The sequence below is a fragment of the Perognathus longimembris genome, unplaced genomic scaffold, assembly GCF_023159225.1.
Source record: "Perognathus longimembris pacificus isolate PPM17 unplaced genomic scaffold, ASM2315922v1 HiC_scaffold_147, whole genome shotgun sequence".
Classification (NCBI taxonomy): Eukaryota; Metazoa; Chordata; class Mammalia; order Rodentia; family Heteromyidae; genus Perognathus; species Perognathus longimembris.
The window spans coordinates 1-57,870 of NW_025956474.1; the positions used below are offsets into that span (position 1 = coordinate 1).

The 57,870-nt window shown below is 40.9% G+C and overlaps 2 pseudogenes; both read right to left on the bottom strand.

Moving 5' to 3' along the window:
- Positions 1-25,181: 25,181 nt before the first annotated feature.
- LOC125344540 lies at positions 25,182-27,271 on the bottom strand (annotated as a pseudogene).
- An 18,975-nt stretch (positions 27,272-46,246) lies between these two features.
- Positions 46,247-47,553, bottom strand: LOC125344533 (annotated as a pseudogene).
- Positions 47,554-57,870: the final 10,317 nt, after the last annotated feature.

The window sequence follows — 57,870 nt, forward strand, 5'->3', positions numbered from 1 at the left end:
TTCTCTAGATGGTTAAGAGTATAGTTGAAAACTCTCAATGGAACCATGGGTGGGACCTTAAACTGGGTGTTCCTGTCCTTGTTCATCTCTAGTGACTTTTTCTGAATCAGCCCTTCATGGAGTACAGTAAAGTTTTCACCTACAGAGGACTTGTTGCATACTTCCCCAAAATTCCCCTTGCTTTTCCACCAGTGGTTGTTGTGCCACTCAAGAACATCGTCCTTTTTTCTCCGCTGACATGTTCATGGATTAGATTTAAGCATTTCCAAGACTAAAGGCATGACCTCCATCCCTGAATGCAGTGACATGGGCAAGCAATGCTATTCCACCTGTGGACAGACAGACCTAAAGCATTCTGTCTTTTAAATATACTTATGCTTCCTTGAACAAACCCATGCACTTAAATAGAGAAAAAGGTTTTATTTTTTTACCCAATGGCATCAAATATCATTCTGGCTCTCAGAGCTATGTCCCCCATTTTGGCATTTGACAGTTGGTTGCAGAAATAACACATCATTTCTCTCTCTGCCTGTTAAGGCATGCTTCCCTCCCATAGTGCTTTTTATTCAATGCCTCCCCATGCTCACTGCAAAATACTGAATGCATGCCACTGTGCTGTTTGCACTACCAGATTGCAAATTAAGTTTATACTTATGGCACATAATAAAATGAACTCCTGCTACTCTGTATCAGTGAACTAACAATTATGCCCTAGTCTTTGTGAACCCAGTCCAAATCACTTCTTGTGGCTGTCCAACAGATACTTCACATGCTACAGACCTGGCTCAGTCTAGGAAGCCTTAGAGAATGTGTCAGATGACCAAGCCTTGATGGAGATAGAGCCTGGGGTAAAGGTAGAGGCAACTCCTATCACCTGGACGAAGCAAATGGTCCTTCACATTCTCTCCATTCCTGCTCCCAGCTGTGACACTGTGTGAAAAGAGCTGTACCAAGCAAAGCCCATGCACACACAAACCTGTCTGCCCCAACTGTAGTACAAGAAGGGAAACAGAAATGCACCCCTTTTTACATTATCAGCTTAAGAGAACATATAAACAATGCTAGACTTGTATAGTCTATACACTCAAACACATGCACTCTCTGTTCAAAAGCAAGTCTTTTCCCTGTTTGCCCACTCCTTAGTTCTGCCTTCTTCTTGCTATCCCCCATCTTGCTTTAAAAGGGCCTCTGTAAAGGATGCACAGAGACTTGGACAGGCATAACTGTACCTGACTGCTCTCTTGATACCATCTTTCTTGATCTCCTCTTCCTTGGACCTCTGGGTCATATCATATGTGTCCCATGTGTTTAGTTTTCACTAAACGCTGTCCATAGACTGACCTCACTGGGCTAGACCCATGCTTGAACTGATGACTGGCGTGGCATTGGTCTCTTACACATGAGGACATAGTTGAAGCTTTGGTCAAAGTCATGTCATCTGCTTTCTATTCCTCTCTCCTACACTAGCCTCTTTGTGCCTCAGTTCCATCATTTCTGAAATAAATGAGTTAGAATATTGATAATTTCCTAAAGAACATGAATTTTCTACCTAGCAGTCCTTCCTCCTATATAGATGATCTCTCGCCTGAAAAGTGTGAATCTTTGCAGAGACTACCCTTGCACCAGGCCTATGCAGACACAAGGATTGGCAACAGCAGCCTTTTCAGCCTCAGATAGTTTCCCTGCAGGGCACTATCGTAGAGCTGACATACAAAATAAAATTAATTTATATTGTAAACATTCAAGCTTCTTCCCTTGCCTTTCTCAAAATCCCCAGTAATACTCACCCAAAGTCTGCTGAGGAAGTTTCAAGAGGACTTGAAGTGGATGGACCATCAGGAGAGCTGGACCTGGACACTCCAGAATTCTCTAATGTCTGATGCTCACAATCTAGAGTCCACAGAAACGTTCTGTACACAATTTCTCAGCAGCAGTAAGATCTATCCTAAGGAGCAAACTCCAGGGAAACAGAGGCTCAAATGGTGAATTAGGACTTTGCTCCCTGATCATTGAACCATCAGACACACACAGAGAGCGTCAGACCCACAATCCCCAAAAGATCAGTTATTTGTGCATACACACTGATACACACATCTTACAAAGGGCCCCTGGGTGAAAATGGCCTGCAACAGTGCCATCTAGTGGGAACCAGAGGCTGCCTGACCCTCCAGGGTTTCCCTGCTTAGTCTCAGAAAAAAGCATTTTTTTAAAGATTCAGGGATGTAGCCAGGAACCAGTAATCCCAGCTACTCAGGAAGCTCACATCTAAGGATCAAGATTCAAATCACACATGGGCAGAAAAGACCATGAGACTCTTATCTCTAATTAACCAGAAAAAAGTAAGAAATGAAGCTGTGGCTCAAGTAGCAGAGTTCCAGCTTTGAGAAAAAGATAAAAGACAGTACTCCAGGGCCTCAGTTCAAGTTCAGTACCAGCATATACAAACATACTCATACACACAGACACAGACACACACACACACACACACCACACACACACACACACACACACACACCTATACATAGAGTAATGACATGAGAGTCTGCCCACAGTGGGATTTCCCTCACCTTGTCAGTTCCCACCAGCCACATCTTGTCCCTACACATACCCAAATGCCTGCTCCCTGCCTTCAGCCATGCCACTCGTGCTCTGGGGTCCTACTATAGAGACCCCTTCATCTAGCTCACTATCTCTAATTTGGACACACATTTCTAAGAAATGTTGACAAGAATCTAGCTGGGGTCTGGCTCAGCTATTTCCCAGGGTTTTCAGTGTCTGATCCGCATTTTACTCTTCTGTGGAATGGGGGAGTGCCTTCAGGAGAGGGTTACTATGAGAATTAAATCATCTTTTTCAGAGAGTCACTGCTGATGAACAGCACCCAGGAGGGACATGGCAATGAGGCAGTCAGGAAGGTCATTTTATAGAGTGCAGGGGAATATGTCACCAACAGAGACTCAGACACCCAGAAAGTCCCTCTCCAGCAGTGAGGAGGGGCATTACTTTAAAAAATGAAATAGAATGTGAGCCCCCAGGAGTCCTCTTTGCATTTTACAGGTTATGAGTTCATGTACTAGCCAGTATAACCCAACAGAAATATTGTCACCTATCAGACCACGAGGGCATAAAGAACAAGAGTGTCACTGATCCCTCCTTGGAAGGGGTCTGGAAGACCAGCCATGCAAAGAGTAGCTCATCAATAGACAAGCAGGCCTGTGAGCCAAGAAGGCTTCTGAGGACTGGACAGGAAGGGAGGGAAGGCATATCCCTGGTGTCCCAACCACAGAAAGGACATACCCCAGACCCCAGAGTAGCACATCAAGACGCCCATCCTGAGTATAGAGCTGTGGGAAGGGGGAGAAAGCCTCAGAGAGTGCTTTAAAATGGCCTATGGGAAAGGCAAAGGTTTTCCCCTAAGTCTCTGGAGACGGGTGCATTGGGGTGGGTAGGAGGGGGGAAATGGAAGAGCTTGGAGGTCAGATCTGACAAATCCCCCACCCTGAGGCCTCACTCTGGAGTGGTTGACAGTGGCTAGAGATCCCAACCTCTGTACTCACAGCTGCCCTCACCCAGCCACCAAGCTCCATCCAGTTCTTCCCCTGCCCTCCCTACCCTGTTCCTTCCCTCCTAATTATCCTCCTGCCACCCTGAAGAAAGACAGGGGTGTGCAAAGGAAAGCAGTTCCTCTATGTCCCAGCCACTTTACTTCCCCAATCCCCTCCATTCTTAGTCCCTAGACTCCAGCTCCTGCCAGGGGAAAGCCAGGACCACACCAGGAGGTCACCAGAACAACACTAGCTAAGGTGGAGATGGAGCAAAAGGGCATGAGGAGCCACCTGAAGAAAAGGACAGAGTGGCATCACAGAAGTCCCTTGGAGTAGAGGGTAAGGGGGTCCGTGAAGCACTGGTCACTTTTTCAATACTGCACTGCCTCTTCCATATGGTGCAATAAAGTATGAGCCAAGGTCTGAGGTGCCCACTTACCCAGAGGGCGCTCAAGTTTACAGGATTTACCTAAGGCCACCCAGGTTGCAGAAGGACCTGGCCTGGGACTCAGCTATCTGACCCTGCACTGCCTCTGACATTTGGCCACTTGTGTGTGTGTGGCCATCGGTAGTGGTCTGGCTGGCACAGGGTGGCCATGATAGCGAGGTGCCTGTAAACACAGGAGAACTGTTGCTGACTGTTGCTGGCATGGTGCTGGGCACATGGATTTGTGACCCACCACAGGCCAAAACAAGTAATGACAATGACCTCTTAGGGTCATAAGAGAGCAATTTACATCACAGATCACCCCAGCCTCATCAACCAACCTGAAAAGCTGCACAGAGGAGGGTAGCCTGTTCCTCAGAAAAAAAGACCAAAAGGATGGCATGTCTTGTAGAAGGATGCAGAGATACAGCATTCCATTGTAGATGTGAATGGACTGAGGTCACATCTGCCATTTATCCAGGGCCAGGGAGGTACTGCTCTTCCTCCCATCATGCCTGTGCCCCTTCACATTTTCATGTTTCTCTCTCTTTCTCTCCTCTCTCTCTTTCTCTCTCTCTCTCTCTCTCTCTCACACACACACACACACACACACACACAGAGAAATCTGAATAGCAGATATGATTGGTTTAAACTGGCCTGTGGATTGGGTCATCTGAAGACAAATGACATTCCTCCTCCAGTTAACTGTACAGAGGATGGTTAAGGGCTGGAATGTGGTTAGCAGTAGAGTGCTTCACACACACACACCACACACACACACACACACACACACACACCAGAAGTGCCACTGTGGATCAAGTAGTGGAGTGGTAGTCTTGAGCAAAGAAGCTCAGGGGCAGTGCCCAGGCCTTGAGTTCAAGTCCTAGGACTGGAAAAAAGAAAGAAAGGGGGGATAGTTAATGTTGGGTGTCACAGGACTGGCAAAAAGAGTGGTTAATGTTGGGTCATGTGACTAGGGTGTGTGGGTATGGTGAATGGAGGCAGGATGGCTGTGCTATACATAGACCATTCAGAGACATAGAGGTGTCCCATGCAACATCAATGATAGAAACAAACAAAAGTCAAATTTCCCATCTATTACCTCAGTGGGATATATCATTCCCTATTACCCAGCACATGCTGCTTTCAAATCTCAAACAAACACTGAACACTAAGACAAGAACCTCCACTCAGTTATTTAAAGGTTCATTTAGTCATGGCATGGGTAGAGGCACAGACTACAGAAACTTCTTGAAAGTCCCTCTACAGCTAGGCAAAGGCTCTGAGGCCTGCCTAGTCAGTGATAATACAATAATCAGAATACCAATGACCCTATCCCCAAGAAGAAATACTCAAAAGCAAACAAGATGACATAACAGCAAGACTGATGCACAGCTGGGACTCGGGACAGGTGGCACCCATTTCAACGACCTGAGCACTAAGCAGCTAGGAGTATCAGAATACTGGGGAAATGCCCTTCTCCAGACCCAGTCCTTGCAAGTCTCCCTGTCAGAACCTGCCCTTTGACTTGTGAACCACAGCCCCAGACAACAGATTCAGTATCTTTGCCTCCACCTGAACTTAATTCAGACCATTCTGGCCAGCCCTAATTCAGAGGTTTGATTGGGTTTTAGGTTGCTCTACATATGGAACAGTAGAAAATAATTTTTCCTATCTTAAATTACAAACAAATCACAGGAGGGTTTTCTTATATCCCTTTATAACATTGGAGAGCGAAATGTCAAGTTGGCAGCTGAAATCTACCCAAGGTAAGCGTCTACTGAAAATGAGATAGGCGTGCATCCTCTGAAATGCTTTTACCAAGAAATCGATAATATTTATCTAGCTGTTCTGGTGTGGTGTGAGTATTGAAAGTAAGAAGCCACATTCGCAGGGAGGACAGCATAAAGTCCCCACCCTGGCTGCGCTTTCAAATGGGCACATCCACTACTACCTTCTATTCTCATAGTGATGCCCAGAGAGGAGACCAGGATCCAAATGAATCTGGCCTCAAATCTCACTTGTCTGGAAACTTGAGATACTGCTTTGGTCAGAGGGGTATAGAGATCAGAAGAGATGGCTGGATGCCTCCCTGTTAAGGACAGCTCCTTGGGAGCACTGTCAGGGGAGCACAGTTGATGCTCCAAGACAAAGCAATCCAGGAGCTCATGGCATCCTGGTGCTTGCCTGCTAGGCATCATAAGTCCAGCCTGCTGAATAATCAGGGACCCAGACGTATGTGCTGGCACATGGTAAAGATAAGTGCTTCGCCATCTGAGGGTCAAAAGGGAATCTTGGAATAAGTGTAGTTGTATTTTGGAAAGAAATCAAGACAGTGAATAAATAGCAACTGATAAATGCCAAGAAGGGGTAGAGATGGTAGACCAATCAGAAGAATATATGTGTCTTTGCCCATATAAAGCAAACCTAAATTTGCTTGAACCATACCAAATAAACCTGAATATTAAAAAAAAAAAAGGTTGTTCTTTTTCCCTGTGAGTGGATGGCCATCTCATGGACAGAGCAGCTAGTTAGCTGGATGCCACTGAAGCCACAAGGGGGATGGTGCAAATCACAGGGCCAGGAGAATAAATGTCCTGTGGAAAGTTGTCAGGGCGCTAGGTAGGAAGAAATTGTGTTTGTCCCTCACCATCATGAGCCAGACGGTTCCATGACAAACATCAGGTAGAATGTACTTAGCACTGCCCAGTGTTGTGGCCTCAGGCTGATTGAGTATCTTACAGCTTCTATCCCAGCAGGTTACCACAGCTGGGCCCCTGGCCCCTGGGGTTTTCTGCACTCCTGCACCCAGCACTGGTCACAGTGGTGCAGAAGGGTCCTACCTGCTTGTGGAGATCAGGCACTGGGGGAATGCAGAGAAACCTGTACCAACCCTGGGTCTGAAAGATGTGCTGTATAGGAACATGCTATTGGGGGTAATCTGGGAGGAAAAGGGCCTCCATGGCCTACAAATGGCTAAGTGGCATCCTAAGGAGAGACTGGCCTGGAGTTGGTCCCTGAAGCAGAGGCAGCTAAGGGAAGGCACTGAGAGCAAGTACTCAGTAGTGTGGAGGCAGGGATGAGGGGAAACACTGTGGTCAGGAATGGCCAATGGAGACAAAATATTGCCTTGGAGCAAGCATGAGTAAGAAATTTCAGACTCCCAGAGGCACTGCCAGGTGTGTGCTGGTCGTTTCTGATTCCCTCTGTGGAGGATCATCATATTCATGTCAAGTATTATGAAAGCTGCCTGACAAATGGAGAGCGGGCGGGGTTGCCTGGAAGTGTAGACCCCTCCCTCCCTTCCTCCCTCCCTCACTCCCTCCCTCCCTTCCCTCTCTCTCTCTGTCTCTCTCTCTGTCTGTCTGTCTCTCTCTCTCCCTCTCTCTCTCTCTCTCCCCTCCCCTGAGGACTAAGGAGCCACTGCTGGTCTTGCTGCCCTCTCAACCACTTCTGCTCCCCTCAATCTCTGGTGGCAGCTTCTCCCATTGATAAGACCCTAGGTTCAGGTACAATCTGCCCTGCTTAGGACATGGGGGTCAGGATGACCTGGGCCTTGGGCACAAACCCCAGAGACTGAGCAGATTGGAACCCAGACAGACTTAGCCCCTGCCCATCTTTGCCCTTGGGAATATCACTCCAATGAACTAGAACTCCAGGGACCCCTGGAGTGGATTAGGGTCCAGTAAGTTCAATCAACATTCCTTGTTATACAGAATCTGTGGTAGTTTTTCCATCAAGGAATTTGTTATAATTCATGAACAGCTTTCTGTTTGCTTGCTTGTGATCTTATTATCCTTCAGTACTCTGGCAGCTCACAAGGGCAAGGACTGAGGCTATTTTATCCATCAACCTATCCCCAGTTCTAGCACATACAGCATCTGTAGAGAGGCTGAGTACACATGTGAGCACGGCTGAAATTCCCCTTATTGGGGAACTCTGTTCATTAGGTCCTTTCACTCATATAGCCAGCAGTGTTACTGAGTAGTTACGAAGCCAGACACAAAGTTAGGGGGAAATAAGGTTTCTAAGGAATTCTGTTAAGATCTTAAAATTAAGCTTTCACAATGATACTACCAGAATTTCTTTGGCCACTGGACTGTTCCCATGGCAAGCCCCATCCCAGACTGCATCATGGGGGATTTCACATGTAATCACAGGCTGTAGCACAGCTCCTGATACCAGCTCTGTAAAACATGCTTGGCTTTACCACAGAGAGCCAAAGGGAGCTAATGTGACCAGCCAAGGCCTTGAACCCTGCTTCATAATCAGAAGACCTTGACAACAAAGATGTATGGGTGAAGAAATGAGAGAGCTCATGTGCTGTTCACCAACTGTACTTCCCAGTTTGGAATGGTGGTCATTGGTGGTCATTAGACAATGTGAAGAAAGGAAACAAAAACACAACACACACAAAAAAAAATATGTGGCTTAGAAGTGGAATGAGACCCCACAGTGCAGGGCATAATCTGGGGCTCTATTGCTCAGACAGCAGATTAATGGGAGAAGTTTTGTATAGGGAATTACAGTCTATTGCCACCCTCCCTCCACATAACAACTTCCTTCTGTCTTCCCTCAGCAGCCACATCTGGGAAGGGGAAAGGGAGGGGGACTCTGGCACAGGGGCAGCAAGGGGACAGGGTAGCTCTCTAATACCCTGCCCTGGTCTCCAGGACAGGACTGTGGAGAAAGCCAGACCCAGGCTCCTAGAATACCTTTCAGGATGAGGGGACAGCTAACAGATGCTCATGGAAGAATGTGGAGGTCAGAGAAATCAACTCAAGGACCAGCCAGTGCATCTTACCACTGGACAAAACAAGGCCAGATAAGGAAGGACTTCATTCCAGGCCAGAGTGAGGGAGGCCTGCTCTGAGACTAGATGCCAGGCCTTCATCCTTCCATGCCATGTGAATTGTGTTTCTCTTTGTTGGTTGGCCATCTAGACTCATGGCTTCCAAATGCCCTGGATAGAACTGGCATCAGAAGGTACTCAGGCACTGGGAGCCAGGAGAGAGCCAGTCCCATGAAGGTGCCCCCTTTCAGCCTCTGTGGCTGTCAGGTGACCTCCCAACTTTCATGTATGTACCCAGGAATCAAAAGCTGAGTCCCTGCCACATATAGATGGCTCCCTCCTACCGACTCAGGTAGCTGAGATCTGAGGCTCAACATTTACAGCCAGCTCAGGGAGAAAAGACCCAACATTAAGCACATCTGGCCTTTCTTTGGTCCAAGTCAGTGAGCATGCTAATTTTCTAGCTGGGGAGATTACTACATCAACATCCATGGTAGCCTCTTCGATGAACTGGCCATTGGCTCATATAGTCAATCAACAATCACTGCTCTTCTCCCTCTTAGCCATTAAGACTGAAGGGCTAAGAAGAGCAGAGAGTCTACCAGGCTTGCTTGAGGTCAGCACAGAACTGAGACAAGACCACAGATTTAGCAGAGAAGCATTATTGACAGATGAAGAAAAGCATCATTAACGGATGAAACCCTATCTTGGAAGTCAAATTTGCTTGCATCCCCATTTTTCCAGCCCTAAGCTATCTTCAGGTTGTATGATCTTAGGCAGGATACTTAACAACTCTGAACAGCAGCTTCTCCTGCAACATGAGGTGACACTTTGTCTTAAAATGAGATCCCTGAACACAAAAGTGTCCAGTGTGACATGGGCTACTTCTGGAACTTGAGAAAACTCAGCATCTGTCCATGCTCACCACATCTAAGAAGGAAGGAACATTCATGAAAACAAATCAGGGATCAAATAACTCCACTGATTCCTACAGTGTCCTTGGAGGAGCAGCTAGAAGATAGAAAAATCACACCGGAGCTTGTTTTTAAAGACAAAGAAAATATGATTAAGCAGGCCTGAGAATGCTGTAATGAAAGAATGAAAATACATTCCTTCCCAGGACACTTCCATGTCAGCAGCTGATAGGGGCAGGAGTGGCCGTTCCAAGGCCATGGGCACCTCCAATAGCGAGCAGAGCATATGGGTCCTTGTGGACAATGGGCTGGCGGGAAGGGGCCAGGGCAGGGCCATCAGGGAAGGGCAGCCTTTCTGGGGAATGGGGTGGGGTCCTCAGGTCTGCAACCTATGAATTGGGACTATATGGCTTGGACTGTCCAGCAGTGGCTTCCTTCTCATACGTCCTCTTTTGGTAAACTGGAGGACAGTCACAATGGCAATCACTTCCAGGTCCCAGGGAGGCAGCTGACCTGGATGGAATAAGGCTGAGAAAGGTAAAGGATTACTCCTAAAATCACAGTGCTAATGTGGTATGTTGAGGCTAGGCCAATCAGAGCTCTCCCACTCTTCATCCCCATCTAAGGGGACTGATTCACCTGGGCCTGGGAGCAACTCTGAGGTGAGCCTAATGCCCTGTGGCCCAGGAGCATACTTTCTCAGCACCTCTGCCCCCGCTCTTCTACTACTTTGCCCTGTCATCTCTGCCCCTGCCACTCCTCCACCCCCTGACACAACATGTGGGAGTCCTCCTTCAGCTGCCCTCGCCCCTGCTCCCTCTCTGCTCAGGCAACCATGACTAGCTTCCTGTCCATTTCAGATTCCCTGTCTTCCTTGTACCTTCTCTCCCCCTCTTCTATTAGCTTGGTTCCACTCTCCTCTGCTGGGTCTGGGTCAGGGCACGTGTGCTGACCTTGAACATTCTAGCTTTCTGGCCCTCCCAAAGACCTCCACAGAAATTAGCCCTGCTAATGGTCTTCTGCTCTCAGAAGGGACATCTAGTGACAATGAGGGGATGGTGCATGCAGTCAAAGGGTAGACACTTCTGGATATAGTGTCTAAAACACCTACCCCACTACAAGGCTCTAAGAATTAAATGCCAGAGTATACAACATGCTGCCAATGGCTGGAGGAGCAGAGCTCACACCTGTATTCCTACCTACTCAGGAAGCTGAGATCTGAGGATCCCTGTGCAAAGCCAGCTTGAGCAAATTTGAAAGACTCATCTCAACTTAACTAGCAAAAAAATGGAATTAGAGGAGTGGATCAAGTGATAGAAAGCCTACCATGAGAAAAAAAAAGAGAAGAAAAGAAAGTTAACCAAAGCACTAAGTTCTGGGCTGGGGGATGTGGTTTAGTGATAGAGTGCTTGCCTACCACGCATGAAGCCCTGGATCCAATTTGTCAGCACCACATAAACAGAGAATGCCAGAAGTCACAATGTGGCTCAAGAGGTAGAGTGCTAAAAAAAGCCAGGGACAGTGCTCAGGACTGGAAACAAACAAACAAACAACAACAACAACAAAGAAAAAGCACACCAAAAGCATTAAATCTTGAGTTCAAGCCCTACTACTAGCACCAAATAAATAAATAATACTAATAACAGCTGAGTGCTGGTGGGTCATGCCTGTAATCATAACTACTCAAGAAAGTGAGATCTGAGGACTGAGGTTCAAAGCTAGTTTGAGCAGGAAAGTCCATGAGATTCTTAACTCCAATTAACCAGCAAAAAGCCAGAGTGACCAGGGACCAGTGGCTCATGTTTGTTATTCTAGCTTCTCAGGAGGCTCCGATCTGAAGATCAAAGATCGAAAACAGCCCAGGCAGGAAAGGCCATGAGAATTTTATTTCCAGTGAACCTCCAAAAAACTGAAAGTGGAGCTGTGGCTCAAAGTGGTAGAGCATTACTAGCCTTGAGCAAAAGAGTTCAGGAACAATGCCCAGGCCCTGAGTTCAAGCATCAGGACTGACACAACAACAACAACAACAATAAAGCAGCCAGTACCTTATCTGGCATATCCTAAATGTTCTTAATTTTCTTCTTTCATTCCCCATAATATTTCTTCTTAAGGAGAAAAATAGGGGTATGGGCTGTATGATTCCTTTCTCTGCCCTCTTCCAGGTGTACCATGAACTGTCAAATCTAGGTAGGAAACAGCTTCAGGCTGCAGATGCTATGACAGCATGGCTTAAACTGAATTATACTGAAACCAGAGAAGCCTTCAGCTCTCCCAGGGAGTTCAGAAGTATTGGCCCTATAACTGCACTCTGGACCGGAAAAAGGCATTCAGGCTGATCACAAGCCCTTCGGCTCACCCCACTAGGGCACTAGGGCAGCTTTCTGCCCTTTGAAATAAGCTCAGTCCCTATGACCACACATTTGGGAATCCAGTATTGAATATTAGCTCTATTACACAAAGCCCATTTCTAAGGTATTTTCTTTGCCTGCTGTCAGGGTCCTATGTAATTTCATCTCTCCACAGAATCAATCTTGTTTGCACAGACAAGGCCATAGGCTCCTATGAGAAAGGAAAGATGGAGGAGAGAATGACAAGAGAAGGCATGTACCATATGACTCCATAGGAATTTTTGCACTGATTTTTCATTTCCATGAAGAGTACCATTGGGAGTTTGATGCAATGCTTTGGGCAATATGGTCAATTTTTAAAATTTTTGTTTTTATTATACAGAGGGGTTAAGTTTCATCAGTCAGGTAATGAGTATATTTATTTGGACAATGGCACCCCTTTCCCTCACTCTCTCACAGTTTTTTATCCTGCCTGTCCCCACATACAAGTAGCATAGTTCATTTTCAACATACTGTCTAAAGAGTACCACTGCTGTATTTGTCACCTTTGTCCCTCCACTTAATATGGCCATTTTAATGACGCCCGCCATTTCTGTCTATCTCTAAGCATGGGGATTCTTTCAAGCTCCTTGGGTCCCCTATTTCTTTCATCAAGATTTTACAATTTAATCATGCTGAGACAAGCCCAGGATAGATGGACAAATGGCACATGTTCTCCCTGGCATGGGGTGTTAGAATTAAAATGCAAAGAGATAGAACAAAGTAAATAGGACTCAAGATACCAAAATACAGAAAAAAAGAAAAGAGGACACAGAATGAGTCAAAAGTGAGTGAGAATAGTAATATAATAACAACAACAAAGAACTTATCAGAGCTGGGAATTTCTTAGGGATTATCATGATAATTATAAGATATTACCTGCAATAGAGACAATTTGACTTCTGTTTCCCTATTTGAATATTTCTTTCTCCTGCCTTATCCTGGCTAGGAATTCTAGTACCTTACTGAAAAAAAATTGACAATTTCACTCTTAAAAAAAAAGAAACATTTCACTGGAGAAATCTACAACAGGCATACAACAATCTGAAAAATATTTGATTGGAGGGAAGGGCAGAACTATCTCCTTTCCCTTTCCTTTTTAAAAATCTATCTAGGGATATAAATACAGATATGTATTTTTCAGCATTTATAGAGATCTCTCTTTATATACATTTGATCTCTCTATATTGATATATATCTAGATATATGCACTGATCCATTAGGAAGTATGATACCATATCAAATGAAGAGAAAGGGAGATGTGTTCTCTCTCATATGTGAAAGCTGGAAGTAATTTGTATATATATATATAACATATATAATATATATGTATACATACATATATGTATATTGCACATATATATGCACATGCATATCTATATAACTGTATAGGTGGCAACATGCACATATACATGGATATATTGACTAAAATATCATATAGTCAGGGAAGAATAGAAATGGTGAAATGAATACTAAGAAGCTAGAACCTAAGGTGTCATTGCAAGGGTCAGGATTACCAGGTCAATGGGAAAATGGTAGACAAATTTAAAAGAAGGCATGAGAAAACATAAGAATAATATTCAATGTATATATGTGATGAAGGAATATAAAAAATGTATATATTTGAAGAATGAATTTTTTAAAAGGCGATTAATGGCTTGAGGACCCAGAAGAATGAATGAAGAGTTTATATCATCATGGTGCTGTATTCATTATCTGACAAGGTTTGAGGTAAACCTTTGTAGAACTGCTTCAAGATAATGAAATTTAAAAGATTTTTTTTCAAACTCCAGGAGGAAAAACAAAAACAACTATAAGCCTAGCAATGGTTTTGGTAGGCACCCATCCCACTCAGAAGGACTTAAAAACCGAAGAACATTTAATTTTAGAGCATTTAATAAAAGAACTTTGTTTTACTTCCTGCTCTATTGTAAATCTGAAGCTCCAATTAAGTACGTAAAAATTTGAAACACCATAAACACAATTCCATTTGCAATGTAAATGGTTAAGATTTTACTGTTCTTAGTCTGGCTCACCTTCTGTGACTTCGGTGCCTTCACCTACATTTTCAGGGATGCTTCTGTGAAAAAAAAATCTCTTCAGTGTCACTGGAACTGAGCCTGAGTAACTCTTTTCTCATGGCAGTCAGAAGTACTGCATACAAAAATCTATATTTTCTGAGAGTAAAGATAGAACTTTCTCAGAAGAAGAGGGGACAGGACTCTTCCATTTGATTATTTCCCTCAGAAGTTTCCCTCATTCACAGAAAAGGCAACTTCCAATTCTTGATGTTTCACTTCTGAGGTCATTTCTTCTGAGGACTCCTTCCTCTTCACTCTTTTCAAACAATCTCTTTTCTTGATACTGAGATGAATACAATCCTTCTGTCACTTCCACTGTATTGAAGATCCTGTAGCTCTGTAAGCTGTCCCACTAAATTCTCCTTCCTTTGTCACGAGTTTCCCTTCATGTCCAACTGTTTCATCAGCATCTTCATTTGGAGGAGTCTTTTATAAAGACTCATGAGAAAACTTTGAATGCAGATATTGGGAAATCATTGTGCTATTTATCTTCAGTTTTCTGAGCACTTGACTCAGTTGTCTGTGATCTCAGGCAAGCCAGTTTGGTGGCAACTGGCCTGACAGAGACACCTGGGTTGATTAAGTGTTGCAGGTATTCCAGGCCCCTTTAAATCTATAACTATAGACTCTGGTGAATTTTCAGGAAGTGTGAAACACTTTATTTGATTTAAACTGTGGCATGTGCTTTTCTCTCAAAAAGCATAAATATAGCTATCAGCCATCATACTCTCCTGTATGTTGCTGAGAAATACTATTTTTCTTTGGAATTTCTCCTTCATAGTCACTGTATAGGAAAAGGGTTACCATTAAACCCAGTGTTAGTTTTCATGATTCTTTTCCTTCATGACTGGAGAAATGAGGTTGGAGTGAGACCAAGTGAGGTTGAAAGTGAGACCAAGAGAGCAGGCAATGACTCCTGGCTCCAGCTTTCTTTTTTTTTTTTCTCAAATTTTTATTATCAAACTGATGTACAGAGAGGTTACAGTATCATACGTTGGGCATTGGATACATTTCCTTTGTACTGTTTGTTGCCTTGCCCCTCATGCCCTCCTCCCTCCCCCCTTTCCCTCCCCCCCCCAGGTGTTCAGTTCACTTACACCAAAACAGTTTTGCAAGTATTGCTTTTGTAGTTATTTCTCTTTTTTTACCCTGTGTCTCTCAAATTTGGTATTCCCTTTGAATTTCCTACTTCCAATACCAGTAAACACGGTTTCCAATATACTCAGATAAGATTACAGAGATAGTGTAGGTACAACCATAGGAAGGTGATACAAGAACATCATCAATAATAGAAACTATACATACACATAGGACATTGAAAGTAGCTACAACTGTGATATATCACTTGTTTCCATAACATGGAGTTCATTTCACTTAGCATCATTTTATGTGATCCTAAGGGTATAGCTATTGGGCCTTGTGATGCTCTGCTATGGCTTGCCTAAACCTGTACTAATTATTCCCAATAAGGGAGGCCATAGAGTCCATGTTTCTTTGGGTCTGGCTCACTTCACTTAGTATAACTTTTTCCAAGTCCTTCCATTTCCTTACAAATGGAACAATGTCATTCTTTCTGATAGAGGCATAAAATTCCATTGTGTATATGTACCACATTTTCCTGATCCATTCATCTATGGAGGGGCATCTGGGTTGGTTCCAGATTCTCGCTATGACAAATTGTGCTGCGATGAACATTGTTGTGCTGGTGGCCTTACTGTGATTTTGTTTGTGTTCTTTTGGATAGATACCCAACAGTGGGGCTGCTGGGTCATAGGGGAGTTCTATATTGAGCCTTCTGAGGAATCTCCATACTGCTTGCCAGAGTGGCTGAACCAGTTTACATTCCCACCAACAATGAAGTAGGGGTCCCTTTTGGCCACATCCCCTCCAACAATTGTTATTATTAGTTTTCTTGATATATGACATTCTTGCTGGGGTGAGATGGAATCTCAATGTTGTTTTGATTTGCATTTCCTTTATGGCCAGTGATGTAGAGCATTTTTTCATATGTCTATTGGCCATTCTCATTTCCTCATCAGAGAAGTTTCTTTGTAAGTCTTTAGCCCACTTGATGAGGGGGCTATTGGTTCTTTGCAGTTTTGTTTTGGAAGAAGGTAATTTTTTTAGTTCTGCATATATTTTAGAGATGAGGCCTTTGTCTGTTGAATGTCCGGTAAAGATCTTCTCCCAGTCTGTGGGCTTTCTGTTTATCTTGAGAGCTATGTCCTTTGCCGTGCAGAAGCTCTGGAGTTTGATGCAGTCCCATTTGTCCAACCTTTCTTTGATTTGCTTTCAACATGTATTCTCCAAGTGTAATTGCTCTTCTTTCCTTCTCATTCCTTTATTCTCATTTTTTGTTTGAATTTCCCTTAGCATTTCCTGTAGAATAAGTCTGATGTGTATCTGATAGAGATACACTTTCTTTGCTTTTGTCTGAGATTATTCATCCTTGTACTATATGAAATGTGACCATGGCCATTGGACTTCTGTCTGAACAACTGTATTTTTAGCTTAGGAAGTTTATTTAATTATTATTACTTTGAGTAAAAATATACTCCATTGGCATTCTCAGGTACTTCTTGACCACTTGCATCCCAAATAAACATTCCAAATAATTTTTGATGCTTTTAAAAGTTTCCCATTCTTTGAATTTTGCTTGAACTGCTGTTTTCTATAGAGTACCTTCTAGCTCTCTAACTCTTCTGTTTGACCTAACCTATTCTGGATGCTTTTTATTTAACTGAATGTATTTTCAGTTTATAAATCTTACTTATATCTCTCCTAAATTCATCTCTATTTTTCTCTATTGAGATACAGTGAGTTTCCCCACAGAGATTCCTCATTTAGTTCCTTGATTTTACTTAAAACAAGTTATTTAAATTCTTTCAGCATTGGCCTGCCTTGGTCACTTCCTGCTGCCTCATGTTGAATACTACAAGGTGATATAATGTTCGTAAGTATATGAGACTGTAGAGCATGGGATGTCACATGCCTGCAGTATTTGTTCCAGTTTTTCTGGGCTGGCTTCATACCTTTTTATTAGACTTTTCAAGCAAGCTACTTATTTCTCACAATTATGTAGTTATTTCCATTGCTCCAGCACTGGGTGGAAAGTACCTCATGTTGTACTATAAGCCTGCCATTGGTTTGATCACTTTCATAATTGATAGTTACAAAACTCATGCCTGAATTGTTCTGAAAGGAACCTAGAAAGGGTGAGTAATCTTTCCCCACCCTCCTCTCCATTGGGTCCAGGAAGTCCCTGAGGCCATTCAGTTACCAGCCTACTACGAACTGGGAAGATGCAACATAGAGATCCTGACATGAGGGTCCTTTGTCACAACCCACGGCCAAAGTCCAACTATCCAGTGCTGGGTCAAGATTAAAGCCCAAAATTTTCTAGGCTACCTATTGCAGAAGTGGTCTTGTGGCCTAAGACAACTGTAATGGGCCACACATCATGGTTTGGGAATAGAAGCCCTATATTCTCAGGACTGAGTATAGGACTGAATTGCTTGCCATGCCAGAGACTCATTCCTTGTGCTGGTCTTGGCAGTAGAGCCATAGGTATTAGTTTCACAACCTTGCTCTAATCTCTATGAGAAAGCCTTGTGCTTTATATCCTACGCCAACACCACAGAATTGTTACATCACACTCTGATGCTCAAGAAACTTTTGGCAAGGTAATTCTAAGTTGGATTGTGCTAGATTGTCAGCAGCCAGCCTCTAGGATGCATCAGTATTCACACCATAGCTGGTGATTATATGAGTCGGTTCATATTGGGTCCTGCCTGGCTCCAGGTAATTTAAGAGCTTCAATTGTGAATGTGGCCTGGCAATAGCTATGTTGTCCAGAGGCTGGTGGTGGAGACACAGCCTTTGCCACCAGGGCTTAGGCTGTGCTGGGTCAGACTGGAGTCCCATGGCTACAATGAACTGTGCAGTTCAATGAGCCTGGGCTGGCATGACCCTTACAGATTCACTCCAAGGCTAGGCCTAATGTGGGCTGAAACTCAGAATGTGTTCCAGTGGCCTTCATGTGATACTGACAGTACTCTAGTGGCTCTGTCATTCTTAGTTTCCACTGGATGTTGGATCTCACCATCATGTGTTTGGCAGTGGGTGCCAAGAAAGCACCTAGTGCTTGCTTTTATACCCAGTTCACCAGTAAGTACAGCTGTGCTTACAAGCTCTGGTTCTGAAACACAAAGAGGAGTGTTAGATGGCCACCATTTGCATGGCATACTGCTTTTCTGATGCACCTATACTGGCAAAGTCACAAAATTTCCCTAATGGTTCTACATTTGGGATCTCTTCCCTTTTAAAGCAAATTTTACAAAATCCTTTGGGCCCTTTGCATATGTGCTTGTAGTCATCTTAGGCCATATTATCCCCATTTTCTGTATTCACCACTCCCATTGATACTTAATCCCCATCAACACAGTTGTTTAATTTTCTGTCATTCACACTTAGTGAATACTATTTATACTAAGTGGTTGTGTAATCTTATTCTTCATGAGCATATATGATATTTCAGTCTCTTACTCCCTCTTATGACCAACTTTTCAACATCTCTCAGGGAGTTTTTTTATGTCATCTTCATATGTACATAAAATGCAGTTTGTTACTTTTTTACCCCACACTCTCTTTCCATGTCCTGATCAGATTTTTTTTCAACCATATAGCTTGGATGACAAGGATTTTCAGCTGTGACCAGGTGTGTGGATGAGCTCTGCCTGGGGACAATCTCAGAGATTCAGCAAATCTCCTCCTCCTGATTATCTAGTAGTATAGGTGTGAGACATGGTTCCCTACTTATCAAGTCTTCTTCCACAGATCATGTAATTTTTTGCTGTTATTTAAAAATAAAGTCCTTTTCAAGCTGAAGGTACCTTAGCTTGTTTTCTGCTTTATCTAATCAAGTTCTATAATGTTGCATTTTTTTCATTGAATTATATGATCTATTGTGAATTAAAATTTTGAAGGAATAAGTTCTATATCTAAATTCATTTTTGTTTGTATGTAGATGCCTAAGTGTTCTATAACCATTATTTTGAAAGGGATATCTTTTCTGCAATGAAGGTTTCTTTGCTTCTTCATCAAAGTTTAGTTGCCATTGTTTATTTGGGGTCATTCTACTCATTGGATATATCCCTCTCTACGTCTTCCAATAACACACTGTCTTGATGATTGTATCTAATTTTATTGTTTTTGTTGGGGTTTCTTTTGCCAGTCCTGGGGCTTGTACTCAGAGTCCAAGCACAGTCCCTGGCTTCTTTTTGCTAAAGGCTAGTGCTCTACTACTTGATCTACAGCACCATTTCTGTCTTTTTCTCTATATGTTGTACTGAGGAATTGAACCCAGGACTTCATGCATGCTAGGCAAGTATTCTATCAGTAGACCACATTCCCAGCCCTGCACATAATTTTAATTCATAGACTAGGTAGCATCATGCTTTGATAAGATCCTTTAGAGTTCTGGAGATACTTAGTAATATTTCTTCAATATCATATTTGCTTTGTTTTTCCATGTGAAACAGACTAATATTGTTGATACTCACAAGACTCTCCTGCTGGGATTTTTAATGAAATTTCATTAGATATGGAGATAAACTAGGCATGAAAGGAAATACCTTGGCAATCTTCATTCTTGTTACTCATAAATGCAGACTACACTCCCCTAGTTTATTTCAATTTTGATTTTGTATGTTTTAAAATATACTATGTATTTATTAGATTAATACAACTCCATTTTTTGGCATGAATCTTATATAAGTGATAGTATTTATATTCATATCATGTATACCATTAGTAACATTTATATTATAACATTAGTTTCAAGTTCATTCATTCAATTGTAGCATGTGGGAAAATAATTTACTTTGGTAATATTCTGCCCTTATGAAATATAATCGTTTGCTATTGCTTGCTTTTTTATTGCATAATTTCTCTCTTGAAATTTATACTGGCATTTACTTATTCAAGTAGGATTTTTTTCTTTCACAGTGATCATGCTATCATTCAATCATCCATCCATTCATCTCTATTATTCATTGCATGATGGAATATAAAAGGAATCCCTGCCTTTTTCTCTGTATTAAGTATAGTGTTTTAGAGATTGGTGAGTGACTTGAACTAGTTTTCATTTATTCCTAGTTGCTGGAAAGATGATTATTTTGTATCAGAAATGAAGGTGCTATTTTTATCATATACTATTTCTAAACTTATTGGAACGAGGATGTGTTTTTTTCTTTTGGAGGCTGTTGGAATGATTTATTACATTTTTGAAATTCAACCAGATTTATATATCTGGGATAAAATTATGTTGAGTTGTGTATATCATTTGTTATTTACTGCTGGGTCCTATTTGCTTATATTTGTTGGAACTATTTGTAATTATGTTAATAACTTGTTGGACTAAAATTGTTATTATTTTTATATTCTACTTATTGATATATTATAATACCCTCATGTGATCTGGCATTGGAACAGTGCTGATGACATATGATGAGTCAGAGTACATCTGGCTCCTGGAATAGATACTATGGAACCATTAGGAGCTTTACCTTTGTTTTAACTATGGATGTACTTTGGATGACCTACTGCTTCTTTAGTGAGTGTGGGCAGAGAATTTCTTAAGAGAACTACTTTTGAGATGACTTTAGCCTTCTTTCAGAACTTGAACATGCATAGTCTTAGAAGACAGGACCTTGGAAATGAAGAAGATGAGTAGTGGAGCCTGTGAGAGAAGTTTGTTTGTTGTAGCTTCACTTTGACACCCCAGTTTGTAGTAAGACTTGCAAAGGGGAAAGTTTGAGCATGGATCAGCAGCATCATGTAATGTCCCTGGGCATGTGCTTTTTCTACATATGCTGACATGGACAGAGTTTTCTAGTCCTTAGTGAGACTTAAAATGTCTCTCCGTATCAAAAACTAGTAGATTCAATCGAATTTGGACATTTTAATTGGTCCCAAATTTGTTTTGTAACCTTTGCTTGTGAATTATCCATGGATGCTTATGGTACAATTTCACTAATTAATTTGCTGTGTTGCTGTCAATTGTGGTAGCCACATGCAGTGATGTTCCCCTTATTTCTCTAATGAAAGAGTTGAACCATATATGTGTTAAAGCTTGGCCAGATTTGCCTGTAAACATATATATTCTTAAAAAAAATTTCTGAAAAGATGTCAGCATTACTTATCAATGATGGCAGATTCGTTGGGTTATCTGTTGTACTGTGACAAGTTCTACATACAGGTGGGCACATCATTTGAACATTTAAAATCTGTAAGCAATCTTTCCCAGAGTCATGCTTCCATTTTCTGCTTCCTACTCCAGAAAAACTACAAACACTTTCACCAGGCCTTATAAAATACATAAAAATAAACTGCTTTGACAATTTTCTTCTTCATTCCCACAGTGTCCAATATCATGAGATTTATTTTGTCTTTCAGCATGTGTTAATTAAACCAAAGGATATTTTACCGTGGTATTTACCACACGTGTATTAAATATTTGCCTTGAATGATCTTCTGTATTAATCTCTCTTCTCCCACCTCCCCATCCCCTTCAGATCAAAAGCTTTCACTGAGGTTCCTATGCCTTCATCACGCTCTGAAGTTATTCATACTCCATCTTACTTTTTCACTCTCCCCTTTTCCTAAAGCTTTTACACACTGTTATTTCTGCTTAGGATTTTTTTTTTCTATTCAGGTTTTTTTTTGTTGTTCAATATGGGTTTTGTGATTTCTTCCTCTATTTCATTAAAGAATTGTGTTGGGATATTGATGGGTATTGCATTGAGTTTGTAGATATTGACATTTTCAAAATGTTAATCCTCCAGTCCAGGAGCATGGAAGGTTTTTCCATTTCCTTAGTTCTGCCTTAATTTCCTTTTCAGGATTTTAATGTTCTCATCATGGAGGTTTTCCCTTCTTTGATTAAGGTTATTCCTAAGTGTATTGTATTTTTGAGGCTATTGCAAATGGGGTTGTTTTCTGATTTCAGCTTCAAGTCTTCATATTGTTGATATAAAAGAAAGCCATTGACTTTTAAGGATTTATTTCATATCATGCTACTTCAAGGTTTGGATTAGCTATGTAACTTTGCAGTAGAACCAATGGGGTTTTTTAAAAATACAGAGTCATGTCCTCTGCAGAAAGAGCTAGAGAGTTTAACTTCATCTTTCCCTAAATGGATCCCATTTATATTTGTCTCTTGCTCTGTTGCTCTGGCGAGGAATTCTAGTACTTTGATGAATAGAACTGGGGAAAGCAGACATCCCTGCTTTGTTCCTGATTTTAAAGAAAATGCTTTTGACTTTTCACCATTAAGTATAATGCTAGCTGTCACATACAGCTTTTATTATATTCAGGAATGTCCCCTGGAATCCTAGTTTCTCTAAAGCTGTATTTTTGTCAAGTGCCTTTCCCATGATTGAAGATATAATCACATGATTGTGCTCTTTGCTCCCCTTGATGTGGCCAATTATGTTAATTGACTTGTGTATATTAAATCATCTTTGCATCCCTGGAATGAATCTAGATTGATCATAATGTATAATTTTTTGATGACCTGTTAAAATAGTTTGGCCAAGGGGCTGGGGATATGGCCTAGTGGCAAGAGTGCCTGCCTCGGATACACGAGGCCCTAGGTTCGATTCCCCAGCACCACATATACAGAAAACGGCCAGAAGCGGCGCTGTGGCTCAAGTGGCAGAGTGCTAGCCTTGAGCGGGAAGAAGCCAGGGACAGTGCTCAGGCCCTGAGTCCAAGGCCCACGACTGGCCAAAAAAAAAAATAGTTTGGCCAAATTTTGCTCAGAAGTTTTGTATCAATGGTCACCAAAGAAATGAGTCTAAAATTTGCTTTTTTTATGAGTACCTGTGTGGTTTGGTATAAGGTTTATAATGGCCTCATAGAAACTGTTTGGTGGTCAAATTTTGCTTTCAATTTTGTTGAAGTGTTAGAGGAGTATTGATGTGAGTTCTTTCTTGAAAGCCATACAGAATTCCACTGTGAATCCATCTGGACCTGTGCTCTTCTTGGAATGGAGAGATCTCCATTATTACGATTTCTATGGCTTGGTATGGTTCTGTTTAGTAGGTTTATATCTCTTGGTTAAAGCATTCTTTCATTTCTTCCAGATTCTCAAATTTATTAGCATACATTTGCAAAAATATTGCCTTATTATATTGTAATTCTTAGTTGTTTCTGTGGTGATGTTTCCAGTCTCATCTCTGATTTTGATTATTTGGGTGCACTCTCTTTGCTTTGTGGTAAGATTTGCTAAGGGTCTTTAGATTTTGTGAATTGTTTTGAAAAACAAACTTTGTTTTCTTGAATAATTCTATTGTTTATTTGTACTCTAGTTCTTTTAATTCAGATTTAATTTTAATTATGACTTTCATCTTTTGGCTTAGGATTTGGCTTGCTGGTTATTGTTCGAGGAGCTTAGTAGCTTCATGAAATTGCTGGATTGAGATTTCTCCAGTTTGTTGATGTAGAAGCTCAGAGCTGTGTCCCAAAGGAGCTGGTATTATGTGCACTCATTTTGGTTGAATGCCATAAACATTTGAATTCTGTTCTGATTTGTTCCATAATCCACTTCCAGTTCAGCAATGTGTTGTGCAGTCTCCATGAGTTGTGGTTTTGTCTTTGGCTTTTTTTTTTATTCTAATTTTCTTTCATGGTGGTCTGAAAGAATGCAGGGAATGATTTCAGTATTTCTGAATATGTACAGATTTGCATGCTGTCCTAACATGTGATCTATTTTGGAGGATGTTCCATATGCTGCTGACAAGAATATATATCCTGGTGAGGCTGGGCGGAATGTTTTGTAGATGGTGCTTAAGTCTAACTGATGTACCCAATTGTTCAGTTCTGAGGTTTCATTGCTGAGTTTATGGCATGCTGATCTAGGGTGTGGCATACCTCATTCCTGGCTCTCCTTGCTTTCATGGTCTCTGAAGAGAAATCTGGGGTGATTCTGATTGGTTTTCCATTATTTGTGACTGACCTCTCCCCAATGGCCGCTTTTTATTTTTAACATCACAACATTGTTTATTATATGAATTTTACAATACAAACAAAAATACAGAAATGCAATACATGGATACAGCTAAATGCAGAGTGGTGACTTTTGTTTCTCTCTTCAGGAGGCCATGATTTACATTTCTAGTAAAACAAGAGACTCCATATCAGTAGAAACAGGCTTGTCATTAGCTCCACCATTTGCCTAGAAATGACCTATAAATGCATTTCCTCCCTGCTACTTACCATAAAGTGTAAAAAGGGAGTTAAAGGAAAGTTTCCTTGTTAGTTCCTACCATATGAAAGATGCTATATTCTATAGCAGGGCCAATATATGAAAAACATCTAAATTAAGTGTTATTACAAAAATGAAGCAGTAATGAGATTCTGGCTAAAGAGGGCACTGAGAATAACATATATGTAATGAATCCAAAACAAACAAACAAAAGGTTGTTATAAAAAGCTCTAGGTGCATTGTAAGCATATATGTTCTTTTTTTCCATGTGTATTTCCAAACAATGAAAGTGTCAAAAATAGGTTCAACTGTATAAGACTAAATTAAATTATTGTATAGGCTACACTGAATGGAACCTCTGTATTATAATTATCATAGAGAAACATAGGCTGCATCATTGTATGGCAATTTATCCTCAATAAAAACCTTCCAGAGTCCTTTATTTTGGAATATCCTGTAAACAAACCACCAGAACATGATTGTACAACAGTAAAATGTTCTCTTTCATTAAACCAAAGACATCTGTTTCATAATAATAAAGACAATTTAGAAAGGTACTTAGAGCTGTTACTTGCTAAGTACAGAATACTCCAGACAATTCAAGGCATCTTAATCTCCATTTAGAACATCAAAAAAGAGTATTTGTCATGCTGCTAAGTCTATCATTATGGATAAAATTGGTGCAAATTGGTCAAACGGATCCAACCAACACTGATGTCCAAGCTGGTATATTGGCAACTAATACATAACTGGTGATCTATGGACAGTTTAAAAGATCTTACCTTTCTTCTTGTTCTTTTCCAAGGTTTGTGAAGAGTTCTGTCATTCTAAGATGCATTGTTGAGCTTCTCAGTTGCCTTTCTCCTCCTCAAACTAACAGTGTTTTTCCTCTAATTCTTAGTGCTGGGCTTCCAAATTCTTTTTCATCTGCTCATGGCGCTGCTGGAGCTCAGCCTCAGAGTCTTTCAGTTTCTAGACTTTCTCCTTGACCTTCATCTCAAACATCTGCTCCATCTCCATCTGCATTTTCTTCATCTTGGCTGCATGCTCCCATCTTTCCTCCTCCATTTGTGCCAGCGGGCTATTGGTAAGCTGTCCTTTACTCTTGTTATCCACTCTGGTGTAAGTCACAGCCGCCAGCTTTCTGCTTCGGTAGTTCTCATAGTGTACGTTATTAGTGACATCTTTTAAGTCTTGCATGTGTGTTCCTATCAACATATTCCTTAGAATTGTAAAATCACAATGTTCACCATTTTCAACTTCAGCTACACCCCAAAGATAATGCCTTCCTCTGACCCTCTTGCCATTAACTTCAATGGTTATGTTACTACCTAGTACAGCAAGAGGTAAACAGTCCTTTATTTTTTTAACCAGCTTCATCGTCTGTTTCTAGAAATTCATATATTTTAATTTTATGTTCTTGGGTTTCTTTTTTTATCTGTTTTCTTAAACTGCTGGCATTCCTCTGGTGTGAGCTTGTCTGCTTTGGCAATTAGTGGATGATAATCAATTTTTCATGCAAACGTTTCATAAACTCAATATCCAATGGTTTAAATCGTGTCCTGAGGGAGTGATGAAGTGTAAGCAGCACTGCACTCTGTTATCAGGCGTCTGCTGCCTGTTCACCTGCGATTCTGCTTTTCGGTAATCATCAAGTTTACTATCAATGTAGTCAATAACAGATTGCCAGCCATTACTATTATCCACTGCATCCAAAGTGTGGAGTATCAACTATGGTGAGCAGCAACTGAACGCCACCTTCTGGTATTAGAACTACAAAATTGAAAGGGAATACCAAAATCGAGAGACACAGGGGGGAAAAAAACCACACACAAAAAAACCCAACAACCACAAAGCCATACTTGCAAAACTGTTTGGTGTAAATGAACTGAATAACTCATGGGGGGAGAGGAAAAGGGTGAGGGGGGAGGGGGAATGAGGGACGAGGTAACAAACTGTAGGAGAAATGTATCCAATGCCTAATGTATGAAACTGAAACCTCTCTGTACATCAGTTTGATAATAAAAAATTAAAAAAAAAAAAAAACCACTTTGGATTGTTCCACCCGCGCAGTCTTTTTTATTCTTTGGGAAGACCCTGGGGCCTCCACTGGCTGTGTTTACCTGAGGAAGAAAGCCGGCCCACTCTGGAGGAAGTTCCTCCCATTTGGGTGGGGAGACCTTCCCCTGGGCAGAACTGGCTTTCACTGATCAGATTTCTTTGCCCTTTTGGAAGATGGCTTCGACATTTTTTCCGTGGATAAACTTATTTCCTGTCATCTCTGGCCAAGTTGATGCAAGTGTCAAAGATGATGTTTTTCTACGGGCGTGGGGAAATGCTGGTCTGTGATCTTGAATGAGAATGCTTTGTATGTGTACTCATGCTTTCTCTGGTTTGTCTTGCAGTCTGCGATCTGAATCTGTGTGGTCAGCAGGCTAAGAAATGGAGCTCATGGTCACTGATGAGTGCTGGGCATGAGGGGAAAGCTGCTGGGTCTGATTCTGCAGATCTTAAGCAGGGTTTTTCTGCCTGTATGGCAGCAAGCAACTGCAGAAAAGCTGTTGCCTCTGCCATCACTAATTCCTTCCCAGTCTCTGCAGCCATTATTGCTTCTGCAACTGCCACCAACAGAGTTGCCACCAGGACTCAGATATGTCTTCTTAAGCTGGCTGCCTGGATAATCCCTCCCTGGGACAAATGTCTATGCTATTATGGCTCATTGGTCTTTGTCTGGAACCATGAAAACAGATTCTTAAAGAAAGTTCAGGTAGGGCTCTTTTGCTCCTCCATCATTTTTCCAGAAGTTCCTCAATTATTCCACTTTCTGTTACCTTTCTGTCCCCCAGGGTTTTACCCATGATGTAACTGTTACTGATTTTGGTAGCCTTGGTATTGTATGTATGTTTATTGGAACTAGGGAAGGGAAGGAAAATATCAAAATGGAGAAACCAGGTTAAAACGCAAACCAATGCAACCACAATACTTGTAAAACTATATGCCATAATCCAACTGTACACCTCGTGGAGGAGGATGAGAATTGTGGAGGAGGAAAAGAAGGAGCAAAATGAGGGAAGAGGAAACAAGTTTGATTAGATATGTACACTCTGCCTTATGTATGAAACTATAAATCCCTCTTTCCATCACTTTAACAATAAAAAAAGAAAAACCAAAAAAATTTAAAAAGCTAACATAACAAAGAGAAAGTAGGCCAGGGAATATGATCAGCATATGTTTGTCCTATGTACAAATGGATATGTCACAATGACACATCTCACACATTGTGAATTTGTACTAATACAATTGTACAAAAATTAGATAGATGGACTTGTTTGTACAATTAATTCATTCATGATAACACAGCACCATAAACTACCATATTCAATTTAGAAAATGTAGTTTAAATAATATTAAAAAAAAGGATAATTAAATGCTTTATAAAAACAGCAATGGAAATGTCAGCAAACACCAGTCCTATAACCCTGACTGAGGTTGGGAATGGATGTTAGGGAGGATAAGTAATTTGACATATGCTGAAACAGGACTTGCTAATGCATTAAAAAAGAATGATATTGATAAATATGATATTGATCTAAATGTATTAGAGGCTATTTTAAAAGTAATAGAAACAAAGAACATTTTCAAAAAAAGCACATGCATGTCTGATTAACCACTTTTGAAAGTATTATGAATGAAAATAATCCAGTGTCTTCAAATTCAATTACTCTCAATATTCCCATTACCATGATGAGAAGATACATAGACTGGAATTGATCAGAGATGATAATTCTATTATCTCCTATACAGACCAACCAATATAATGTCTTAGGTATTTATCCAAACCTGTAAAAGACAATTTATTGTGCATTATTACAAGTAGTAAAGAGCAGGATTAGAGATATATCTCTCCTCAAATTACATAAACTATTTACCCATTCTTGGAGAAGTACTATCAACAATTAGATGACAGATGTTATGAGTCTGGTTCTGGAGAAAGTAAACGCAGTAGGATCACAAGTTCAACTCCACACTGGGCCACAGTGCAAATTCCAAACTATCCTGTGCTACAGAGAGACATCTTTCTACAATGCATAGCTACTTTTAAAAAGAAGTACTAGACTAGAAGGAGAGGGTAGCTTGTTGAGTTTACATAACCTACCTACTATGCACAATACCTGGGTTCAATTCTCACCACTAAAAAAAAGACATTAAAGCAAAAAATTTAAAAGAACATTCTCTCATAACATACCTGCTGTAGTATGTGAAGCCTCATTGATATATGATAACTTTATTCCAAATCCTTGCCAGCCTAAAATCATAGAAAAGTTATTCATCATGAAATGAGACCAAGTAACACAATTGATCCTTATGATAGTTTATTGTCCAAATACGTAAGCGTTATCTGAGGACACATGTTTTTCTCACAAGATACTCATTTTCTGAATTTTAGTTATCCATTAATTCTGGAAATCAACTGGACTTCCATACTTATCTTTAAAACATCACAGTGTTTCCCTTAAAATAAGCCCTACCAGCCAAACCTGTGGTGGCTCAACACCTGTAATCCTAGGTACTCTGCAGATAGACCACCTGAGTATCAAGGTTAAAAGCCTACTCTGATGGGAAAGTCTTTTCCGTATAGATCTCCTTGCCTCAGAGAAAGCAAAAGTAAATGGCTTAAATATTATTAATTATTTTGTATATTTTACACTATGAAATAGTCTAACATTCTGAAAAAATAAGAATACTGTACATTGTCAGGGATGGCTACACCTTTAAGACCTGGGGTTGCTTGGCTGCTATCCACTCCCACCTTCTCCCCTGGTCTGGAACCTCCCCGGACCCTCTGTCTGTAAACACATGTCTCCTAATGGTGCCAGGGACAGGTCCTTGGGGGACTGTGGTCTCAGCCTCTGTGGGAAGTTCCATGACATCACCGTGATGGACAGTTCATTAGCCAATAGTTAATACCGTTAGTCCCTCCTCCTCCCTCGTCATTACTCTTATATAAACCCCTCCCCTGAATAAAACTTTGGAAAGCTCCTGAAGCTTACTCCCAGAGCCCATGGCTTCCTTTCTTGGAGAGTATAGAGAGGGGGAGGGCATTCTCGCAGCCACATGCAACCAAGGCCACCTGTGGCCCCCATTCCACCTTGGATTGCCCGAAGGTCAGGCGGCCAAAGGAGAGAGTGGAAGGGGAACACGTAAGGGGATAAAAGGCTTGGCATCTCCACAAAAGGAGAGGTATAGACTTAGCCCGGCAGTACATAGGTAAAATATCAGATGTTTTGTTCAGTTCTTCCCCAAACCATCCCAGTATTCTAAACGGACTGCTAAGCAGTGGCCCTCCTGCATGTGTTGTGAATGATAAGAACAAAAGAGAAGGAGAGGAAAGGGAAATATTATAGAACATATATATCACTAAATAGCATAACTAATCCCAAGAGAAGATCTGCTGATAGTTCACCAACAGATCAACCCAAAAGACACAAAGACCCAAAAGGTCTCAAAGACATAGACTCAAAGACTGAAACACAGGGAAATAAGAAAGAAAAGTAAGAAATTTTGCTGTTAAGTTCAACACGTTATACAAAACAATCATACATGTTATACAAAAACAATCATACACAGGCATATAATGACCATGCACAAGCATACAAACATATAATAATCATATATACAACATATAATAGTAATCATACACAGGCAAATAAACAAAGAACAGGCAAAGAACAGGCAAAATGCAAAAACTGCAGGATAAGAAAGCAATCTTTTTTTTTCAAATTTTCCTGCAATACCGGGGGCCACCTATAGCATGAACAAGGATTCCAAGGGGCAAGGGGATTGATGATGAAGGAGACAGAGAGAAGACTGGTGGCACAGCTGTGTTTATTCCAGCAAAAGCCTTCAATACACCTTCTATATCTGTCACATGCTTACATGCTGTTGTCTTAGGACCCACTGCACCAAAAGGTGCAGACTGCATGCACCTTTCCTTGTTATATTTCAAATAATCTTTGTCCACTATACTCCCCCAGATAAGCCCCCAGCCCCAGAAGCTAGAAAAAGAATTTCTGCAAAACAGAAGGGCAAATACTTGCCGCTCTGAGGGTTGGAGTCAATGGTGATGGAGCCTTTGCTCACGCCTTTCCAGCTGGGCACCCCAGGGTCTGCAACATTGCAAGTCAAACATTCCTTGTGAGGTTAATCTATTTTTGTCATTTTTAAAGTGAATTTAAGAAAGCATCTCAATGTAACGAAGGCTGGTGTGTAACTTTAAATCTTCCTGCCTTAATTATAAGGGTGTTGTAATTTCCGATATAAAGCTCTACACCTCACAATAACTGGTTCTCTCTATGATAATCTGCAAGTAAGGTTTATTCCTTAAAAAATGCTAAATAGTTACTGATTGTAAAATTCCACACTAAGAATCACTAAGTAGTAAAGTATAGAGTATCAAAGAAGACCATCTGATGCTAAATTTGCTTTTACATCACATCCATTAATCTCTTTTGTACACAGGAAGCAAGAAACAAAAATGAAACCAACAAATCATGCATCTAGACTGCAGTGTTTTAGCGAAATTAGACAGGTAGCTAATGCCAGTATTCCTAAGTTACTCAGGAGGATCATATTGGTAACTAAGAAGGATGAGATCTTAACATCTAAGCCAGTCTTGGCAGAAAAATATCTGAGACTCTTAGCACCAATTTGCTACCAAAAATCCAGACAGAGAGCTATAGCCCAAATTGGTAAAGCACTTGCCTTGAGAAAGAATGCTCAGGGAAAGAATCTAAGCCCTGAGTGCATTGTCCCGATGTATGTAAATATGATCACAAACTCAGCAAGAAGTCTATATTAGCTATGATGACTGCATGCCATGAACCAGAAAGTAGAGCACAGTGTTGGCTTTGTTTTTAGCAGGATTTTTAAAGAGGAAAAAAGAGGATTTACAGAAGCATAATTTAGCCTTGAGTTAGAGATGCAAAACTGAGTGTTGAGCTAGGTCAGCATGACCATTAGTTATTTTTATAAAACCCAAAAGAAAGCCTTACAGAGAAATATAGCTTTGAGCAGGGGACTTGAGCAGGAGTGCTGTGTTCAAATGTTAAAATACAGGAGACTGATTGCCATGGTTGGGAGTGTAGATTCCTTATTTAAAACATGAACTCACCTTGTGCTTCTTGGAATTTCCCCCTTCTAATAATTGGTCTTGACCTAAAATTCTCTTCACAGAGATGATCTGTCACTAATATTTGGCCCTATTTTCAAGAATCAATGATTTTTCCTGTCTGTGATTTTACACTGAGTTCAAGTAACAGCATTGGCAAGAAAATAAAAGAAGGTAGAGGGGAAAGAGGGGAAAAGAAGCAAGAGACAGTGTAAAACAGTTGCATTTAAAATTTATAGAAAAGTATGTGAGGAAAACTGAAGAAGTTTAAAATAGACACATGGGTGACTGCTCTGAATTGTGATTAATATCTATTTAATGTATGGTTGCGGTAACAATTTTTTCACAAACCAGCTATTAAAACAATGGAGATGCAGTAGATGACAAAATATTTCATTTCAAGAAAAATAGGTGTTTCTCTTTATGATCCAATTGCACAGGAGATAGTAAGAAGGAGGATCCCTAGTAATAATAAGAATGATGACAATAACAAGTAAAGAATAAAACAGAAAAAATATCAGAACGATCCAAACTAACAAAACTTAAGGGTTAGGGGTGTGGTTCCCAGATAAACAGTGCTTCTCCTCAAACTTACTCACTGAATTCAAATCCTCCTCACGGAGTATTCTATTTTTATAAGTTATTTTAGGCTAAAAATGAAAGTTTACATAAATATCAAGAAAAAGACCATTAATACAAGAAGCTAATTCTAAGTCTGACTTAACTTGTCCATGTTCTTCCAATATCAACTCTCTTATGAGATTCATTATCATCCTTACATTTTCACCTGTTTTTATTACCTCCTAGTCCTAACTAGTGAAAGTAAATGGGAAAATTAGATAATTTTCTCCAAACTACATTATACCAGTTAGGAAAACAATTCAGGAGGGCTCTAAGTAAAGAAAGGAAAGGGAAGTGATTTGGATTGTATATACAAAGACTAGGGCATAATTGTTAGTTCACTGATACAGAGTAGCAGGAGTTCATTTTACCATGTGCCATAAATATAACCTTAATTTGCAATCTGGTTGTGCAAACAGCATAGTGGCATGCCTTCAGGATTCTGCCATGAGCATGAGGAGGCTTTGAATAGAGAGCACTATTGGTGGGAAGCATTGTCTTAACAGGGCAAGGGAGAAATGAGACGTTATTTCTGCAACCAGCTGTCAAATACCAAAATGGGGGACATAGCTCTGAGAGACAGAATGAAATGTGATTCCATCAGGTAAATAAATAAAACTTTTTTCTCTATTTATTGCATGGGTTTGTTCAAGGAAGGATGAAGATATTTAAAAGACAGAATGCCTTAGGTCTGTCTGTCTACAGGCAGAACATCATTGCTTGTCCATGTCACTGCTTTCAGGGTGGAGGTTAGGTCTTTAGTCTTGGAAATGCTTAAATCTAATCTGTGGACATGTCAGCAGAGAAAAAAAGGACGATGTTCTTGAGTGGCACAACACCCACTGGTGGGAAGGCAAGAGGAATTTTGGGGAAGTATGCAACAAGTCCTCTGTAGGTGAAAACTTTACTCCATGAAGGGCTGACATCAGAAAAAGTTGCTAGAGATAAACAAGGACAGGAACACCCTGTTTAAAGTCCCACCAAGGTTCCATTGGGAGTTTTCAACTACACTCTTGACCATCTAGAGAAAAACATTTCAGCATATGAGGTGAAGCCCTACAGCAGGACTGAAGGTTGAGAACGAGTTCCAGAAGAGTTCCAGCAAGGCCCAGCCCCCCAGGAGCCATGCCCAGGAGGCTCCGCAGGAGGTCGCCCCAGCTGCCTCATGAGCAGTCGGGCCCCAGGAGGTAGCCAAACCCACCCACATGCTTCCCCAGAAGACCCCCAAAAGAGGACACCAACCGCACCCTAACTACCTAACTGGAAAACAGGCTTGCGTTCCTGGACTAATATAGGGCCTTTGGTCACAAGCATTTGCCAGCAGGAAGACGAATTGTGTGTCGCAGGCAGAGGGTCTAAGGACCAGACTTCAAGGCCTGACTTCAGAGTCTTGGCATCGAGCTAGTGGCATTTCCTTTATTTTTCAGCATGGTGCTAAGAGCAAACAAGGTGGGATGAGACTGGAAATGCTCTTGGACCATGGCTGCGGCTCCTTTCCCACTTGGACTGCCAAGCCAGGATGAAAGTCCTCAGCTCCCCAAGACCAAGACAGTTAATGCTTCTGTCTGTTGGACAGTGTGCTTGTAAGACATGGAAGCCAAAGGAGGCTGTATGGGAGCCAATGGAGACTGGACAGAAGCCAATCCGCACAGATCAACTGGTTTCCGCTTCCTCATGTGTCATAGTCCTGTATAGCCCACATAAAGCCAGGCACAACAGTCCAATAGCACAACAGCGCTGTGCCTCCTCCAGAGTCTGACCCTTGCGCTTGCCAGGATCCCCTGTCCTGGAGGTAACTCCTGTGCCCATCCCTCCCTTGCCACATCCCATGCCTTCCCAGGTTGGCACCCTCCCTTGGCACCCAGGCTGCCCCAGGGAATCGCTTGCCACACATAGGGGCCCTCATTCTCTCCAAGATCTGGAAGACAAGTCAGATACCCCCATGCATTCAGCTTCACTCCCTTCTCAAGCCTGCCCTGAATATTTTCTCTTCCTTCCTCACAGTCCCTTCCCTCCCCAACGAAGAGGAGAGAGGCCCTCCCAGATAGACACCTTCCCCCAGTCCTCTCTTTGCTTCCTAGGTTTTCTCGCAATCTCCATGTCCCTCCACACCCCAGTGGATCCAAGAAACCCACTGCCCTTCACTCCTCAGGGGATTCCCAGGCTCCCCTTCCTTCCCTATGCTGCTCCCAGCTCTCCCTCACCTGCACAACATGGGTGGCTTCCAGAACTCTGTTCTTTTCCCCTCCTGTCCTCTGTCTCCCCATGATGGCTTCTAACTTCCCAGTGTTCTGCATAACTTCCCAGGATAGTTCTCATCTTACCCTTTCCTCCCATCCCCACCGACTTGGGGATGCTAATACCCTCCCCACCCGCCCACCTCTTGAAACTTTCCACGATGATTCCCAGATTCCCCTTCTCTCCTCTAGTCCCTTCCCAGGATGCATTCACTCCTCTCCCTCTCCTCCCCCTCCTCTGCCCTCCCTTAAATTTCCAGTGTGGAGCCCCAGCTCCCTAAGATCTTCCCCTTTCCTCTCTTTCCCTATTCTTCCATTCCCCTCCCCTAATAATGACCTGGGAGGCAGAAACTCTATGGACACCAATAAAGGGGACAAACGGGTTTTATTAGTTGCCCTGCAACTGCCTTGTCCTGGGCTACCACAGAACTAGTCACAGAAGATGGAAACAAAGGGCAACATTTCTTTTTGTTTTCTTTCTCTCTTCCTCTCCACAAACCTCTCCTTTCTGAAGTCTCCTTGGTGCTCTAACGGGCCTCTGTTTTCCGCAGGCTTCTTGGCTCTCAGCAGCTCTCTGTTCTCCTCAGGTCTCTGGTCTCTGTTCTCAACATTGGCCCTCCTCAGATCTCGGTGTTCCCCTAACCTCTTGGGGCTCTGCAGACCTGCACTTGGGCTTCTGCACTGCGTCTCAGGCTGGGCCTGGGCCTCTGCTGTCCACAGGCTGGGCTCACCTCCAGCCTGCAGAGGGAAGGGCCACTGCTCTGCCCTGGCAGCTTGTCTTACAGCCTTCCTTTCCAGGTCTCTCCATCTCCCTTTGGAATAGCTGCCCTATCATATTCAGTTGCCCTCTTCCCAAGTGGCCCCCACGGGGAGGGATGGACTTGCTGCCACACAGGGTCTCCACCCTCCCATCCCTGGGTGACTTCCAGTCTCCCCTTCCTCTGCCCTTCCCTAACAATCCAGGAGGGCTCCAAGCCACCCTTCCTCCTCTCTGCAGCCACCATCAGAAGTCGGGGGTCTCAAGCCCTGATTCCATGCTACCCCAGCCCCTCTCACTTCCTCTCCACATCGTGTAGACTTTCCACTTGCAGCCTTTGCCTATGGGGCCTATGTCTCTTGTCCTGCTTTATGACCCTGCTTCCAGAATTTTAGTGTCTCATATGTTCCCTTTCTCCTTTCCTGCCTGTGCCCTCTATCACAAATCAAGCTGAGTGATAACACTTGAAACTGACAGTAAAACTGAGTCAAAGGGAAGTGGGGGAACTGAGGCAGAAGAGAGGCAGCAAGTGTGTGGTGATGGCACCCCTCAGCTTTCATGAAGGTCATACCTCTCCCTTTCCTGAACACCCTGGGGTAGGAATGAGATAACCTCATGAGAACTATGATGATGTCCAGGAAAGATGATTGTGTGCTGTCCACGAACAATGCTTCATGACAGTGGAAAACAGATGATTTTTTTTTTGCCAGTCCTGGGCCTTGGACTCAGGGCCTGAGCACTGTCCCTGGCTTCTTTTTGCTCAAGGCTAGCACTCAGCCACTTGAACCACAGCACCCCTTCTGGCTGTTTTCCTTGTATGTGGTGCTGGGGAATTGAACCCAGGGCCTTGTGTATACAAGGCAAGCACTCTTGCCACTAGGCCGAAAACAGATGATTTTGGAATTGCTTATCTTCTGTTTGATTAAACACATTGAGTACTGCATGTGTGACTTTCTGTAGTAATCTTGCATAAAGACAGGACAGAGGCCTGTGTGTTTATCTCACTGCTTTCTCAAATCCTGCGCACGAACTCTTGGAGAGTTTCTTGTGATCTGTAATCAAACCCGCACGGAGGAAACTGCACTCTAGCCTCTACAAAAGGCTATTGAATTATGTCTGCCAATTAAACATATTCCTCACCTTCCATGGTGTTATTAAATATAGATACGGATATGGAATATCACTGCATAGAGAGTCCTTCATTTACCTTCTATAGTATCTGCTGGATGCAGCTAGCTTATAGTGCCACAAGGGAAACTGTAGAAAAAGTTCTGGGTGACAATTTCCCATAGGTATGTAATGGAGGGCACCCCTGCTTTGGATAATTTCCACCATGTGGATCCTAAGGAATTTCTCTCCTCTGTGTGTTCTTTCTCAAATGGGACAGACTATCAAGGGAACCACAACTACAACAAAAAATATATAAGGTTAATTGAGTGCTAGGAGAATCTCCGTGTGAGGTATTCCAAGAAAACCCTCTGCATGATTTTCAAAAAACAGAATCTCTAGATACTCAAATGTTGGGGCCATGGAGACAAAACAAAAGTAAGGAATCTTGTCCCTGAATTTGGTCCAGTTCGTTTCTTCATATAGCACACTGCTGTACCCCAAATACAATGGACAAAAAGGACATTTTAAAACTCCCTTCTTCACGTCCATCATCTGTGTTTCCCAGTTCTTCTGGAGGTCTGTTAGTGGTCCAGATTAAGGGCAAGAAGTAAGCTATTAACAAGGAACCATAAGTAGGATGTGGTACACTTCCACAGGAGTGGATCCTCACTTGAGGTTCTGTGTAGGTTAGTGCAGAGAATTTTGTCGTTTGACTTCCTTCAAGAAATAATGTGCCTTATTCCACTAATATTTACTTTTTCTGAGAAGAGAAGATGAAAGCTTGGGTCATAGAGATAGTGCCACCAATCTGCATTCTTCAGAGTTGTCTGACCACAACAGCTCGAGCTGGAACAGGATTGCATTTCTGGTATATACAACCCTTTCATCAATGAAAGGGCTGTGTGGTCATCACCAGGGCAGTGGAAGGTGCCTGAAGTGGAGGAGGAATTTGCAATCATGATATGATCTGTCCAGGTTGCTGTTAGAGACAGTTATTGTAGCCTTGTGGAATGTCATTCTGAGGATTTATTGTACTTATTTTTGCAGTTCTAAAAGTAATCAGGATGGCTATTCTACCTGTTGCAATATAAAACCAGATTACTGCAAACTTTGATGACTTGACATCTTTCTAGTTCCTGATGAAATTTATTTTTTCATCTTGTTTAGTGCCTTTTGCTATGACTTTGAGGAAAGTATTGAATAACATTAGGGAAATGAGAATTACTGACATATTCCAGACTTGATTGAGAATTTTCTTTGCCTTTTTTTATTATGATGTTCGATACCACCACGTAACTTCTAACACCTAATTCATTTAAAGCTTGTAAAAATCTTCTGCTATTCCCACTAGTAACTTATGAATCAACACTCCAATATCATTCTCAGAGAGTTAGAAATAGTAATGGGAAAATCCACATTGAATCATAAAAGTTTAGCTGAAAATTCAAAAAACTTTGAAGTTTAAGGAAGGAGAAATAAGTGTTGAAACTCCAGAGCTGAAGTTAAAAAAAAAAACAACAACACCACAATGGAGAAAAACAGGCCCAGAGACCAATAGAACAGAACAGAACACTCTATAATAAGTGTACGCAGATACAGGTATCTAATATTTTGACAAGGAATAAAAAATATAGTTGGGAGAAAGGAAAGCTTTTTTAATAAATGACTCTGGGAAAATTTGATACTCATCTATAACTGCATCCCTATATGTCACTTTGTAATAACATCAATTTAAAGTGGACCAAAGACTCCATGTGAGACATGAGACGGACATTTGAAGGAGTTGGAGGAATGTTAACATTTACTGGAAGAAATACACACACACGCACACACACACATGCACACATGGCCAAACAAAATCATAGAATTGACATATGGGAATACATAAAGGTAAAGCTAAAAATGACAGTGCAGAATAATGTAATAGGTTCCTGGTATTTCTGTGACACGTAATATGACTTTTTATAAATATATTGGACTTTTTTTGGAATTCTGTGTGTGTGACATAATTAGAAAGGACAGAATGAATCGATTATTTTGTTCATTACTGTGCAAATATCTTCCTTCTTAGGAAAGCCATGTGTGATCAGAATCTGGATGCATAATGGTTGACCATGAAATATGTTCACATCCAGGTCCAGGTCATCACCAATATTGAGAAACCGTCAACTGTCACTTTCCTCACTTTATGAATAGCCAGGTGCTACCTGGTCAAAAGAAAGAGATCCTTGTGAGATTACCTGTCTAGCCTTTACCTTGCTTCCCTGCCTTTATTTCTGAAGGCATTGTTGAGACGATGTATGAATACCCACAAGCAAGTCCTAGGGGATTTTTTTCACCAAGGTGTGTGCCTCCTCATTCATCCTTTCTCAGAAAATCATGCATCCACGACCACATCCAAACTGACAATTCCTATTGCTGATGGGGATATAATATATGGGTTCATAGCTGTCATGTCTTGTGAGGAATTACAGCAACTATGGGAACAGTGAGTTGCTTGTTGTCTTCCATTTCAGACCTGGATACCACACAAAGACCTGGTCAATCCCTGCAGATTCGTTTATTAAAAATATGGAAATTCTGTGCCAAGTCCATGATGGATCTCCCTAAAGAATCACTACAGGAGATTGGAAGAGGGAAAGAATAGACTGAGTAGATGTGAAACTTATCTCATCCAAAAGGTTCCCCTTAAGTTGATTCTTACCTTTTGGAGAACAGAATTCTAAACAGATGTTCCATCATGGTAAGCATGTTCTGCAAAGCTACATTTTTACATAGCCATTACACATATGACTTTGATCTCTCCTTTCTCCCAGTGAAACCCATAAGGACAATAATCAAAGTTTCTCTTCTCTAACTGAGCTAGTGAATTCAAATGCAGCAAACTATAGTAATAGAGTTTCTGCAGTGGTAACCCATCACATCACTTTCCTGGCCTTGTAAAATTGCCTTGTGTCAAGAGGCAAATATCACCTAACTAGGTTGTGCTCAGAGAAATTGGCAAATTAGTATTTTCCCACATGTACTGTGATATAAAATTTTTCTGGGATTCCTTTTCAGCTTCCAGCTTAACCACAAGGGCACAAGCCATAGGGCCTTACCTGTATTATCAATTCATGCCAATTCTGAAGTAGAGGTGAGGTAGTCCTGAAGCAGTTTGCCCCCAAGCAGTGTGCTTATCACAGAGCAGTTAAGACCTAGGCAGACCTATCTTTCCATCTTGATATCAAGCCCTTGTCTTACTGCCATAAATACAATGAACCTATCAAAGCTAACCATGAGGGGGAAAGGCTGGATCCAGAGGAATGCCATGGTGTGTGAAATGTGTACGCAACATTTCCAGCAGTTGGCAGGACTTCAACTGCTTAAATGTCCAGACATGCTTCAACTGGTTAAATGTCCACAAATCATCAGGTTCTACCCAGATTGTTGAGTGGAATCACTGTCTATGATAGGTTTTGGTTTTACCAGACATGGAACATGGAGCAAGCACCTCATCTGTGCTTTCTAGCTTTTCTTTCCAGATCATTATCCAGAACTGATCGCTCAATTACCTATTCTACAAAATTATGAAATAGTGTACAGGAGGAAAAACAGACATTGTTTCAGGAGAAAAATACAGAAAGCCACCTTCTTCACTTCCTGTTGCCTTAGTGGATAAGCCAATGTGATATGCATATATTCCTTCTACAAACAGGAATATGAACTTAAAAACAGAACTTCTTAGTGCCCTATAGTGCTTTAAGGCTCAAAGAAGTAGGGATATGTGGGCTGCAGTGCCTTTGCTTCTTATTTGATATTTTGTCCTAACTCAGGTCAAATGACCCACTTCCCCGCGAGCTTCACCCAGAGCTTTCTGACAAATTTAAAATTCCCTATATTATACTACCAATAATTTCATTAGTCCTGTGTTCCAAATCCATTATGAGAAAAGGCATACTAGCACTGATAACTCATGTATCTCTAGGATCTAACTGGAAGGCATTTCATGATATCCTAAAATGACATTGCATAGTCCATCCATAGAAATATCACAGGAAAACATTTATCTCTGAAAGTGTACAATGAGTGTCACTAATTTTACTGAGCAAACTTGTTTGCAATTTCAAATTAAGTTTTCTCTGCTTTTATACATTGGACTATGTTTTGTATACCTAGACATATCTCCCTCATATATCTGTGTGAATAAGTATATGTATGTATATATATGTGTGTGTATACATATGAGTACACTTTATGTATACATACCTATTATTACACATATGTGTGTATTACATATATACCTATGTATATACATATGCACTCACAACCCTGTGTATGTATGTGTATGTACAGGTACACACATATGTGTATATATGCATATGTGAATATATACATGTGTATGAGTATATAAACCTTACACGCCTATATATATACACATATATACATATGTACACACATATGTACTTATTCACATTTACATATATACATATATGTGCATATATAGAGAGAGAGAGAGGGAGAGAGAGAGTTTGGCCCCTCACCAGAATAAACGCTTACTCTAGGAATGAAAAACAGAGAGCACAGTCACCTCAGTGAATGATTTTGAAGAATCTGTCATATATAGCAATCATCTTAGTGGTTCTCACACAGGCAAAAACTAGGAAGAATTTCATGTTGCCACAATGCCAGAGAGAATATAACTATATTTCATGCCTTATCAAGTGAAATAAATGGACATAAATTATTTTACTGTTCATTAATATCTGTTATTATGGATTGGAAGTAGAGCTTGACTTCATTATGTTAGGACTCCATTGTACCAGTGGATTCTTATACAGGAAAAACCATTTTGAAGAGGTGTCAAGTTGACCAAGGGAGAGTGTGAGAAGGTGCCAGGTAGACCAGGAAAAAGGGATAATATATTGATATTCAGATGAGTATTCTCACAAACATAGCCATCAAATTTTCCTAGACTGAATAGGCTGTTCATTTCAGAGGTCCATTAACTGTTCAAAAGTCTCTAGCTAAGTGAGCAACTAAGGACTATGTCTTAGAGCAAGAAGCATATCTCCTCATATCTCCTGTTTGAGAACTTGCAGTTATGGGCTTTATGCAGTAGTTCAAAGGCAACTGTCAAGGAAACAGCCCATGTGAATGTTTTCCTGTCCATCTGTACCATCTCATGTACACCATGCTGTCCATCTTCCTCCACATTCCCAAATATTGAGACTGTAGGGATCATTACTCAACTTCACAGAGGAAAGTCCACTTATAGAGAAAACAGCAAGTTATTCATGGGAGTATGTGTCGATTCAAGATATTCTGTAAGGATTAAATTTCAAACTCGTACAATAACAACTTGGAGAAGATGGCCAAATCTGGGCCTTTCATGAAACCAGAAACATGCCATTTGGAATATGTAAAGAGCAAACCTATAGAGGGAATATTCTATACTCAGTTTCTCCTGAATTTGGAGTTGGTGGTCTACAATGTATATGCCTATAGAGAAGGGATTCCTTCACTGCAGATGAGAGTTGCCTGACATCTGTCTATTCCTCAATCTAAGGTGCTTGGCACGTACATTAGGATCATTTCACACCTCCACACATCCAGATTCAGATAAATCTTGGAGCAAACTGTGCTCCAGAGTGCCTCATGACTACTCAAAGGAAAAGCAATGACTGCCAAACTGATGACCAGTTGTTCCTCTGGGACAGTTTCCTAATGACCACAAGCTGTTCTTGTAACTTGACTTATGTATTGATTACAACCCTTTATAATGGTCTTTTAGAGAGCTCCACAGCAGGTAGCAGGATGATATCTGATGTCGTTGCCCTTCAGTTACTCACATTGGAAGAAAAAGGAGAGGTATTCCTCATAGCAGTGACATTCATCCAGTTCCTGTTGGGTTGTTTGTTTTGTTTTATGTCAGTCCTGGGGCTCAAGGCCTGAGCACTGTCCCTGGCTGCTTTTTGCTCAAGACTAACACTCTACCACTTGGGCCATAGCACCACTTCTAGCACTTCCGGCTGTTGGGATCCACCCTTTGGACTTGATGGGGGAAGTGACGCCCTCCCCCAGCCCTAGGGGAATGCGGACGCAGGCTATGGTTCTCTGGGTCCGGAACCAGAAGAACCGGCTTTGCACCCAGCCCCCAATTCTCTCGCCAGCCCAGGTGCCTCCCTGGCGCGGCGCTTTCAAGTGACTTTACCTCAAGAGGGGATCATGTGATAGCTCTCAGCCTTTTGGCGTCCTGGCCGGTCAGCTTTCTCCCTTCGCTTGCTATCATTAGTCTGTGTCCCCGCCTTAATAAATCAGATAGCTCTTGAAGCTTCTCCAAGACTCCCGTATACCTGGCTTTCTTTACCGGTAAGGAGGTGGGTAAGTGTTCTCCTTAGGCCGCGTGTACATGAAGTCAGTACTGATTCCCCCGCCCCATCCTGGCTACCTGCCGGCCGGGTGACCAGGAGAGAGGACGAGAAAGGGAGGGGTGAGAAACATAGCTGAGCCTTGAACCCCACGCCAGGGAAGGCGAACCAAGCCTGACATCCGGCTTCTTCTGTATATTTGGTACTAAGGAATTGAAGCCAGGGCTTCATGTCTGAGAGGCAATCACTTTACCTACAGGCCATATTCCCAGCCCCTAACTCTTGGTTCTCTACAATGCATCCTAGGATTATCCATTGCAGACAATTTATGGCAACTTTCAAGACTACTGGTGGAAGATGAACAGCACTCTGTAACCTACTCTCCAAAATAACATTCTTAAGTTTTGTGTCATGTCTAGGTCTTCTAAGGGTGGTCTTTTATGGAAAGTCTAGTGGTGACAAAATGCAAGAGGTCAAAGAGACCTAATCTGGAATAAGAAAACCCATCTGTGCTGTCTTCTCAACAGTCTTAGAGAAGTACCAACTTAAATACACATATTGCATTACTAGTGCTCCACCATTAATTGTTCTTCCATTTGTTCATTACTTTTTGTAGTACCAGTTACAACTATGAATTTTTATTTAATAACTTTCTGATTTCCTTTAGTGTATTTCATTCCTTTAAAAATATGCAGTGTACTTCTAACAAATCAACCCGTTCTTTTCTCAGGCCCCCCCAATATAATTCTAGAATATTTCATTGTTTTTCTCCATATACACTGTAAACAATTTTGTTCGTGTTTACCCATCTCTTTTTCATGTCTCTCCCTCTGCATCCACAGTATTCTCTCCTTCATACATTTTTCTATGTTCAAATTCAAATGTTGGTATTATTCTTTAAGTAAATTTTCTCATGTATATTACTTACCAATTAATGAGATAGGAGAGGGCAATTCATGCAAGTATTTTATTCTGTAATAATACAAACAGACATAATAACTTCTTCAGGGTTTTATGCATAGCCACACAAAGAAACTGAGTGTAAGTTCATATACTTGGGGGAAGTGTCCAAATGTGTAACTCCTCTGTACAAATAGTGAACTGGTTAACAAAATGAATACCTGGAAGCAGAAACATATTTAGGAGTGCACGGACCATGAATGGGTGAGGAGAAAGATGGGGAACTGCAGACATATCTAAGGCACATTATTAAAAATGAAAGCAATTATTGTGAATGTAGGAATGTGTTGGGGAAATGGGTAAGAAGAAAGGAAGGGTCAACATCCATAAAGACGCATTGTACTTGCATGGCTTGCTATGTCACACCTGTAATGCTAGTTATTCAGGGGATTGAGGTATCAGTCTGCACAGCAAAATCTCCAAGACGCTTATTTCCAACATACTCGTGCCTTGAGCTGATGAATGCTCAGAGGCAGTGCCCAGGCCCCAAGTTCCACCCAGAACAACTCAAATGCCGTTGCATACTTGTTGACACATGCATGCACACACACAGTTCATATAAAGCTTGAAGCTTGACTTAGAGAATTGTAACCTTTTGGGACTCTTTTTTTTTTTTTTGCCTGTCCTGCGGCTTGGGCCTGAGCACAGTCCCTGGCTGCTTCTTCTTCTTTTTTTTTTTCTCAAAGCTAGCACTGGGCCCCTTGAGCCATAGGGCCACTTCTGGCCGTTTTCTGTATATGTGGTGCTGGGGAATTGAACCTAGGGCTTCATGTTTGTGAGGCAAACACTCTTTCCACTAGGCCATATCCCCTGCCCCCTTTTGTAACTCTTAATAATATAAATTTTAACCACCATTTTGATATTTAATCTCCAAAATAACTTTTTTAAATATGAATAATTATGAATTAATTCAAACATCCTGTTGAATATGATGAAAAACACCATTTTTAAAGTGAACACAAATATATGCTTCTTGCTCTAAATCCATGACAATTTAGAAATATTCAGTTAACATAGAAAACTACTGTTCTGTTTTTCTGTTGGAAAATACAGTTTGGCATGCAAATGAAAAACATTGCTATTATCTTCTGATTCCTCTTACAAAGCTCCCAGCATAATCTCCCAGTCTCTCTGTAACCTCCAAACCCTGAGCAACTTTCATGAGTCACGTGGAGCATGGTAGTCCCTCTCCATAGAAGAGAGAAGACCTCTTTTATGTTTCCCACCATATAAACCACTTTGGCTCCTTGCAGAATTTTTATGTTTTCTACTATGTTCATGTTGTGAGCTGGGGTTACCATCATAATGACTGTTTCCTCCACAGGTCCTGGGAAGTTCTCCTATAGTTGGTGCATTATAGTAATCCCCTGAAAGATAAAAAAGAAATCACATAATATTGACAACAATGCTTTTGTATCATATGATGATTTTTAAGTACCACATGTTTGGGAATACTTAGTTTTGACTTGCTGAAACATCACTGAAATTCTAAGTGTTCATTTTGACTCTGTGATTCATAGAGTTAAACATACGTTGTAACAATTTTCCTTAATGTAAAACAGTCTGAGGGGGAGGGAGGTCCCTCTTTTGGTGGAGCTCCTTAGCATTGCTGGCCCCTGAAGTGGAATGAGAGGGAGGTGCTTGGCATTTCTCCTGCCTGAGGAGTTCCTGGCTTCCCTTGGTGGCTCTGGACCAAACCCCTTCCAGCTTCTCCCTCCGGATTGATGTGCTGCTGTTAACCCGTGTTAATTCTGCTCCTGTCGTGGGCAGCAGGACTGGGAGGGAGGATGTGCAGACCATTCAGTGTTTGAAAGGATGAGAAAGCACCAGATGACTGGAGTGGAGGAAGTAGCACAGACACCTCTGCTAATGATCCAGAGCTCCTGAGGAAAAAAACGTACAACTTTAGCTGAGAAGAACACATGTCAGCTTTATATTCAGACCGATCATCTCTTCTTTAAGTATTACAGAACACGAGAAGCTGTGATTGATCAGATATCCAGTCATGTTAAAGCGATTGATACCATTTATCAGACCACAGGCTTCTCTGGGATTCAAAACATCAGTTTCATGGTGAAATGTATAAAAATCAATACAACTGCTGATGAAAAGGACCCTACAAATCTTTTCCATTTCCCAAATACTGGTGTGGAGAAGTTTTTGGAATTGAATTCTGAGCAAAACCATGATGACTACTGTCTAGCCTATGTCTTCACAGACCGAGATTTTGATGATGGTGCTCTTGGTCTGGCTTGGGTTGGAGCACCTTCAGGAAGCTCTGGAGGCATCTGCGAGAAAAGCAAGCTGTACTCCGATGTTAAGAAGAAGTCCTTGAACACTGACATTATCACTGTTCAGAACTATGGGTCACAAGTGACAAGACATCTGTTTAATAATAATAATAATAATAATAATAATAATAACAAATGTAGAAAGGTACTGAGAGCTGTTACTTTCTAAGTACAGAACACCCTAGACAATTCAAGGCATCTTAATCTCCATTGAGAACAACAACAAAAAAGAGTATTTTTCATGCTTTTAAATCTATGGATAAATTGGTGCAAATTGGTCAAAACCAACCAACACTGATGTCCAAGCTGGCATATTGGCAACTAATATGTAACTGGTGGTCAATGGAGAGTTTGAAAGATAGTCCCTTTCTTCTTGTTCTTTTCCAAGGTTTGTGAAGAGTTCTGTCATTCTAAGATGCATTACTGAGCTTCCCAGTTCCTTTCTCCTCCTCAAACTGATGCCATTTTTCCTCTAATTCTTTGTGCTGGGCTTCCAAATTCTTTTTCATTTGCTCATGGCACTGCTGGAGCTCAGCAGTTTCTGAATCTTCTCCTTGACCTTCATCTCAAACACCTGCTCCATCTCCATCTGCATTTTCTTCATCTTGGCTGCATGCTCCCATCTTTCCTCCTCCATTTGTGCCAGCGGGCTTTTGGTAAGCTGTCCTTTACTCTTGTTATCCACTCTGGTGTAAGTCACAGCCGCCAGCTTTCTGCTTCGGTAGTTCTCATAGTGTACATTATTAGTGATATCTTTTAAGTCTTGCATGTGTGTTCTTATCAAAATATGCCTTAGAATTGTAAAATCACAATGTTCACCATTTTCAACTTCAGCTACACCCCAAAGATATTGCCTTCCTCTGACCCTCTTACCATTAACTTCAATGGTTGTGTTACTACCTAGTACAGCAAGAGGTAAATGGTCCTTTATCTTTTTAACCAGCTTATTTTCTTCTTCATTGTCTGTTTCTGGAAATTCATATATTTTAATTTTATGTTCTTGGATTTCTTTCATTATCTGTTTTTTAAACTGCTGGCATGCCTCTGGTGTGAGCTTGTCTGCTTTGGCAATTAGTGGGATGATAGTCAATTTTTCATGCAAACGTTTCATAAACTCAATATCCAATGGTTTAAATTCGTGTCCTGAGGGAGCGATGAAGTATAAGGAGCATTGCACTCTGTTATCAGGCAACTGCTGCCTGTTCACCCAGGATTCTGCATTTAGGTAATCCTCAAGTTTACCATCGATGTAGTCAATAATAGACTGCCAGCCATTACTATTATCCACTGCATCCAAAGTGTGGAGTATCAACTATGGTGAGCACTAACAGAACACCACCTTCTTTGATTAAAACTTTGGATTGTTCCACCTGTACAGTCTTTTTTATTCTATGGGAAGGCCCTGGGTACTCTGGAGAAGACAAATCTGTGAGAAATAAGGAGTTGATTAATGTTGACTTTCCCAGTCCAGATTCACCTACTACCATAAGTGTGAATTCAAACCCTCTTTTCACTGATTTTCTGTATACTTGATTTGGGAGACTGGAAAATCCCACATAGCCTTCAAGGTTCTTCTGTTGAGCTACCATGGTGCTGCAGTTGACTCTCCTCTCCTCAACAGCAGTGGATCTTGCACTGACTGACATCCCCTCCTGCTAGCGCGCCTCAGCTTGCCGATTCTCCAAAGCCACCAAAGCCAATTCCCCCACACTGGCAGCTTTAAAGATTCTTTCCTGTCTCTGTTGATCCTGTATGGATTGAAAAATATTGATGAGATGTCCTATTCTGTTCTGGTCTATTTAGGTTCTAAAAGCTTTTTGTATGAGGACAGGCCTATCCTTCTGGATATTGTGATGTTCTCCACCAGGATTCTGGTAAACAAATTACCATTTATTTCCTTATCTGGGTTCTACTCAATACCTATTAGCCTTCAACTAAGCTTCCTGATTGTATCTTGGAGCTCCTGTAGTGTTCTCTATTGCTTTTTTGATTGATAATGAATTGTTTTCTATTTCTTATTTATAAACTCTAGACTATCTTCACTTCCAGAGATTCATTCCTCTGCATCATCTATTCTGGACTCCAGAATTTCTATTTTTGTTAATCTCCCTTCCTTCTGATTGGTCATTCTTTAGGACTTTCATTTGTAAAGTATAGTTTTTGGTCCTGTATGGATTTCTTTACTTCATTAATTTGGATCCGAGTGCTCTCTCTCCAATCTTGTACCTGTGTCTTTTTTCCATTGTATTCCTTTTCAGTCTATTGGAAATCATTGAGCTTTCAGTTTGTGGAGGACATGAATTCCTCTATATAACTTTGGTTAGCACCTGGCATTTATGTTTGTCCGCCTGCATGCTTTCCTTGTGTTCATTGATCATATTTGCCAGTAGTGCTTGTGGAGCATTTTGAGGACTATCCTGTAGGTTTTTCACTGACTCCTCTATTTCCGGTATGATTTGAGTGGGGAGTTGAGATTCCCTGTCTTCTCATTTTTCTTCTGTCCACATTGGAAGTATTGAAAGTCCAATAGCACACCAGAACACTATTTTAAGGCACAAAACAACCTGGGCTGGAACCCAGTAGTTGTACAAATTTTAAGTTCACTATCATAGGTAAGTTCCTTCTCTCCCTTTTTGGATGTACAGACAAATTTAGTGCTCCCACAGAAAACAATTAACACAAAAACCAGCCATGAGCCCTGCAAGTGCACTGATGTCCACTGTTCTGTATGTTAGGTTAGATGTTGGTGGACTGTGATTCAGGAGTTGGATTATATACCAATATAACCACTGAACAAATGTGTCCTTTCATGTAGATCTATCTGGGCTAAACAGATTATTCAGTGAAACACTTTGGCATAGTCAAATTGAATACCAATACTGTCTAACTAGGCAGCCAATATCCAGGAAACCCTGAACTATGAATGCCCTAGAAGTGGTATAGGATCTTCTTTTGCAGTCTATAAATAATTCTAGAAGAAGTTAAGAGTAGCAAGATGAAGGGGCTGAAATGAACACTGATGACAATTGAGATTTAAATTCAAGGAAATAAAAAAAGTGGAAAAAGAACAAAGAGAAAGAAAACTAAAAGAAAGCAGCAGAGAAAAGGAAAGAAGAAAATATAGGGGAATGTAGAAAAAACAATTAAAAATTAAAATGTAATAAGGATATATAAAAATGATGCAAAATTAGAAAAAAAGTAGACATTTATAATTGGTAAATGGAGATGTTCATTATTTGGGTGATGTTGTGTCTCCCATGTGCCTGCTTTTCAGTCTTAAAAGGAGCTTCTGATTTCCACAGTGGTTAGTTTGGTGGCCTGACTGGCATTTGTGAATTGTTCCAAAGGTAGCTGAGGCATTCTTTTGGTCCACAAGAAGCTATCTCCACTTTTTAGGACTAAATGGTTTATCTGTGCTGCAAATCTGCCTCCACTGTGGCTGTGTTTACCTGAGGATGAAAGCTGGCCCACTCTGGAAAAGTTCCTCCCAATTGGGTGGGGAGACCTTCCCCTGGGCAGAACTGGCTTTCACTGATCAGATTCCTTTGCCCTTTTTGAAGATGGCCTCCACATTTTTCCCCTGGATCAACTTATTTCTTGTCTTCTCTGGCCAAGTCCACGCCAGAGTCAGAGATGATGCTTTTCTACGGGCGTGGGGAAATGCTGGTCTGTGATCTTGAGGGAGAATGCTTTCTATGTGTACTCATGCTTTTTCTGGTTTTTCTGACAGTTTGCGATCTGAATCTATGTGGTCAGCAGGCTAAGACTGGAGCTCCTAGTCCCTGATGTGTGTTGGACATTGAGGGGAGCGCTGTTGGCTCTGATTCTGCAGCCCTTAAGCAGGGTTTTTCTGCTGTATGGCAGCAAGAAACTGCAGAAAAGCTGTTGCCTCTGCTGTCTCAAATTCCTCCCAGTCTCTGCAGCCATTATTGCTCCTGCAGCTGCCACTGACAGAGTTGCCACCAGGACTTAGATATGTCTTCTTAAGCTGGCTGCCTGGATAATCCCTCCCTGGGACAAATGTCTATGCTATTATGGCTCATTGGTCTTTGTCTAGAACCCTGAAAATGGATTCTTGAAGAGAGCTCAGGTAGGGCTGGGTTGCTCCTCCATCATTTTTCCAGAAGTTTCTCAATTATTCCACTATCTATTACCTATCTGCCCCCATGACATAACTGTTACTGATTTTGGTAGCCTTGGTATTATAAATATGTCTATTGGAACTAGGGAAGGGAAGGACAACATCAAAATGGAAAAAAAACAGGGTAAAAGGCAAACCAATGCAACCCCAATAACTTGTAAAACTATATGCTGTAATCGAACAGTACAGCTCATGGGGGAGGACGGGAATTGGGGATGGGGAAAAGAAGGAGTAAAATGAGGGAAGAGGAAACAAGTTTGATTAGACACGTACACTCTGCCTTATGTATGAAACTCTAAATCCCTCTTTCCATCACCTTGACAGTAAAAAAAGAAAAAACAAAAAATAAGGAAAAAGCTAATATAACAAAGAGAAAGTAGGCCAGGGAATATGATCAGCATATGTTTGTTCTATGTACAAATGGATATGTCACAATGACAGGTCTCACACATAGTGAATTTGTACTAATATATTGCTACAAAAGTTAGATAGATGGACTTGTTTGTACAATTAATTCATTCGTGAGAAAACAGCACCATAAACTAACATATTCAATTTAGAGAATATAATTTAAATAATATTAAAGAAAATGGATAATTAAATGCTTTATGTAAACAGCAATGGAAATGTCAGCAAACACCAGACCTAGATCCCTGACTGAGATTGGGAATGGATGTTAGGGAGGATAAGTAATTTGACATATGCTGAAAACACGACTTATGAGTGACATATCGATCTAAATGTATTAGAGACTATTAACTGCATGTGATTTTTTAAAGTAATAGAAACAAAGAACATTTTCACACAAAGCACATGCATGTCTGATTAACCACTTTTGAAACTCTTAGGATTGAAAATAATCCAGTGTCTTCAAATTCTATTACCCTTAATAAATATTCACATCACCATGATGAGAAGATACATGGACTGGAATTCATCAGAGATGATAGAAAAATTCTATTATCTCCTATACAGACCAACCGATACAATGTCTGAGGTATTTATCCAAACCTGTAAAAGACAACTTATTGTGCATTATTACAAATAATAAAGAGCAGGATTAGAGATACATCTCTCTTCAAACTACATAAGCTATTTGCCCATTCTTGGAGAAGTATTATCAACAATAGGACAAAGGTTATGAGGCTGGTGCTGGAGAAAGTAAGGGCACTAGGATCACAAGGTCAACTACACACTGGGCCACAGTGCAATTTCCAAACTACCCAGTGCTACAGAGAGACATTTTTATACATATACTTTGAAAAAGTAATAGACTAGAAGGAGAGGGTAGCTTATTGAGTATACATAACCTACCTACTATGCACAATACGTGGGTTCAATTCTCACCACCAAAAAAAAAAAGACATTAAAGCAAAAAATTTAAAAGAACACTCTATCATAACATACCTGCTGTGGTAACAGTCATATGTGTAGCCTCATTGATATATGATATCTTTGTTCCAAATCCTTTCCAGCCTAAAATCATAAAAAAGTTATTCACATTGAAATGAGACCAAGTAACACAATTGATCTTCATGATAGTTTAATATCCAAATACATAAGAGTTACCCATGCAACACACACCTCAACCAGTCACTCTACAAAATAAAGGTCCTACCATTGTCTGAAAATCTGTGTTGACAAATGCTTATATTAATGTCCTTACAGTTTCCTGGGTGGCAGTGATGCATGACTCTAATGATAGCAACTTAAAAGGACTGCGATTGAAAGACAGCCTGGGTGGGGAAGTCCATGAAGCTCTTATCTCCAATTTACCGAGCACAACACTCTAAGCAGGATCAACTAACTCTAGGGGCAAAGTACTACCTTTCAGCAAAGCCCTGAGTTTTCAAGTCCCAGTACTGGAAAAAAAAATAAATATGAACTAAACGAAACTAATAAATAAAGAACTAGGATATGTATACTTTGGGGAGGAGATTAAGTTTGGAGAATCCTCATGAATCAGATTATGCCCTTACCAATAAAACAAAGGTCAAGAAAACATGTTTATTCACATTCAATATGCCATCACTCAACAATTATTCAGAAAGCAAGTCTTCACCACACATCCTGTGTCATCACTGATAATAGTCTCCTACACTACAATATATACTCCCATTCTGCTATAGTATAACAATCTAAATAAAGACAGTTTGTTTAACTGCCAGTAAGCTGGAGAAGGAATTCACAGATTCAAGTGTGTGCATAACATATGTATATCAGTATATCAGACATATACGATTATGTCTAAGTATTGACATACATGTATGAATCAGATGTGGTTTCCTAAAGAGAATTGAAAAAATTTAGGATGCAATTTATAAACCTATCCAAAAACAAGGGGCTGGACTAGAGGATGTGGCTTCACAGGCCATTACTAACAATTACAACCAGAATCCATGAAGTTAAGAAAATTCATACCTTTTCGCTAGACTGACCATTGATATGTCATAACCTCCTTACACCATCAAAAGACATGTTTCTATTCATCCATTTCGCAACCTTTTGAGTACTTGCACATACTCTCAAGTAGGGAAAAAATTCAATGTTAGTTTAAATGTAACAAAACATCCAAATTCTCCTCATTGTCCATTTCCTAAAATTTTGATACCCTGCCTGTACATACTGAGGGAAAAAAAGAGCTTTATACAATGCTGGTTTAAATATTACAAACACAATCAAAACAAATTGCTTTGAACTGTTAATATCTGAGGACACATGCTTTTCTCAGAAGATACTCTTTACTGAATTTTAGTTCTCTATTAATTCTGAAAATCAACTGGACTTCCATGCTTATCTTTAAAACATCATGGGCTGGGGATATAGCCTAGTGGCAAGAGTGCCTGCCTCGGATACACGAGGCCCTAGGTTTGATTCCCCAGCACCACATATACAGAAAACGGCCAGAAGCGGCTCTGTGGCTCAAGTGGCAGAGTGCTAGCCTTGAGCGGGAAGAAGCCAGGGACAGTGCTCAGGCCCTGAGTCCAAGGCCCAGGACTGGCCAAAAAAAAAAAAAAATCACAGTGTTTCCCTTAAAATAAGCCCTACTAGCCAGATTCTGGTGACTCACACCTGTAATCCTAGGTACTCAGCAGATAGACCACCTGAGAATCAAGGTTAAAAGCCTACTCTGATGGGAGAGTCCATGACTCTTATTACCAAATAACTACCAAAAAAACACAAAAGGGAGCTGTGGCCTATGTGGTGGACTGCTAACTTGAGCATGATTGCTCAGGGATAATTATCAGATCCTGAGTTTAAGACCCAGGACCAGCAAAGTTCATATATACATACACATATATACACATACTTCTGTTAGTCTTTGCCATATAGATCTCCCTTGCCTCAGAGAAAGCAAAAGCAAATGGCTTAAATATTATTAATTCTTTTGTCTATTTTACACGATGAAGTAGTCTATCCTTAAAAAAAATAAGAACATTGTACATAGGTAAAATATCAGATGTTGTGTTCAACTGTTCCCCAAACCATATATTCTAAATGGACTGCTAAGCAGTGGCCGTCCTGCAAGAGTTGTGAATGATAAGAACAAAAGTGCAGGAGAGGAAAGGGAAATATTATAGAACATATATAACACTAAATAGCATAACTAATCCCAAGAGAAGATCTGCTGATAGTTCGCCAACAGATCAACCTGAAAAGACACAAAGACTCAAAAGGTCTGCAACATGGGGGAATAAGAAAGAAAAGTAAGAAAATTTGCTGTTAAGTTCAACATGTTATACAAATAAGAAATAAGAAAATGTGGACATTACAGTGTTTCCTATTGATGCCAATTGCTACCAAAATTGTGCAAGGACGTATCATAGTTTTGCAGTTAAAACATCTATGGAAATTTGAGTATATATGTCATTAGATTATGAAATATTCTGCTCTGGTGCTATTCACTTGCCCTTATATGTGGATGAGCTTATATGTTTTAATAATATATGACATTTAATGAATTAATACTGTTTCATTTCAATTCACCAACTGATCAATATGTGGGTTAGGTTACTACTATTAGGAAGAAGAATATTACAGAATAGAAAAATTCATGAAGATTAGCACATTAATGTTAAATTATAATTGTTATACTTTAGTTATAACCATCATACACAGGCATATAATTACCATGCACAAGCATATAAACATATAATAATCATACATACAATATATAATGATAATCATACACAGGCATATATACAGAACAGGCATAATGTAAAAACTGCAGAATAAGAAAACAATCATTTTTTTCCCCAAAATTTCCTGCAATGCCGAGGGGCAGCCATAGCATGGACAAGGATTCCAGGGGCAAGGGGATTGATGATGAAGGAGACAGAGAGAAGACTGGTGACACAACTCTGTTTATTCCAGCAAAATCTTTATCTATACACACCTATATCTGTCACATGCTCACATGCTGTTGTCTTAGGACTCACTGCACTGAAAAGTGCACACTGTGTGGACCCTTACTCATTCTATTTCAAATAATCTTTGTCCACTATACTCCCTCAGATAAGCCCTCAGGCTCAGAAGCTGAAAGAAGAACTTCTGCAAAATGAAAGGGCAAATACTTGCAGCTCTGAGGGTTGGAGTCAATGGTGGTGGACCCTTTGTCATGCCTTGCCAGCTCCGGCACCCCAGGGTCTGCAACATTGCAAGTCAAACATTCCTTGTTGAGGTTAATCTATTTTTGTCATTTATAAAAGGAATTTAAGAAATCATCTCAATGTAATGAAGGCTGGTGTGTAACTTTAAATCTTCCTGCCTTGATTATAAGGGTGTTGCAATATCTGATATACAGCTTTACACCTAACAATTACTGCTTTTTCTATGATGGTCTGTAAGTAAGGTTTATTCCTTATAAAATGCTAAATAGTTACTGATTGTAAAGTTCCACACTAAGGATCACTAAGTAGTAAAGTATAGAGTATCAAAGAAGAGCATCTGATGCTAAATTTGCTTTTACATCACATCCATTAATCTCTTTTTTACACAGAAAACATTAAACAAAAATGACACCAACAAATCATAGAACTAAACTGCAGTGTTTTAGAGAAATTAGACAGGTAGTTCATGCCAGTAATCCTAGTTACTCGAGTAGGAGGATCATATTGGTAACTCAGAAGGATGAGATCTTCACATCTAGACCAGTCTTGGCAGAAAAAACTCTGAGACTCTTAGCACCAATTTGCTACCAAAAATCCAGACAGAGAGGTATAGCTCAAATTGGCAGAGCGGTCACCTTGAGAAAAAAATGCTCAGGCAAAGAATCTAAGCTCTGAGTGCATTATCCCTATGCCTGTAAATATGACCACAAACTCAGCAAGAAGTGTATATTAGCTATGATGACTGCATGCCATGAACCAGAAAGTAGAGCACTGTGTTGGCTTTGTTTTTAGCAGGATTTTTAGAGGGAAAACAGGTGATGTTTGACCACACAAGATGACTTACAGAAGCATAATTTAGCATTGAGCTACAGATGCAAAACAGAGTGTTGAGCTCAGCATGACCATTACTTATTTTTATAAAACCCAAAAGAAAGCCTTACAGAGAAATATAGCTTTGAGCAGGGGACTTGAGCAGGAGTGCTGTGTTCAAATGTTAAAATACAGGAGACTGATTGCCATGGTTGGGAGTGTAGATTCCTTATTTAAAACATGAACTCATCTTGTGCTTCTTGGAATTTCCCCCTTCTTATGATTGGCCTTGACCTAAAATTCTCTTCACAGAGATGATCTGTCTCTAATATTTGGCCCTATTTTCAAGAATCAATGATTTTTCCTGTCTGTGATTTTACACTGAGTTCAAGTAACAGCATTGGCAAGAAAACAAAAGAAGTTAGAGGGAAAAAAGAGGGGAAAGGAAGCAAGAGACAGTGTAAAACAGTTTCATTTAAAATTGATTGAAAACTGAAGAAATTCAAAATAGACACATGGGCAACTGCTCAGAATTGTGATTAATATCTATTTAATGTATGGCTGTGGTAAGAATTTTCTCATAAACCAGCTATTAAAACAATGGAGATGCAGTAGATCTCAGAATGACAAAATATTTCATCTCAAGAAAAACAGGTGTTTTTCTTTATGATCCAATTGTACAGGAGATAGTAAGAAGGAGGATCCCTAGTAATAATAAGAATGATGACAACAACAAGTAAATAATAAAACAGAAAAGAAATATCAGAAAGAGCCAAACTAACGAAAGTACAGGGCTAGGGGTATGGTTCCAAGATGAACAGTGCTTCTCCTCAAACTTACTCACTGAATTCAAATCCTACTCACTCAGTACTCTATTTCTATAAGATATTTTAGGCTAAAAAGGAAAGTTAGGGCTGGGGATATAGCCTAGTGGCAAGAGTGCCTGCCTCGGATACACGAGGCCCTAGGTTCGATTCCCCAGCACCAGATATACAGAAAACGGCCAGAAGCGGCGCTGTGGCTCAAGTGGCAGAGTGCTAGCCTTGAGCGGGAAGAAGCCAGGGACAGTGCTCAGGCCCTGAGTCCAAGGCCCAGGACCGGCCAAAAAAAAAAAAAAAGGAAAGTTTACATGAAAATCAAGAAAAAGACCATTAATAAAAGAAACTAATTGTAAGTCTTACTTAACTTGCCCATGTTCTTCCAATAGCAACTCTCTCTTCTGAGATTCATTCTCATTCCTACATTTTCGCCTGTTTTTATTACCTCCTAGTCCTAAGTAGTGAAAGTAAATGGGAAAATTAGATAATGTTCTCCAAACTACATTACACCAGTTAGGAAAACAATTCAGGAGGGCTCTATGTAAAGAAAAGAAAGGGAAGTGATTTGGACTGGGTACACACAGATTAGGGCATAATTGTTATTTAGGTGACACAGAGAAGCAGGAGTTCATTTTATTATGTGCCATAAGTATAACCTTAATTTGCAATCTGGTTGTGTAAACAGCACAGTGGCATGCCTTCAGGATTCTGCCGTGAGCATGGAGGCATGGAACAGAGAGCACTATGGGTGGGAAGCATTGCCTTAACAGGGCAAGGGAGAAATGCGGTGTTATTTCTGCAACCAGCTGTCAAATACCAAAACGGGGACATAGCTCTGAGAGCCAGAATGAAATATGATTTCGTTTTTTTTCTATTTAAGTGCATGGGTTTATTCAAGGAAGTATAAAGATATTTAAAAGACACAATGCCTTAGGTCATCATTGCTTGCCCATGTCACTGCTTTCAGGGACAGAGGTCAGGCCTTTAGTCTTGGAAATGCTTAAATCTAATCCATGGACATGTCACCGGAGAAAAAAGATGATGTTCTTGAGTCCCACAACATCCACTGGTGGGAAAGCAAGGGGAATCTTGGGGAAGTGTGCAACAAGTCCTCTGCAGGTGAAAACCTTACTGTACTCCATGAAGGACTGACATCAGAAAAAGTTGCTAGAGATGAACAAGGACAGGAACACCCCGTTTAAGGTCCCACCCACGGTTCCGTTGGGAGTTTTCAACTATACTCTTAACCATCTAGAGAAAGACATTTCAGCATATGAGGTGAAGCCCTACAGCAGGACTGAAGGTTGAGAACGAGTTCCAGAAGAGTTCCAGCAAGGCCCAGTCCCCCAAGATCCATGCCCAGGAGGCTCCGCAGGAGGTCGCCCCAGCTGCCTAATGAGCAGTTGGGCCCCAGGAGGTGGACAAACCCACCCACGTGCTTCCCCAGGAGACACCCAAAAGAAGGCGCCGGCCGTACCCTAACTACCTAACTGGAAAACAGGCTTGTGGTCCTGGGTCCTCTATGGGGCCCTGGGTCACAAGCATTTGCCAGCAGGAAGGAAGAATTAGGTGTAGCAAGAAGGG